The sequence below is a fragment of the Colias philodice genome, chromosome 3, assembly GCF_061535455.1.
Source record: "Colias philodice isolate Cphi_HAF_F1 chromosome 3, ilColPhil1 Martin Lab GWU primary, whole genome shotgun sequence".
Taxonomy (NCBI): domain Eukaryota; kingdom Metazoa; phylum Arthropoda; class Insecta; order Lepidoptera; family Pieridae; genus Colias; species Colias philodice.
Window position 1 is genome coordinate 2,870,441 of NC_143088.1, and position 60,809 is coordinate 2,931,249.

A 60,809-nucleotide genomic window follows, 5' to 3' on the forward strand; every position below is an offset into this window, starting at 1 on the left:
CCAGTAGTTTATGAGCCTATTCATTACAATCAAACAAACAAAGTTTTCGTCTTTATAATATTAGTGTAGATAGTAAATTATTTTTTGAAAAATAAGGTCATAAAGAAGTTTCACTTCTTACGTGTGTACTCTAGTACACGCACACATTTTTTTTATTAGTCTTTAAACCATTTCTTGCATTAATTCCTTGATTTTTCAATTTATCTGCACATGTAGATAACATCACCACTGCAGGAAAACATCGTAAGGAAACCGACATGTCGAAGAATCTAAAGTTGGACAACATGTGACATCTGCCAACCCACACTTGGCCAGGGTGAATTACGGCCTGATACCATAAGGGAGGACCGTATCTCGGCAGTGGGTACGAATATTGGCTGATGATGTCTGCCTGTCTGTATGAGTATGATAGATTTTTTTATTGCAAAATAATATTCCATCAGGAAGACTTACACGAATGAACCAATGAGGAAATCCAGTTAAATAAAAAACACTTAAGTTAATCATGTTAAGGTAATTGATGTAATAAATAAATACAAAATATTAGGTAATTCAAATTAAATTTATTTCTTTGATACAAACATTTTTTGTTGAACAAAATTTGGTCTTAGGTCGGAAGTAATTTGCAAACAAATAAAGTCGTCAAAAACTTGACTCCTTCATTTGTTTGCAACGAACCTATCGGAAAATACCCGATAATTTTGAAGCTCGTGTGGTATTCGGGGGATTATTTTTCCGTCCAAATGTCGGCCAATAATTTCACAATTGAATTGAACCTGTCAGTTTGACGTCAACTACCAGAGAAAATTTTCAAAAAAATATCAGTATAATACCACAGATAATACCATGTAGGTTGTACCACGTGACGTCAAATGGTGCAATTCTATTGGTCGATATTTGGGTCGGAAAAATAATCAGTAAAATTTTTACAATATAATATTTACTTATTTTATTTAATCGAACGTTACGCTATGAGTTTATTTTGTCGAATTTTGAGTTAAACTTAAAAAAGCGATCAATCTACGAACCAATACCGGTACGTTACGCGATTGTACCCTATTTTTTTACGCTTAAGATAATATTTACTAATTGGAAAGATGATTACTTATTTTGATTATTACTTTGATTATTCATCCGAATTATTGATCTTGCCATTGATCCAATTACGAAACTTGTAGACGCTTGCATATACTTCAGGGACCCCCTGACCACAGATAAACCTACCCCAAGATACAACACCAATAAGCGTGTTGTTAACTGCTAGTGGACCACCAGAATCACCCTGAAAAAGAGATATTTTCCCAATTAATAACAGGATAAAGAATGAATATAATAACAGTTGATTATATTATGCTGAAACTTATATCGGTCTGGATAAACAAATCTTGGAAGGGTTAAAGGTTAGGGTTAAGGGTTTCAGTAAAACTTTGGAGGGGGATACGTAAATGAAATTCCCAATGACATCCATCCTGTCAAAAAAACCAAGTCTCGCAATTCGGTTTTTCTATCGGAGAAGTTGTGAAATCCATGAAATACCAAGTCGGTTAATTTATTTTGTCCCTATTTAAGGGAGTTTCTGTCTTAGTTTTTCCGTAAATTATTATCATATGAGTATTAAAAATCATTAACGTTTTAAATAAACAGATGAGCTGCGAGACTTAGCTTTTTTTACAGAATGTTTTTGATGGTATCTCGCTTCTTTTTGTACATGATTCGTTAACTGCAAATTTAAAATAATAAAAAAATTTAGCCCCCAGATTGCCCCTAGTAACGGATTACAAAATTGGATGCACCAACTGCATAAATAATTTTGTAATCCAATAAAAGTGTATGGGATTACAAAGTTATTCACGCTGTTGGTGTATCTAGAAATCTGGTCAGAAATAATGGAATGTTTCATGTTTTCTTTGATTTAAACACTATGTACCTACTATGTAAGAAATTACACACGAGGCTGGGTTAAATATTAGTTTGAATGTGATAAGGATGTACTGCAATTACACAGCTACCTAATTGATGTAGTTAGTTGATAACAAAACGCAGCAAGTGAACGACTATTAGTAAAGTGACGGTAGTTGGGTCAAACGTCGTATAAACAACGTCCGAGCCCCTAGGCGCGATTCGTACGAATGCGCCACGAGTCAAAAGAACGCGGCAATTTATAGTATTCGACAGCTAAGCATGTTCGGACAGGAAACAGTGACAACTATTCATCTACAAAAATAGTTACGTCTTACAACTAATTATATTCTAAATTTGGTTCTATGGCTGCTAGAAGTGCCTTATACTTTTACGGTCGGTATTCACAACAAAGTCAAATAGCCCGAATTATTTCGAGAAAAGGATGGTCCGCTTGCCGCTTCTTTGCTCGACCTGGCAGGGCATTACCGTACCTCCAGATAACATAAAAATTCCTTTTTTTTTTTTTTTTTTTTTTATTACTACAACCGGCAAAGGAGCGGGCGGTACACTTGATGTAAGGTGTTCACCGCCGCCCATAGCAATTGCAACGTTACCTAGGTACCCTTGCGATTGAAAATCCTTACTTGACATGCACCTACGCCTTCTTCCCTAGAAGCGCAAACGTTAGTATCTGTTACAGGAAGATTGCTTGGCTTGCCATTCGTTGACAAATCCTCTCGGCACTGTTCTACCGATACTGTTTCCAGGTATAGCATTTGAAGTTTATCAGGTACTCGATCATAATACTAGAAACATAAATATTCATTAAACGACCCAGTATTGTTGTATTGTTACCTCTTAATGGAACTACATACATTTCATACTTTAAAAATCGAAACAAAGTAAATAAATCTTGAATTACGCATTTCTTTAAAAATCAAAAGTATATAATTCTTCCATTGTCAAATTCTAAAAGTTTAAATAATAAAATCATCTAATAAAATAATAAAATCATAAAATTATCTATAAAAAACTTCAAATACATTATTATCTAGGAGCCACCGTTTCTACGAAAAATCTATTTTTTCATTCGTTGATCTCAAAAAGAAATTCAATTACTAGAACGACAGGAAATTTTAATATTTTATTTTTAAGTGTGTTTTTCACAATTTTGTTAAATTGGGACTGGATGAAAATTTTGTTTGTGGTCGTCTTCGTCGTTGGTAGGGTGAACAATTAATCCTAAGCGAAATATCGCACGCTTATGACAATTGACAATTAGTATCGCTAGCGGATTATAGAATCCGCTAGCGATACTAATTGTCATCAGGAAGGAATACTTGGAATAGTCCTTTGCGTTTTGACGTTTGGCTAAAGGGGCAGTTCCATTAAATTTAAAAATATATAGGTGTTCTGACTTCTTTACAATCAATTTTTGTATGACAAACCCCAAAAATAGGTCTAGCTAGTGAAAATTGATTTGGTTAAATAAAAGAAAAACAGGACTCCAGCAATTGCGATTTCACTTTAAGTTGAATTAAAAATACCACTTACATCAATATATCCCCATCCTGATAAAACGCACTCCGTGCCAGCAGGTGTAGGCTGCTCTGCCAAGGCTATAGAAGCGATATTGGAAGAATATTCAAATTCACCATCTATTCTAAGAAGCGCGATATCGTTTTCCAATGTTGTTCGATTATAATTCTCATGGTTTATAATTTCATCCAAATCGTACCTAAGGCCGCCTAAAGACAATGAATTTGTTCCGGCAACAACTGTTATATTATCAGGATGAGCACTAGAAGAAATTAAAGGTTACCTTATTATTGTATCTTTCATATTGCCTATAATATTGATTTTCAAAAATATATTTATAATGAAATATGTCTCGTGTGACACGTATATAGTATGTGTCTTTAAAAATCGTAAGGACTGCTAAAGACCTTACGCCTCTACAAATTATCATGAGCATTTTAACTTACTACACCTAGACACTACCTTAAATAAAATAATAATATAATTAATGTAATGAAATACTCTATTGTGCAATGGGCAGCGGTCAACACCCATGATTTTCTGACGATGGATCCGCCGCAGGAGTGGTACTCCCTCCATGTGGTCTTTCTCAGTGATACCTGATGAGGGAACGCTCCTTCTGGTGCATCTTTCCCTCCAAATACTTTCGTCTCAGGATCGATAGTTGCACCTGAAGAAGTTGAAACATAAAAGTGCGTTTACCAAGAGATGTGCTATGCTCCTTTGCGGTGGATGCGTTTAATATGTGTAAGAGGGACTTCATTTGAACCGCGAGGGACTAGAACATGCTTCCTGAGTCTGTGTTCACCGACGAGTACAACATGGAGGTCTTCAAGAAAAGAGTGAACAGGTACCTTCTAGGGAAGCGTGCTCCATCTTCCATCGGCCACATCTCAGCTTATCATAAGGCGAAATCGTGGTCAAGCGCTTCCCTATCATACAATAATAAAAAAGAGGGATCCTACTATCGATACATCATATAGGTCGAGCTGCGCATCTTCATAGCACATCTTACTCGCGTCGCTACACAGATTAGGATCAATGGAAACATTTTCACACATTTTCGCAGCATAGCTATTTAGGACAACTCTATTGGAAAAGCACCCTAAAACCACCTATTTTATACAAGGCTTGACGTTGACTTCCCGATAGACGATAAGAAAAATATTATGTTGAAAAAGGGTATGATCGTCTGAGTCCTTAACCACTGAGACACCTGTGGTTAAGACTTCATTCAAAAGGTTAAGCGTTAGAGACTAGACGAGCGTCAAAAATTAAATTAACTCCCATATAAATAGTCTTCCATAGGAGCCGGTGAAGAAAAATATTTTATTTTTATTGAGAAAAGCCGCATAGGAAGAAACAAAAAAGGACCCGATAGTCCCACACGAGTCCTATTAAACCAGGGTGGTACATTTCAAAAACATGCAATATAGTAATATATAAGAAACTTACCATGTACGGACAGTAAAAATAATGAAATAACTTGTATTTCAAACATTTTGTCGCACTAGAGGACTCTTCAATTCTGAACTATATTAAAAAGTTATTCTCTTTATATACAACTGTTTCTAAAACTAAGGCTGTACGCACACAAAATGTTAAAAAAAAATAATAATAAAAAGTTTATTATATTTTTATTTTCGTTCATAGGTATTTTTATTATTAAATATGTAGATTGTTAGTGTTATACATATATGAAAAATTTCAATTTGTGAAAAAACATTAGAAATTCAGTATGAAAAAATATTAAATAACGTATTTTTTACCATATTTTTTAATGAAGAATATCTGGTTTAATCTTTCTACCACGTCCCTACCCTCTTGGCCCGCATAATTAATTCATCCATTGGAACAGGAATATAATTTTTGGAATAAAGCACTATTTCTGTTTTAGTTTCTACAATTAATCTCTTTATTCTTAGCAAATTTATGTGCCGTGATGAAATCGCTCTTTAAACCTTTCCTAATTGTGAATTACTTACGTACATTAATTAACCTAAGAAAATTAAACTTTTGATGATAAATTTGTAATTATCTTATAATTAAGTAATCAATGTGCTGGTTCTTTAAATTAATTTTAAGCTATTTAATTCTATGGAGACGCCACTGGGCGTTTGCCATGCATGCCAACATTAATTCTTTTAACCCCCAGCTTAATGCCTAATAAGGCAGATTGCAGGCTAAGAGGAGATTAAAAAAATGAACTGAAATCGAACTTCAATTACATATTGTATGTATATGTCGCAGGTTTTTCATAAAATTAGGTTTTTGATCAAAAACCTAGGTTTTTCATCAAAAACCGGAAGATGACACATTTTAAACTCAATTTCATCAAAAACCTGTAACAATCCAGATTTTTGATCAAAAACCTGAACTAATTTGGGTTTAAGATAAAGTTCTTGTCAAAATCACGGGTTTGCTTTGTTTTATGACAAATTTAAATGAAAGAAATAAAACAATCCATCATCATTTGCAACTTAGTAGAAAGAAAACAATCATTTATCTATTAAAATTTTACATCCATGATCCAATCAATATTCTCGTCCTTCAATCCAATCAGATTGATCATAAACCCAAACTAGTTCAGGTTTTTGATCAAAAATCTGGATTGTTACAGGTTTTTGATGAAATTGAGTTTAAAATGTGTCATCTTCCGGTTTTTGATGAAAAACCTAGGTTTATGATCAAAAACCTAATTTTATGAAAAACCTGCGACATATATATCGTGGCCATATCATAGATTTGCTCACTGATCAATCATTTCATAAAATGGTCGCATTTCATGATGTGGTCAACTTGGTTTGACCAGATCTTTAAATCGTCAATGTTTCTCAATTTTTGCATCCACATTTGGCCAGATCATATAAATAAAAAGTCCATACGATATTTATGAATATAAATAAAGAAATTATAATATGAATAAATATTTATGAATTTTAATTTGTTTAAGTGTTTTTTCCTCAGAAGGTATAGCATAGGTTTATGCATAAATTATAAAATAAATTTAATCCTTCTTTTGTGGAAAACGACACTTATAAAAAAATATATTACAGTAATTTCTTGTTCCACTTTGAAATTCAGAAACAACATTATTATAACACAATGTTTATTATTTTGGAATTCCTGTTCATAAAAACGAGCAAATTAACGTTTCACGTTTTTAATACTACATTATGAATAGGCGAAACAATGCTTCGAGGGGCTTCTTACTTTGTGTGGATCCGCCTTTTGATGAAGCAAATGTACCCCTTCACAATGGGCAGCATTGGGCGAGCAATCACGATAGTTTAGATGGGCCTATGGGCTGGCGCAGATATTATGGCAGGTTTCATTGCCAAACTTTATCGATTTTTTTCGTAACGAAGACCCGAGTCTTTAAGTGAGGTAAGGGGCAGATGCATTATTCATACATCTGTTTCACTGATCGATTTTCTTTATGGACAAGTAGATGATCAGCCTTCTGTGTACTGCCAGACCAGGACCCGTCGGTTACCTTTCGTATGTGATCGCTTCGATGCTCCTCGGGAATAAATTGACTTTTTTTTAATTGACCGATTTTCAATATTTTTTTTTTATTTGAAAGCTGGCTGTCCTATTTAATTTTGTTCGAGTCCTCAAAATTTAAAGGCAGTTTTGTTTTTTGTTGAAAATAATTATTTTTATTAATATTTTGGAACAATTTAAGGACATTTTAATACAACCCAAACATAAACTCACACTGTATGAATTAAACTGTATAGAGTCCAACGTATGAATTCCGTGTTTGCAATTTTTTAACATGACACATGATTGGCACGAACCATTAAAAATTTTAAAGATTTTTCCGAAAAAGGAAACTCACAAATTGATGGAAAATTTTATTCATTAAATCCTTGGGTTGTGGTTCCTTTTTGTATAGGAGAAAACCTATCAATTGATAAATGTTAAAAGTAACCACATGCACATTTTCTTAATTATCTAGAAGTTTAAGAGTATTCAGAGCAAAGGAGAATGGGCATTTTACTATGGAAGTTGGGCCTGAACACTTGAGTTGGACCAATACACATGAGATATTGATTTTATAATAGATCATAACACATACATAACGGGAAAAATATATATAAAAAATAATCAACTGGGTTTTTGTACAGTCACATCAAGTTTTATTACTTTGTGTATAATATTCTTTGCTATTAATAACTGTTGCAAGACAATGACAATATCTTTATGTTACTCCTATTCACTTTCACTTACAAATACGTACTAATCTGAAGCCTTCTAATAACCAAAATACACTAATATTATGTTTTGTAACAGGTACCTATACCGTGTTTATTATAATTCAACGTAGTTAGACGTTTTTTATGGTTAAACTCAGTCACTCCAGTGACATATAGGTTTATATTTACTTCACTCGAATTAAAAACACCGTTATTGTGCGCAAAATAAATAAAACTTTTTGCCTTGACTGTACAAGAACCCGGTTGATTTATTTTTTTATTTTATTTTTTTCGTTAGGTATGTGTAATGATCTATCACAAAAACAATATTTCGTGTGTATTGGTCTTAGCCCAAGTTTCAGGCCCAATTTGCCCATTCTCCTTTATGTACACATACTTAAATAAGTAATTTATCAATGAATTTAAATACAATAAATTTTAATTTATCTTCATCTAACAGAACTGCAAATGTTTTTGTAAATCCTTTGATATCTCAGAAGTGCGTGTTTGCTGGGTGGTTCCTTTTTGCTTAAATACGGACATATGTTAACGGAAATGTATGAAATCCGTCATTGTATAAAATTCCTAGGAAATGTATATTATTCCTAAAATTGCACGGAAATGTGTGAAATGAATTATTTTATACACATTTCCTAGGAAATGTATACATTTCCTAAATAGTAATCGGAAATGTAAAACATCTAAGATATTGGTAGGTACGCGGGACGAGGGGTGTGTATGTCGCAGTCGGATTGTATAATCCGCCGTATTACAAACGGCCGGCATTTTGTAATATGCCAAAATTCGTCTTTTTCCAAAATTCTACAACGACGACATGTACACGGGGACAGCAGGACGAGAGGACTGATTACTTACCAAATGAAAATTTGATTTGATTGAATTTAAGTTGATTTAAGAAATGTTAATTAGTAAGATAATATGAACATATTATTAATATTATTTTACGGTAAGACTGTTACCTGATTGTCTCAATAAGTGCTATAATAAAAAAATAACAACGTGTTTTATTACAGAAATCATTTACTTTATACATTTCCTAGGATATCTATGCATTAAATAGTTGATTAAACAATATTTTATACATTTCCTAAATGGTATCGGAATTGTACACGTTTCCTAGGATTTGTATACAATATACAATTCCTTGATTTCATACATTTCCGGTAACATGTACACTTCTTAATGTAATCACAAGCAAAATAAAAAATACCACGCATTTGAAACCAAAAATCACGCGCAACTATTTCAAAAACTAAAAAATTCGCGTGTTTGAGTGGATTGTTTTTGAATGAAAATCTAATATTTGGAGTATTTTTTTCAGCCAAGAACTATTATATCAAATTAATTGGTTAATTGAAATATAACGTTTAAACAAACAGGAATCAAATAATTTTACTAATATCTGGCTTCTGCGTAAAACTTCGAAAATGAATTCCAAAAACGGCCTGTGAAAAAACCTTTATTAGCGATGTCCTTATTTCCTAATTAAAAACCCTATCTCTTGAATTACGTATGTATTACTAGTTAAATAGAGGAAATTAAAAAGTCGTAGGACTACTAGAATATGTCGCGGAAGAATACCAACCAATACCCGCGGCCCCATCATTAAAGCGGCTCGACGGAACACAGTGGGGTTTTAGTCGGTAAGAATCCGATATAACGGCTCCCTGGGAAGCCGAATGGGATATTATTATTCTTCATTTATTTACAAATTAATTATAATTTTTGGCCCAGTGCCTCTAGATGAAAAAGGCAGATACGTTAATAGTTATAAGTTAATCATTATTGTTCATCTAGTTGATTGACCGCCTGCTTGCTACAGTGGTTGACGCGTGAGCGTAGCACCGAGGGGTCCTGGGTTCGATTCCCGGTGGAGACGAAGAAAAAAAAATGTCTCGGTCTGGTAAGACACAGAAGGCTGATCACCTACTTGTCCCTAAAAAAAATTGACCAGTGAAACAAACACTTCATCTACTTAGCTTAGCCTTTATTTTGTACCACATTAAACGGACTGATTTCATTAACAAATTAACAAATTAAAACATTTCCTTGTTTTTTACGTTTGTGTGAATAATAATATTAATTATAAACTACAATATTTAACATGACAATAAGCCAGGATTTGAAATGAATTTCACGCACATGCATCAAATATTTATTGCTTTAATTACCATTTTTATTTATATGAGTTGCCAAAAAAAACATTATTTAAGGACATTTTAAGCCGAATCAACTATGCCTAGAATCCAATCTCGGTATGAGAATACTCTTGCATATACATCAGGGTACCCTTGAGCGCATCCAACACCCCAGGACACGACTCCAACAAGCTTCTTATTCAGAACCAATGGACCACCAGAATCACCCTGCAAGTGAAAGTAAAAGTAAAAGTATTACGAAAAAAAAGTAAAAGTGAAAATTATCCATTCTCTTTGACCCCAATGAGAAACTAAGAAAAAAAAAATAACTTTTAGTCAAACAAATAGATTATGCTCGGCTGGAAAACGACAAGTTGGTAAGCGCATAACTCGAGAACGGCTGAACCGATTTCGATAATTCTTTTTTTATTATATTCCTTGAAGTACGAGGATGGTTCATATGTAGAGAAAGCGTAAACATGTACCACGGGCGAAGCCGGGGCGGACCGCTAGTCTTCTTATATATAAAAATGAATCGCAAAATGTGTTGGTAAGCGCATAACTCGAGAATGGCTGAACCGATTTCGATAATTCTTTTTTTATTATATTCCTTGAAGTACGAGGATGGTTCTTATGTAGAGAAAACGTAAACATGTTACCACGGGCGAAGCCGGGGCGGACCGCTAGTATAACAAAAAATCATTTTATGATATTTCCGTCTGCATGCGCTGCATATAGATTTTTTTCAAATTGATGCGGATGAAACCGCGGGGCACAACTAGTATGTAATACTCACTTGACATGCACCAGAGTATCCTCTAGATGTTGTACAAATCTGTTTATCTGTTACCGGAGTAGAAAAGTCCTCTAACCTTAGTTGGCACGTATCTACTTCTATTGTATAAGTTGTAAGCATTCTAAGATCGTCCGGTCTATTATTATTAGTGCCACTCTAAAAAGTACATCACAATTAACGACAAATCATATATTATTTACTTGTGTCTTAATACATTTCTATTATTTCTTGTCTTTGTAATAATGTTTTATCTCTTATGTATGCAAATCTATATTATAAAAATGAATCGCTAAATGTGTTGGTAAGCGCAAAATTCTGGAACGGCTGAACCGATTTCTTTAATTCTTTATTTATAATATTCCTAGGAATACGAGGATGGTTCTTATGGAGAGAAAACGTAAACATGTACCACGGGCGAGGCCGTGGCGGAACGCTAGTGCTAAATTAAACTTACTTGTATATTACCCCAACCTGTTAATATGCACTTAGTATATCCAGGAGTATTTTTGTCAGTCAACTCTATAGGAGCCACTTTCGCATTGAAACTCATCTCATCTACTTCAAGCAAGGCGATATCGTTTGCGAAAGTTGTTCTGTTGAAATCCTCGTGGTTTATTATTTGCTTTACCTTATATCTATAACCACCAGATGATAATTTGTTGGTACCAACAACTGCTGTTATGTCTGTTGCATTAAGGCTGAAAGAACAAATATAGATTGAAGTTAGTTTGTAATTGTTATCAATCTTCTGTTGAAAAATTTTTGGACCAATTTCTACTTTAATATTAAAAACCAATCAATATTAAACTTGAATAAAATTCATCATCTGAAATTCACTTAGCCAACAAGAACAATATATTTAAGTCGTTATTTCATTAAAAATTCAAGAAATTAAAACTGATATAATCCCCCTGAAGCCCTGACTGATATAATGGGACATTACGTCACAAAAGATCTGACATCATCATTTTCGTAACGTAGAAGACAGTGATAACAGGCTACATTTTACCGCGATAAGACATGATGGCGAAGGAGCGGGTGTATTAGTCGTTTTAAATGAACGGCTGATTGATACGAGAAAATATTAAGCATAATATTCCGGTAACGCCGATTTATTTGTAAGTAGAATAAAAACTTAATAATAGTAATTTCATCAGAGTAGATAATAATAGTAATTTCATCAGAGACTTAAAAATCATATCATGGACTTAAAGTCCATTTTTAAGGAGAAAATAATTGAAATATACTCGTTTGTGCAATGAGCAGCTGTCAGTATCCATGTTGGTCTGATGATGGAGCCTCCGCAAGCGTGGAACTCCTTGGTATCGTTCCTCCTCAATGACACTTGGTACGGGTATGCACCTTCTGGAGCCTTATCACCACCTACTATTTTAGCTTGCGGTTCTTTTGATGCCTCTAATGTATATCCTGCACAAGTATTATATACACAGATGAGCCCTTTAGACCTATCACCTATTTTTGTAACGACAAACTTATCAGCATACAAAAAAGTAGTTTTTTTTACATTCTATGTACTTTAGTTAAAGAAAAAGTCGATTTATCTTGTGCAAAAGGAATGTTTAGGGATTTATGTACCTATATGATAAATTTCAATATTGTGATATAGGATTGTTAATCCTTTTAATTATTACTCATAATTTAATAAACAAGTATGCTTAAAAATCAATAAAAAATTCAAATCTAACTCACCCTCTGTGTAAATTACCACGAAAATTAATGACAAAATTAACAACTTGAACATTGTGGTATGCTCGATTGGCTTAAAGTAACTAATACAGTCTTAAATTTCAATTTATACGATTTTCGTTAATTGGACTAGATAAAAAGTTAACACATAAATTAAAAATAATTTCACTAAAAAGTAAGGCTGTTTAAAATTAACATTATAAGTACCTACTTAGTAGTATAGTATAGTGTTCAAAAAAACTTTTACTTGTGGTGACATAATTTATACACAAGCCCCGGCTTCGCCCGTGGTACATATTTACGTTTTCTCTATATACGAACCATTCTCGTATTTCGAGGAATATAATAAAAAAGAATTATCGAAATCGGTCCACCCGTTCACGCGTGATGTCGTGACAATGGAAAACGGCTTTCATTTTTATATCACTACATAGTATAAAATAAAGTCGCTTTCCCTGTCCCTATGTCCCTATTTCCCTATGTCCTTTTGTACGCTTAAATCTTTGAAACTACGCAACGGATTTTGATGCGGTTTTTTTTAATAGATAGATTGATTCAAGAGAAAGGTTTATATGTATAATAACATCCATTAAATAGTGGAGAAGTACTGTTATTTTTGAGGTTTCTAATGTGATGTCGTAAAAAATTACATTTTTTCCGCTTACATTGCAAACGCAGGCTGAACTCTACGAGTTTTATCAAAATAATGTACTAAGTATTATACACATTGAAAAAGTCTACAGAAAAGTCCGCGATGGTATATATGTCTATCTTTTATGGATAACCCACATAACTTTTTTTATAACCGGTACCGGCCGGCCGCTCGGATGTATATTTTATACCCGTGCGAAGCCGGAGCGGGCCGCTAAGTTTTTATATACAACGTTCACAGTTTTTCTGTAGTGTATTTAGTATCAGCATTGCACCCGTGCGAAGCCGGGGCGGGTCGCTAGTAAAACATAATTTCCTATTTTTAATTACCAGAATTCTCAAGGTAATTGAAATTATAAAATGTAATAAAAAATAATAATTACGAACCCGTTTAGTAGGTACTAACTATGTATTACTATAAAGTAATACATAATATAAAATAACAAACGTTATTTTATTTAAGTAATCACTCCTTTAAATTAATTCTTAGCAAGATCACAGATAATATAACACTATTCGCAAGATATTGTTTTTTGGGGTGTACACTGTACAAAAGGCGGCCATATCACTTTTAGGTGATTCCTACTAGACCACCTGTGTTATTGGACAATATGTACGTATATATATTATATAATAATATGATAAATGTCGGCTTTGCTGTATCCATAGGCTGTATCCTTCGTCGGTTTCTATACATAGATTCTCGGGTAAGGATTTTTTTCAAATTTATTTCTTACGCAATTCAGTCAACAGTGTCGTTTCAATCGGATAAATTAGCAGTATTAAAAATGTGTTTTCTTTTCTTCAAACCATCTATTAAGGTCCTTATGAAAATTAATGTTTATTTCATAATAATATGTACGCATCTTAACTTAATGAAGATCATTTTAAAAATGCTTAAAATGGTATAAATAGGATAAATTTCACGAATTAATTATTCAATACATCGTGCTACGCGAGAATGAAAACATCTTAAAATGTTCATTATGTTATGTTTATTATTAACATTTTGCTACTATAAATTGATAAATCAATATTCTCTGCACACTCCACTGGTCTAAAACCCCTCGACTTATCGATTTGAAGTCCGGGGTCCTCAGTAAGCCACCATTGAATCTATCATATTGTTATAAAATAATTCCCAACTGGCAACCCGAACCGAGTGGGTGGTTATAAAAATGACCCTGAACAGCGGATTTGACACTTTTTGCGTTGGGCTCTCGGACGTAACGGTCGTTATTGGTTATGTTTAGTTGTGATTATTTTTCCGACCCAAATATCGACCAATAGAATTGCACCATTCGACGTCACGTGGTACAACCTACATGGTATTATACTGATAATTTTTTGAAAATTTTCTCTGGTCGTTGACGTCAAACTGACAGGTTCAATTCAATTGCGAAATTATTGGCCGACATTTGGGACGGAAAAATAATCTTCCGAATACCACACGAGCTTCAAAATTATCTGGCATTTCCCTCAAGGTTCCCTGCAAACAAATAAAGTCGTCAAGTTTTTCAGGAAAAATCACTCGCGCTTCGCGCTCGTGATTTTTTAACCTTGACTAAAAATTTGACTCCTTCATTTGTTTGCAACAAACCTATCGGAAAATACCCGATAATTTTGAAGCTCTTGTGGTATTATAAGTGATAATAATTATTATTTCTAGTCGATTACTATTTTATTGTTGAAGGTAGAAAAACATTTTGTAAGAAATAAAACCTTTCTACGTTGAATTTAAAATCTCTGAGAATATTATATCATCATTTTTAATCAATCCGTCTATGCCGCATCAAAATCCGTTTCGTAGTTCCTAAACATACATAAAAGACAGACATTGGCAAGCCACTTTCGCACTTTGTATTTATAACTCTATATTATCATGCTAGGGAGATTCTGTCGGTCCTTTAGTAATAAATAATGTTGATGGTGGTGTAAACTCTTGCGTCTATGGAGATCCTGATGTTTTGTGGATTGTGTACGCATTTAAGGATTGGATCTTAGAAAAATTGGGGAAAAGTGACCTGACGAATTTTTGACGAACTACGCTGACATTTCTTTGTCATGTATAGTAAAAAGATTGGCAAGATTATGTTTGTTTTATTTTCGAGAAGTCTATAAAAGATGAATACATTTAAACAAAATCCTAAAATCTTCCCTCCCACCGTGAAAGAAATTCTATGAATCTAATAATATCTAGAACTTGTAAAGTTATAAAGAGACTCAAAACGACTCTTTTATTACAAACTGAAATTGACATAAAATGAAAAAAATATTACACATTATTTAAATTTTATTTCACAAAAAACAGGCATGTAATTAATTAATGAAAACATAGGAAAAATGATAATTGATAACAATAATTGCTAGTATCTTTTTAAAATAATTATCGAGTCGTGATTATGAAAACATGTTTAAATGTATACTATTTAGAGGCATCAATCATCATAGTTAGTTTCAATTGTGTCGGTTATCCATTCCCGGTAAGCGTATACTCTGGTGAACACATCTGGACGACCAAAGCCGCAACTTGGGGTAATGGAGAGAATCCTCGGTGGCCACACACCGTAAGAAATAATGCCAATGAGTTCATCCCCAGCCATTACAGGACCTCCAGAATCCTCCTGTAAACAAGGACATTTTAACAACAAATCATAATAAATACCACCAAGGAATATGATCTTTTTCTCTCTCACAATTACTGAAAGGGATTGTCTCACTTATAGAGGTCTGTAAAAAGGCAAACCTGTATGCATGTATGGGTATTACATATTTATAGAATTACTAGCGGTCCGCCCCGGCTTCGCCCGTGGTACATATGAAAAATAGATGTTGGCCGATTCTCAGACTTACCCGATATGCACAGAAAATTTCATGAGAATCGGTCCACCCGTTTCGGAGGAGTATGCAGACTAACATCGTGACACGAGAATTTTATATATAAGACATTATTTGGATTTTATAATTTTGATTTTTTTTTGTTTATATTTTGTTTTTAAAAACTCACTCTAATATAGTTATTTGATATCGTTGTTTCCCTGATTAAACAGCATTAACAATTTTTATTTCATAAAAGAGAACACATTTCCCACATGGGAATCTATACTAATATTTACGAGTTTGTTTGTTTGAACACGCTAATCTCAGAAACTACTGGTCCGATTTGAAAAATTCTTTCGGTGTTAGATAGCCCATTTATCGAGGAAGGTTATAGGTAATATATCATCACCCTAAAACCAACAGGAGGGGAGTAATGCGGGTTAAACCGCGGGGCACAGCTAGTACTGTTATAAGACATCATGGTAACCCCGGAACTTTCTTCGCAACTGCTGCTTATGATCATTATTAGTTCATAAAACTATCTAAAGAATATAAGAATATACCTAATGCAGTCAGTTGCATAAAAAAATCAGGTGCAGCTAATAAAAGCCGATTCAAAAGAGATTCAGACAAATTCAAGCACGTGAAAGTTCATCGTGTAACTAAAAATTTGCTCAAAATTATAATAATATACCTGACATGCACCTACTCTTGCCCCTCCTTTATCTGCGCATATTTTTAGATCAGTTATAGGATTATATCTGTTGTACTCTAATTTTCTTTGACATTCTTCAGTGGAAATCGTGTTCAATTTCAGTACTCGCAAATTATCAGGTTTCCTCTCAGATGGCTGCAAAATAAAATTACACTTTATGCACTGAAAACACGTGATGAATAAATAAAAAAAGACGTGTGGCACTCGGGGACTGCCGCGGTAAAGCTATTGCATTATATGCCTTCAAGCCACACCTCCACGCCCGTCGGAGTGGTAAAGCATTAAATACATTTTTGTCTTTGATAATAAAGAGGCTGTCAGCGCAGAATTGGCCTAACAAACATTTTGCCTATTTTTATTTTATATGCATGAATAAATTCGTACTTCATAATATATCTACAGTGTAAAAATGGCCTATCCATAGTTTCCCACACACATAGTAGATGGCATCAAATAAAATGTTTTGACGTGACAACGTCTTATAATTCGATAGAGCCGGTTGCACGCACGAAAAACATGACTCATGTGGCGTTACCTCGCTCTGAGGCGTTCCATGTAAAGGATTGAAGTGCAAGCGAGAGCGTGGAACGAGCGACAAAGAAGCACAATCGGACGTTGTCACGTTCAACTATCGTCAGTAAACCGACTTTATAGACAACCAATTTTTTCTCAAGCAAATCACTACATAGTAAACAAAGTCGTTTTCTCTGTCCCTATGTCCCTATGTGTTAAAACTACGCAACGGATTTTGATGCGTTTTTTTTTTAATAGATAGAGTGATTTAAGAGGAAGGTTTTCGTATATAATTTATTATGTTTTAGACAAAGCGGGCGAAGCCGCGGGCGGAAAGCTAGTCATTAAAATAAAGCATTATTAACCGCAAAAGTGCAGACAAAGGTAAAGTTGAATGGCTAAAGATGCAATGGTTAATATCTAAGGTTAAGAGCCCTTAGTAGGTGAAAACGTTTCTTTTACTTTTATGTACTGAATATAAATACTTTTTTTAATGAATGTTGATTTTTATTTTTGACCTACGCTTATAAATTAAACAAAAACTATCGTAAAACACAATGCAAAGGTGGCCTAACCCACAAAAATATTTTAAATATTAAGTTTTTATTACAAAGATTTATGTCATTACAAAGGCATTTTAGTTTAAAAAATAAATACTTAGTCAATAATTTAAATTTACAATAAACTTTTATAACTATTAACTAACTATTAATATCATATTCTGAATTCTCTGAACCACTTTTATCGTGACAAAATGAAATGAAATGAAATGAAATGAAATATGTTAATCAAACGTTTATCTCGAGAAAAAAAGAGCGCCAAAAGTGGTTTATCGCAGATAAAACCAAAACTAAAAGTAATTACACAAAATGCTCTGACAAATATCTTGCAAATATTTTAATATAATTGTTTATGAAAAAAAAATCATAATAAGTATTACCATGTCAAGTAGAAAACGTAAAAGTGTGAAAATTAGAGCTAACTTGGTGATTTTTTTTTATCGAGTAAATTTTAATATTTTATGTTTTTGATTAAACAGAATCGTTGAACATATCATCTAGTTTGATATATATTTTATTTTTTAGATTTGGTCTTGCATATTACACGTATCATCTAATAGAAGATTGGTTATTTTGCTTTATGCGCCCCCTTAAAGGATATTTATGTTTGCATAGTGAAAATATCATCAGCGTTACATTTATTTTTAAAACTCAAACTTACGAGTATGAATATATGTATAATGCTGAAAGGCTCAATAAAAATAAAGTATAAATAAATAAATATATAATATAATCCTCTAAAAACATAATATACTCACACTAGCATATCCCCAACCAGTTAATGTAACCTCCGTTCCAACGGGAGTGTCTCGGGATGCCAAGCTAATGGCAGCCACTTTAGAGTTGTAGGTAAGATCACTTTGCAGTTTGAGTAGAGCAATATCGTTAGCACGAGATGTTTCGGTAAAATCTTCGCGTTTTATAATTTTCTCCACTCGATATCTGGTGCCGCCTGATGAGAGAGTGTTGGTTCCAACAAGTACTTCTATTTGGTCTGCCCCGGCACTATAGAAAATATAAGGCACAAAATTCATCAAAGAACATAATATGGCGCCGTAAAGCCTGGATATGACTGGACACAGAAGGCTGATCGAGGCCGACAGACGCAGATGTCAATAAAAGTTCACACTTATATTTTTTTTAAAGAAGGCACTGAATATACTATCAATGCATGATCAATGCTTATACCTGAGTAACTGAGATGGGTTCTAATGTTTTCTTGGGATATTAATATTCATACTCGACACATCTGCGATCATCAGCATAAAATAGTAGCGGAAGTCTTAGCTGCTGCTTAAGAAAAAATATAAGGTTTACCTTTCGAAACAATGAGCAGCTGACAATATCCATTTAGGTTGGATGACAACGCCACCGCAGAAGTGGGTTCTATTCTGAATTGTCTGCACTGATGCTTGGTATGGAAACGCTCCATCTTGGGCAACGTTACCTCCCACTAATCTAGTTTCGGGTGGACCCTGTAGGGGATCACCTGAATTTAACAACTTATATTATTATTTTTCACTAATAACAAGTAAATGGAATGGACCCTTTTTTTGGTATTTTGCTCATAAGTATAAAGCCAGTCTCCATACCATGTCAACCGTAGCAGCAATAGTTCTAGCAAAAATAACATGCATAAAATTTCCTTTAAATGGTGTCCTATTATTTTTTTTGTCTAGTCAGGTCTTTGCTCTCTCCCGCCTAAAAAATCCAACAATGTCAAAAACATCCACTCAAGGAAGGAAGAAATCCAAAGGAAATTTTATGTAGACAATCCCAGAAGTAACCGTGAGGCTATTTGTGCAGGTTTTAGAGTTATTAGCAAAAATCTAAAATAATGATCCTTTGACCGCTCCCCCCATACACCGTGAGCTCTCCCCACCCTTGAGGACTTTCGATATATGATCATCTGGACAGAGGATCATGTTAAGGAATAACTGTAGCGATTTGCAAAACAACATGAATTATTTCCGTTGATGGTCCATTTTCGGCATAATTTATCGGGCTATGTAATTTACAAATGCTATTAAAAATTCATATCAAAAAGATAAACTTAAAACAACGTACCTTCCGCAATCCGTGCAATTGAATAAATAAACAATATAGACACAATAAACATTTTGATCAAATAGATTTGGAATGTCGAAAGCTAGAAATCGTTGCTCTATTTATATGATTTTACTATAAGTTAAGGTATTTATACACGATTCAGGGAAGATTTTACATTTTTAATATTTAAAACTAGCTATGTCAAATACCATATAAATTATATACTTAAACCTTCCTATTCAATTCAATTAATCTACTAAAAAAACTGCATAAAAATCAGTTGTGTAGTTTTGAAGATGCTTGTGATGCACTGTGTGTGTGTTTGTTTACCTTAGATCATTAATCTAAGCTGTTCACGATCATTTATTAAACAGAACGCACAAATAGAAAAACATATATTTTCAGACATAAAATTTTGTCTTTAGTTTAATAATAATTGCATGTACATAATATTTAGTTAAAGAAGTTAATATACCTCACTTTTATTAATTATTATTGACCGATCGAAAAACTATAAAGTTTTTGGTAACTTAAATTGTTTACAATATGTTGTGCATCCACCTTTATAAAATCTATCGCAAAATTAACATATTATTGTAAGGAAGGAACTTTTTTTTTAATTGTTTTTTAATCGAAATTAATATTATTGTTATACAATTATTTATTTGTAATATTATTGACATTCCGAATCGATTACACAGATGGTTTAAAGAGAACCGACAATTCATAAGTTCCTGTCTTTATTACTATCTTAAGTCTTTATCTAAGATACTTTATAGATCTATACTTAAAATATGTTTTGACGATTCAAAAGTGCTTCTAGAAGTCTAATTGAATAAATAAATGTTTGAGTTTGAGGTTATCCGTGATCACACAAAATAATATACATAATATTATAATATGTTGCCGTCATCTGGTTGAATCTGCAATTTGATTGAATGGTTTCTTAATGGTCGTCGCATCATTAACTAGCTTAGAAATTAACTAGTAGCTAGATATTTTTGATCTGGGCATGATTATGACTCTATGTCACACCTCAGGTTTGACAAGAAACCTGACTTTGAATCTTACAAAATCGTTTCATAATAACATGAAAATAAAGTTAATTTTAATGGTATAGTTAATTAAAATTTACTTTTATTTATACTTAATTTACACAGTTAATTTCTTATCTGAAATATTTGAAATTGATTCTACTTTTCAAAGTCAATAAAAAGTAGTCAAAATTCTAATTACAAGTTAATTAAACTTATAATGCACGCTTCATAAGTCATATTATGTGGAGCGATGAAGCAGTGCTCTACTTGCACCTTAAAGAAATCAAATTAATTTTATTGAACTTGAGGTTCTATTATAATATCCTTGAATATATATTTTTTTATTTGATTAATTAATTAAGATAATGATTGTGTATTTAATTGTATTTATGATGAATAAATGATTTTGATTTTGATTTTTTGAACTACTAGCGGTCCACCCCGGCTTCGCCCGTGGACCTGTGGTACATATTTCGCAATAAAAGGTAGCCTATGTTCTTTCTCAGGGTCTAAAAATTGTCTGTGCCAAATTTCATGAAAATCGTTCCAGATCCAGTAGTTTAGGCGTGAAAACCATACATAGTACATACAAACCTTTCCTCATTATTATATTAGTATAGGAATTGTGTCTACATTAATTTTCTATCGTACTCGTAGAACTATATTTCAGCCAGTAGGAAGAAAGACGTATTTTGTGAGGGTTTTTTCTATACCTATTTGAGTGTATGTATACATTGCCGGAATTGGAAAAAAGGCATAAAAAATATAGATACCTATATAAATATATTTTTTTACGTTTTTCTATCTGCCTCCAGTGCGGTTTTGCACAGGGACCATTTCTGTTAAAATATAAAACTAAGTACCTACGTAAAAACTGATTTGAAATTTAAAGGACGCATCTAAGCCTTCAATTAAAATTGAAAGGACTCGTACGTAAGTACGTCAACTAAGTACGAAATATTTTTCTACATATTTTAACTAAGATAAAATCGTTCTTCATTATCCAGAAGTACTAATACATATTATAAATGCGAAAGTAACTCTGTCTGTCTGTCTGTCTGTTACTCAATCACGCCTAAACTACTGAACCAATTTGCATGAAATTTGGTATGGAGATATTTTGATACCTGAGAAAGGACATAGGCTAATTTTTATTGCGAAATATGTACCACGGGCGAAGCCGGGGCGGACCGCTAGTATTTAATAAAATTATTTATTTAACCAATTATACATACGTAAGATTTATTTTCAATTTTTTACTATCGTCGTTTCTGCCGTGGGACGTCCACTGCTGGACAAAGGCCTCCAGGATTTCCAGTAAGACCGGTCACCGGCGGCCTGCATCCAGCGGCTCCCTGCCACTCGGACCAGGTCGTCTGTCCATCTTATCGTTTCTTTCACTTAATATTAGTTTTTGTTATATACGTATTTCTTCCTATCGGGGACAGATTTACTCATAATTGAAAAAAAATCGTGCCTGTTCGTTAGTAGTCTGTATGGAAACCGGCGTGGTCACGATAACTCGCGAAAAACTCGTGGAAAAACTTAACTAATCGAATTCATTTGCTTTTTAATTGCTTCGGTATTTTCTAAATTTAGTTCCTTTTTAAGATTAAGAAACCACAAAAATGAACCTCCTCCTTTTTTTTAAGTCGGTAAAAAAAGGCTTGTCTAGAATATTTGCATAGTACCTTTTTTTCTTTTCTTTGTGGACAATGGCGTATTAATCCTTTTTTTGTAAAAATTAAATTATAATTAAAGGAGAATTAGATATTCAAGGATTGGATTTTTAAGAAAATTGCCGAAATTTTAAATAAATGGGGCTCTGAAAAAGTAAAGAAATAAAAACGATCACACATTACTTAAATCGCTCATTTGCTTCTATAACGTGACAAAGTCAAAATCTCAATTGTTGGGAAAACGCATTTGAAAGTTTAAAATTCCTGTAACTTTTTAATTATTATGCTTAGACTATTCAGCTCAATACAACATATTAAAACGTTCTCGTTTTTTTGAATCAAATTGTATTCAGAACAATAAGTCGGTTATTAAATTTATTATGATTATTTATATCAGAAAGGGCCCTTCTTGTTGCGTTTTTCTTGTAAAAAGTGTGCAGTATTGCGTTACAAACAGATATGTATCATTTTTCTTGAAAAAAAAATTGAATAAAAATCTAAATCTTTACAAGTTATGTCGTATTGTTACGTTTTATTGATAATCAGTAACCTAAATGTATTGGAAATTTTAATTAAAACGTGTTACTGTAGTAGAAATCTTTTTATTTTTGTACTTTGTTTTACAAAATGAAAGATATTTTTGCGAAATTATTGTGTAACTTTCTCTGAAATACAAGTAATATACACATTTAAAAAAAATATACAATTATAACCAGACATTAATATTTTTTGTTTTACTTTTACTCACAAACGTTGGCAATTATAATATTACGACCCGCCCCGAATTCGCACGGGTTCAATCCTGATACCATCGATTTTTCTGAAGACTTTTTCATGTGTTAAATACTTAGTAGGTAAATTATTTTGATAAATCTCGTAGGGTTCAGAATGCGTTTGCAATGCAGGCGGAAAATAATGTAATTATTTACAACATCACATTAGAAACGTCAAAAATAACAGTTCATTCACCTATTTATGGATGCTATTATACAATATACATATAAACCTTCCTCTTGAATCACTTTATCTGTTAACAAAAACTGCATCAAAATTGCAAAACGGCAAGCATTCGGCCGGGGAAAACGACTTTGTTTTATATTTTGCTTATCTCAGTAATATTAGGAAACTAATCTTTATTGCGGGTCCCGGTCATACATAAATCAAATAAACATATTAGCAAAACAAATCACAGGTTCTTGTCTCGAGACAGCTTCTTGATCTCTCCTAAATTCCAGTAATCTTTCAGTATTTCACGGTGTTGTTCTTCGGAAAAAAAATTGACACTTGAAAATGCAGGTTTCCTTGCAGGATTCTCTTTTAGATGACGGGGCGGCACAGTTTTTTTTGTGATACTTTCGATTCGTAGGACTGTCTTGCATTTTTTAACTGATTTGTAATATTTTTTTTTTCATGTTTCTTTAATCAGTGGTATTTTTTACTCGTTTATGCTATAAAATAAATTGATTGTTTAATTCATTTGTATTTCGAGAATCGGTATGATCTTTTCGTTTTTCTAACTTAAGTGAATGTAAAATAAAATAATGAATATTTTCTCGTACAAGATTTACAAGCTTCCTAGGCCGTGATTCCATCTGAAAAATAAATTAAGTAATCAGACAACATTTTTATCATTTATAATGCAACATTGTAGCGTATTCGTTGTAAAAATGTATTATTTTTTATCAAGAATGTGTTAACTTGAGATAACCAACATAAATACCAAACATTTTGTACTTTTATTATCAACTGTAACGGAACATCTTAAATTAACCAACAAAAAACATTGTTTATTTCAGCAACAACGGGACAATCCTATGTAAACCGTAGCATGCGAATACTATTTTTACTACAATAATGACCCACATACAAATGTCCCGTTATAGCTGCAAATATAAATCAGTAAAAAAACAAAAAGCTGTACTTACCTTTCAGCAAAACCGTGATACTATAAGCTGTTACGTTTTTACCGCAATCGGGCAGCAGTTTCCTTCTCAAGGGAGCAGCGACAACTGACTTAAACCGTTCTTGCATTAAATTCAAGAGCAAAAAGAAATTTCGCTAAACCGATAGTCGCCGACCTTTTCCCTCATAACTCGGTCATTTTTGGAGCTAGAAATATCGCGTTTTAGCAGCAGGTAGAGCGCGATGCGACGGATTCTACTGTATTATTATTCCATAACGATACATATGCTCGTTAACACGTTCTTGTCGCAAATGAGCGAAATTTTATTTCGTCAAAAAACTAATACGTAGAAAATTAATGAACACATAGGTTCTTTTTATTACAATGATAACAATTGCTTTTTCATTTTTAAAATAATTATCGAATATCGAAAAAACATTTTTAAATGTTTAAAATGAAGTAAGATCATCAGATATAATTGTGTCGGTTATCCAATCACTGTAAGCGTATACTCTAGTGAACACATCTGGAAGACCAGTGCCGCAAGGTCCGAGTAAGGTGACATCACGCGGTGGCCACACACCGTAAGAAATAATGCCAATGAGTTCTTCCCCAGCCATTACAGGACCTCCAGCATCCTCCTGTAAACAAGACAATTTTAATATTTACTTTATATTTTCATTTGTTTACTAGCATTCAACAGCTTAATAAAACGAGAAATGTGTAAATAAAAATAGGCGAAAGGCGTGGTTTCAAATTCTGCCTTGTGATCGAACTTTTCCTCCTAGCTCCTGTAACACGTTTTCTTAAAGCAGTATGATATTATCTGATGTGGAAAAATGACAGCTCTTATAGGTCGTCTAGCGCCATAACTTTCCCAAACTGGAAATAGTAATGTTATTAGACATCATGGTAACCCCCAGGAACTTTGTAACCTCAGTGTAACCTTCTGTAGTGTAAATAAAATGTTGTTCAATAATACAATATACCTGACATGCACCTACTCCTGGTGTCCCTCCTTTATCTGCGCATATTTTTAGATCAGTTATAGGATTATATATGTTGTCCTCTAATTTTCTTTGACATTCTTCCTTGGAAATCGTGTTCAAATACAGTAGTCTTAAAGTATCAGGTTTCTCCTCAGATGGCTGAAAAACGACATGACACTTTACATGTACTGAAAACACGTGATAAATAAAATAAAAACCTGGAAATCATCCTAAAAAATTAAAAAATCATATACTAATCGGTCTACCAATACTAGAAGTCATAGTCATTAAAGACATTTTTGTCTTTATTATGTTCTAATTTTAATTTTCCAAATTTTAAAGGACGCCTGGTGAAAATACCATCCGTTGTTTACAATTATTATTAATAAAACGCTGTATGAATGTATAACACTGAAACGTTCAATATGATTATCCTCTGAGAACATAACTTTGATTTTGAAATTTAGACTATTTTAAAACCTATAAACATCACGATAACTCACATTTACGTATCCCCAACCAGTTAATGTGACCTCCGTTCCAACGGGAGTGTCTCGGGATGCCAAGCTAATGGCAGCCACTTTAGAGTTGTAGGTAAGATCACTTTGCAGTTTGAGTAGAGCAATATCGTTAACACGAGATGTTTCGGAAAAATCTTCATGTGTAACAATTTTCTCCACTCGATATCTGGTGCCACCTGACGAAAGAGAGATGGTCCCAACAAGTACTTCTATTTGGTCTGCCCCGGCACTATAGAAAATAAAGGCACAAAATTCATCAAGGAACATAATATGGTGCCGTAAAGCTTCGGTATGACTGGACATAGAAGGCTGATCGAGGCCAGAAGCAGATGTCAATATCCAATACTCCACGACTACATGTACTATCAATGCATGATCACTGCTCATACCTGAGTAACTGAAATGGGTTCTAACGTTTCTTGGGATATTAATATCCATACTTGACACATCTATGATCATCAGCATAAAATAGTAGCGGAAGTCTAAGCTGCTGCTTAAGAAAAAATATGAGGTATACCTTTCGAAACAATGAGCAGCTGACAATATCCATTTAGGTTGGATGACAACGCCACCGCAGATATGGGTGCTGTTCTGAATAGTCTGCACTGAAGCTTGGTATGGAAACGCTCCATCTTGGGCAACTCTACTTCCCACTAATCTTGTTTCGGGTCGACCCTCGACGGAATCACCTGAATTTTACAATTTATATTACTGCCCGCCCCACAACGCGAAGCGTATGGGGGTGTTCTACTCTCGACAGACCGCATTGTGTCAAGTTCACAACATAAATTTTTTTATAGATTGCCATTAAAAATGCACGCTACTAACTAGGAACTTCAAATTTGACTACAGACTGGTTTTTAACTTATTAATTATTTCATACTAGTTTCCGCCCGCGGCTTCGCCCGCGTGGTGTTTTGATAAAAGGTAGCCTAAAACCTGTAACTCTGTCTGTCTGTCTGTCTGTTACGCTTTCCCGCCTAAACCTCTCAACCGATTTTGATGAAATTTGGCACAGACAATCTTTAGACCCTGAGAAAGAAAATAGGCTACCTTTTATCAAAACCATATTATCCATTTTCTCACCACCACGCGGGCGAAGCCGCGGGTGGAAGCTAGTAGATTATAAAATAAACGTAAAAAAAGTAATTTAACAAAATTCATATAAAAAAATTGACTAAAACAACGTACCTTCTGCGATCCAAACAATGGAAAAAATAAACAATATAGACACAATAAACATTTTGATCGAATAGATTTGGAATGTCAAAAGTAATAAATTGTTGCTTTATATATTTTTACCACAAGTTAAGGTATTGGCATACGTTTCAGAGAACATTTTACATCTGAATTTTTCTAAATAAAACTTTGTCTGTACGCGGTCAGAGCTTACCTAAACAGCGGTTAATCATTTTTTACAAAAAAAAAAATAAATAGAAAAATAATAAATAATCTTTCGTGCCATGCGTTGCGTAGGCGCTCGTTGGTAGCGTTCATACAGCGCGCTTAGCACAGCTTTTTAGTATTAGCACAGACTAATAATAATATACTACGTATACAAGTATTAGTAGTAGCAATCCATTTTGGTGAATGTGTGTCCATTCTACAGGAAAACGCGCGTTCGAATGTACTACGTACACGGCTCATATATATCTCGAAGTGCGCGGCTGACGCCCACCCAACAAGCGTTTGAACAAAAATCTCAAAGTGCGCGTTTGACGCGCGCTTGCATAATATTATGGTGTATTGTGTACACTTCAATAAAATCTGGCCTAAAAACGGCAAAGCGCGCGTTTCCAAACGCTATGTGGAACTGAAGCATTAAAAAATAATTTGGAAAATCCAAAAGTGCACGCCTCATATTTTTTTTTAATAATTATTTATTAATTATTATTTTTGTTTATTTAATAACAATTAAACCACATCGAATCAGACCCTGAAAAATGAAAGGGTTCTATTCCTGAGCATACTCAAGCGTAAGAGAAAAAAAAAGACTCGATTAGTAAAGTATTTCGGTCGCTATCGTGTTCATGAAAAGCTAGGTGGCGCTATCGTCACGTAAACATCTGATCGGCGTTATTAAATGTTAATTAATTAATTTTATAGTAAAACAGTGCTAAAACTAGGACTCAATTAATCTATACTTATCCAATTAGTGTGTATATCGTTTGTGCTAACTATACTCTTAAACTCAGTGAGATAAACTATCATACAGTTGAGACAAAGTGAACAGTGTTAAAGTTGGACAATTTACGAACATACCTCAATAAAGCGAAAAACAAAAAATCCAAACAATCCAGGAGCATTTACAGTGATATTTATATGGACACATAACCACTTAACACAAAAATACAGTGATTTTGAAAATAATTATTGAGCGAAACGGTTAATTTTCACTACATTGACAGATATTTGAATACTTTTGATATCAGCTGTCATAAACAACGTAAATATAACAATCAAAATCGCTGACTAGAGACATCTATCGTCCTTTACAACGAAACAATTTGAGCCACCTTTTGGCAATAGAAGGAACTAACTGAATCTATCGATACTACAGAATAATCTCTTGAACTAGTTTACGATACGTACACGAGAGGGCGCAGATATAAAAATTTCATTAGTGTTCAACATAAAAATATTAAAATTGTAAAATAATTGTCTAAAAATGTCTGATATACAAAAATTATTAATTCAATTGAGAGCGGATATAAGAAAAGATTCAAACGAATCTCTAAAGTTATTAGAAACAAGAGTAACAGAAAACATTAACACTAATATGGATAAAAAGTTTGACCTTATAAAAAAGGAAATAGAGGACATTAAATTGCACAACACAGAATCAGATAGAAGATTACTGGCATTAGAGAAGCATATAAGACACAGAAACTTAATATTTTTTGGCGTGGAGGAACGGGAAAAATCTTATGAAGATTTGGAAAATTCTATTTTAAAAATAATCAACAAAGATTTGTCATTGAATTACGAAAACAGAGATCTAGAAATGGTTAGACGTATGGGAAGTAAAAAAGAAAATAAAATAAGACCAATAATAGTTTCATTTACAACCTTTGGCAAGAAGCTCGCTGTCTTAAAACATAAACATAATTTAAAAAACCACGGAATGTACATTAAACAAGACTATCCTCCACAAGTGTTAGACACGCGTAAAAAACTACAAGAACAGCTAGCAAAAGAAAAAGAGAAGGGAAACACTGCTTATATTCGACATGACAAACTAATAGTATATCCTCATAAGACCCCACAGCACCAGTTCAATAAAAACATGGAACAAAACAAACATAAAAAACGGGAACTAGAAATCACCCCACCAAATCCAAAACATAACATAGTTCCAACACAAAATACCGAACCATCGACATCTAAAGGTCATCTGGCTAAAAAGAACAAAGTAACAGGACATCAAAGTCAACTAAGCAATTTCTTCCATAAACAAAACAATCAAGATAATAATTCAGATACTGTACATTCTAACTCAGACAACGAATAGCCAATATCCCTCCTCCAAAAGAAACAAACTAATACCACCTATTCACCCACAAAATATATTAATTATAAACAAAATGATAAAATAAAACACATCCCTCCCCCACAACGGCTTGTCACCGCGGGGGCAGTAGACTCTCACCCTCCAATAAAACAAAAATACTATATTGCCACATTTAATCTAAGATCATTAGCTAATGAAACAAGAATACTAGAACTTGAATTTGCTTTGTCGTCTGTTAATTGGGACATACTCGGAATTTGCGAAGTTAGAAGGGAAGGGTTAAAAATTGAACAGAGAAGAAACTACGTTTTATATTATTACGGCATGATAAAGGGACAGAAAGGAATAGGATTTTTAGTCAAAAAAAGTTCAAATACAAAGGTTCAAGAGTTCCAACCAATATCAGACAGAGTTGCAATTCTACATGTAGATATATACGACACTTCCTTCTCTCTTATACAAGTCTACGCGCCGACTGAAAGCTGCAGCGAGACGGAACTAAAAAACTTCTACAATGACCTGGAAATAGCTATGGAGAAATGTTCCAATAAGATAATTTTAATGGGAGATATGAACGCTAAGATTGGTCAGACGTATTCATACGAACATCTTGTGATGGGCAGCTTTGGATATGGCAAGCGTAACAAAAGAGGACAAATGTTCATAAACTTCTGCTTGAGGTATAAACTGAAAATAGTAAACACACTTTTTAAAAAACCTGAGAGACTTAGATGGACTTGGCTCGCCCCAAATGGAAGAACGAAAAATGAAATTGACTATATAGCTACTAACTATCCTGGAATTATCGAAAACTACAACGTGCTTAGTAAATTTATACACCCAAGTGACCACCGAATCATAAGAATAACACTTGATCTTGGCAGAAGAAAAAAATTAACCCGAGCTCGTTTCAATAACACGAGTTCTTCAAAGCTCAACTTCAATAATTTTAAAAACAATATTTTATCAGTCAATTTCACTAATAATAATAATAGTAGTGTTCAGGACTTTTACAACACCTTAATAAATGAAATAAAAAAATCACTTGAACCAAACACAAGAATGCGCGAAAGAAGAATAAAAACTGTAATGACAGACGAAATAATTAACATGAAGAAAGAATTACACAGCCTTAGAAATACAGAAAACAAGACAAAAATAGAAAAAAAGAGAATTAGCCAACTCTACAAGACAATAAAAAGAAAAATAAAAAGCAATGATAAGGAATTCAGACTAAAGACTTTGGAGACCTTTTTGGAAAAGACGGGTGGTGTCAAAAAAGCATATAAATCACTCGAAATCAAAAAAGATTTACTGTCACAACTTACTCATCACTCAGGTTCCTCAGTCTTTAACCGAGCAGGTCTATTAGATTTAGCCACACAGTACTACAGAGACTTGTACAAAACTAAGACTATACCAACCAAGTTTGATTCGCACACTACTTACTTAAATAACGACCCAATACCTATATTTTTGAACGAAGAAGTGGAACAAGCAATTAAAAATCTAAAATCTGACAAGAGTCCAGGTGCAGATGGAGTTACTAACGAGATGATAAAAGCAGGTTCTTATATGATGGTTAAGACACTAACAAATTTGTTCAATCTGATCCTCTCACAGAATGTAATACCAAATCAGTGGAAGGAATCTGAAATAGTTTTAATATATAAAAAAGGAAGTCCAAAATTAATATCTAACTACAGACCAATAAGCCTAATATCATGTATGTATAAAGTTTTCGCATCTACCCTATTAAGACGCATAAGCCATACAATAGATGAGAGCCAACCAGTAGAGCAAGCTGGATTTATGTCAAAATTCTCTACAGTAGATCATATATTCACATTAAAAATAGTTATTGAGAAATGCGTGGAATATAACAGACCCCTATACATATTATTCATAGATTACTCAAAAGCGTTTGACTCAATACTTCATGACTCGATATGGGAAGCTCTTCAAGCACAGGGTTTAGAGGCTGGCTACATCAATCTTCTTAAAGAAATATATACAAAAAACTATGCAAGAATAAAGCTGGACACGAATGGTTCACCATTTCCAATAGAACGTGGTGTTAAACAAGGAGACCCACTCTCACCGAAATTATTCATTGCAGTACTCGAAAACATCTTTAGGAAACTAGATTGGGCAGACAAAGGCTTAAGGATAAATGGAAAATACTTGTCCCACTTACGGTTCGCAGACGATATAGTGTTACTATCAGAATGTCCGATTCAACTTCAGTCAATGTTAACCACCCTCAGTGAACATAGCAGAAATGCAGGATTAGAAATCAACTATGACAAAACACAAATTATGACAAACAGACAAAAAACACCTTTATATGTAGACACAAAAGAACTGAAATACACAGATGAGTACATATATCTGGGTCACCTTATCTCTTTTAAGTCCTGCACAGAGAGAGAGATATCAAGGAGAATAACAATGACATGGAACAAGTACTGGTCTATGAAAGAAATATTTAAAGGACCGATACCAATACGCTTGAAGACGAAGGCCATGAACAGCTGCTTGTTACCGTGTCTTACTTACGCATGCCAAACTTGGTCCCTGACTAAAAAATCTCTCAACCAATTAAGAGTTTGCCAACGAGGAATTGAAAGAAGCTACATGAATATCCGATTAAAGGACCATATAAAAAATACATCCATAAGGAAAGCAACAAAAGCGAACGACGTCGGTAATCATGTTCTTCGATTAAAATGGAGATGGGCAGGACACAACCAAAGGCAAAAAGATGAAAGATGGTCAACGATCATAACAAACTGGTTTTTAGCGGACAGGAGCCGAAAAAGAGGCAGACCCAATAAAAGATGGCAAGATGACATTGTTGATGTAGCGGGGAATCAATGGGTAAAACTGGCTAATGATAGGCAGAAATGGAAATTTTTGGAGGAGGCTTTCACCGCACAAAGCGGTCCTTACAATAAAGAAAATAGGATAGGTACTAACATAGAATAGCAACAATGTTACTAACAATAAACATATACTAGTTTTAAGATTTTACAAGTTATTATATAAAGTATTATTAAGTTATATATATATATTAGTAGTATTAAGTTAAATTGTAAAACATTTTTTGTAAAAGTAAGGAAATAAAAGCTTATATTATTATTATTATTATCGTGTTAACAAGAAAAAGGATCCGCACATACAGACACACGGACGTCCAAGACAGAACCTTTTTAAACTGTTTTTTAACTAGTTTAAATAACAAAAATGACATCAAAAATATCATGAATGTTTAAAATAGTGTTTTTTCTTAATATGTGTGTGTATGTATTATCTTACAAATGCAATGTATGATACTTATAGACATTTTAAGTTTGAAAAATCAGATGTTTTGCGTGAAGTGACAGTAGTACCCACCTCAACGCTTCGCTTATGAGGCGTGCAAAATTCTATTAGTTAAGTTTTTCGCGAGTGATAGTTTTTGGTAGCTTCAATTATTTACAATATATTGTGCATCCACCTTTGAAAATCCATCACAAAATTTAACATATTATAATTGTAAAGAAGTTAAAATTTTAAATTGTTTTTAAATTGAAATTAATATTGTTTCATAATTATTATTTGCAATATCACTTACTTACATTCCGAATCGAATAAAGGTACCTACAGATAGTTTAAGATAAGACAATTCATAAGTTCATGTCTTTACAACAAATAAATCAGACCTTGATTAAATTAAGCTTAAAAATACTGAATGAACAAAATCAACAAACACAATTACTTCTAATATTTTGAAAAATAACCCTAAGATACAGCAGTAAAACCTGATTTAATTTTTATTAAGTAGTTAATTTGTTATCTAAGCATTCTAACAGACGAACGGAAAGTTTCGCAACACGAAAAAACGGAAAACTACAACTGCAAGCGTCGCCACCTTTCGACGGCAGTCGTCAACGTTTTGACAACGTATGTCACTGCCCTGGAGCTTGAAGTGCAAGCTAATGAGACTCAACTACACCGCCTCGGTTGAATTAAGAAACATACCCAAAAAAAAGATGTACATCAAATTTGTGAGTCTATTTAAAAAAATGAATGTTTTAATAAAGTTTAAGTTTTAAAAAAAATTAACCTGCCATGTACATATAAGATGTTTTTTTGACGTGACAACGTCTTATAATTCGATAGAGCCGGCTGCACGCACGAAAAAACATGACTCATGCGGCGTTACCTCGCTCTGAGGCGTTCCCTATGTGCCTTGAAGTGCAAGCAAGAGCGCGGAACGAGCGACAAAGGAGCACAATCGGACGTTGTCACGTTCAACTATCGTCAGTAAACCGACTTTACAGACAACCAATTTTATTTTGTAATTTTTTAGTTTTTCTTTAGTACCTACATGTTTTATATGTCACGCAAATAACTGACGAAGAATCAACACGGGTTTAGAAATTTCTTATGATACAAAAATAAACTAGACAGTCACATTGGTACTTTGGATGACAATAATAAATGCGTAGAACTGTTTTTAAGCTTTCGATACGGTTTCGTACAGTCTAAACTGAAGCTGCGTTAACGTTATAGTTACCCTAGCTGATTTTTACCCTAGCTCAGAGCAACGTATTTCTTACGGTGTACCCCAAGGTCGCATTCTTGGCCTTAGCATTTTCCTATGGATCAAAAATAGGACAATTTATTATCCTATACGGTATGCCTTTACTTATCCCTTTGCATATTTGCGGTTTTTATTCCGCCAGTGAGTGACTGAATAATAACTAACTTACCCTAAATGTTACAAAAAGATAACCAATAGAGTTTAACTACTACTTAGTCAAATTAAAACTTATTGTTCTTAAAAAATTCACTTCATTAAAGTACATAATCAGGCTGCCAATTGCCATACATGCTACGGCACACACCTGACAGGTGCACCTGTACCAGTAAACTTGCGTAGGTATAAGCCGCGCAGATCTGAAGATGGCGGCCGCTCGCATGCGGTCTCGCTCATTTCTATTGCTGTCTGTACTCACACCAAGAAGCTTATATCTAATACACCAGTGTAATCTCCAGAGATTGCACTATGAACATTAACTTGTAACAAGAAAATATGACGTTGAATGACGCCTGTATTTTTTTTTATCCCTTTCACACCTAACTTGGCAACAGACTCACACAGTGTACTGCAAAAAAATATTTAGGGGGATTCGATTTTCAAGCTACTTGACGCACTCCGAGTTATAGTTGTTTTCATTGATATTGTTGTTTTTGTTGTGTTTGATTGTTATTTCATATTTGTTTGCGTTACATTTGATAGTTTGATAGTTCTCTTTAAGTTTTTGTAACGAATTTTAAAAACAAATAAATGAAGCAAAATATCGATGTTAGAGAACTTTTTTTTAATGCTATAGTATAGCAAACGAGCAGACGCGTCGCCTGGTGTTGCTTTCGTGTTTCATAAATATTCTAAAGGGAATAGGGAAGCGTGAAGATATAATTTGGTCTCATTGTTGTTTATAAAATCCATGTATTTAAAAGATCATTTTAATTTTGCAAAAAAGCACGAATTACATCAAAATAATCGTCTCAATTGATGATTGATTCTATTTTCGTAAAACAAAATTTAATTCGATTTTCTCTTTAACTTAATTAGATTTCTTTTAAAATTATAAAATACACTAAAAGAAAAGTTTTCAATGTAATTATTCAAATTAGATTTGTCAATTTTTCATATTATCTGATATCCAATCCAAGTAAGCGTACACATTTGTGAAAATGTATGGATGTATATTGCCTCTGAATCGATCCAGCAAGGCGCAAGAAATTATACCGACAACTTCATCATTAGCCGCCAAAGGACCTCCAGCTTCAACCTGTAAAATATTTTTCTTCAAACTTCCAGTTGAGATATAGACTAAGTCAAGTAGGTACCCAATCCAATCAATGTCAATAAAGTAACTTATTACCCAAGAATTATTTTACTCCTATTACGCTTGATAATTCAGTCGACTTTAGAAATGTCAGCTAATTCGTACTTTACTTGTTTGTAAAGTTTCTAAAGTAAAAAAAAAACATATTTATCACCTGACATACACCCCTTTGCTCATTTCTTTCTCCGCATAGTTGTCTTTCAGTTATAGAAATGTACGTGTACCCCCCTTTTTCTTTTCTACATTGATCCAAAGAAATTGTATCTAAATATGCCACTTGTAAATCTTCGCGGTTCCTCGTATTGCTCTGAAAAAGGAAAATTTTACTTTAGAAGTGTTTCTTTGTTGAGTCTAACAAATGATCAAAACATATGATATCAATACCTCAGATGTAATCATAACCGTGTTCGTTAAATGATTTAATGATTCCTTAAAAACACCTATATCTAAACATTTCATTGCAATGAGTGTACCGATACCAGAAGTCATGATAACATTACCCTGTACAATAAAAGAAACAACAGAAAGACAGCCGAAAACATTTTGGATGTTTTACGTCTTGGTTATGAAAGAGAATATACAAGTGTTTGAATACAGTGTATAAAACTAAAACTTTAAGCAAAAATAATTCTCCGTAATAAATTTATCTGTTTTGATCATGGTGTTAAAGCTATGTAATCACGGTGTTCAAAATCGAGACTATTTTATATATTGGAGACATCTTAAAAAAGGTAACTTACGGAGTAGCTTCCCCAGCCAGTTAATGTACAATTCGTTCCAGGTGGAGTATCCATCGATGCTAGATCAATGGGAGCCACATTGGAGTTTAGTATCAACTCACTCGCCAGCTTGACAAGAGCTATATTATTGTCTAAAGAGGTTTCATTAAAATTCTCGTGGATTATAATTTTTTCCACTGGATATAAAGTGGCTCTTGAAAGATTGATGCTTCCAACACCCACTGCTATTTCTTTACTACTACTCCGGGAGCTATAGAAAATAGAAAGACAAAAATATGTAATGTATGTAATTATTTACTCAAAATGATGTGACATTTCGCATAATTTTTCACAGATTCATTAATCTACCATTCGAGGGCGGGGCTATTTACTTTTTTAAGAAAAAAGGTATGAAATATACTTTTCTATACTATCTATCCCAGAAGCCACAAATGGGTTTGGGATATTGTTTACTGAAATTCTAACCAAGATTTTGACATTTTATGAGTGTTTTTGATGAATAAATAAATATCAACATTGATACTTGACGCTATAACTTTAAAGAGCACAAAATTGTAGCGAAAGTCGAAGATAATTTACAAGATTATTATCTAAAATATACCTATCGAAACAAAAAGCAGCTGTTAATATCCATTCAGTTGAGATGATGGTGCCGCTACAGAAGTAAAATGCAGGTGCTGTTATTCTCTGCAGTGACGCTTGGTAGGGATACGCTCCATCTTCCGCAGTTTTTCGTATTAGAGCTTAATAAAAGCCAAAAGATATATCTGTTACTATATTCCACGAATAAAGCGCGTCACACACGGTGAAGATACTATAATATTTTATCTTAAGATACTGTTATATTTTATATCACAGTATCTTAACGCATCCGGTATCAGCGTTCGGACCATCATTTTTCTTTTTGTCATTGCGTACTAAGACGCCTGTAGAACCGCCATCCTGTTACAAATGACGCGAAATTTTGTGGGTACAAACAGTATCTTAAGATAAAATATTATAGTATCTTCACCGTGTGTGACGCGCTTTAGGATGAAGGAGGAGGAAACAGTCTATGGAATTATACTTTGAGCAATACTCGACGATACAATCAAAAATTCTATCGTTGATACATTTTGTTAGAGCGGGCAACCAAGCTGCTCAACACGTAAATTATTATAACACACCCTGTCCGAAAATCGGTTACTTTATATAATAACTAGTGGTCCGCCCCGGCTTCGCCCGTGGTACATATTTCGCAATAAAAGGTAGCCTATGTCCTTTCTCGGGTATCAAAATATATCCATACCAAATTTCATGCAAATTGGTTCAGTAGTTTAGGCGTGATTGAGTAACAGACAGACAGACAGAGTTACTTTCGCATTTATAATATTAGTATGGATTAAACTTAATATTCTTAGAAACCGATATATAGAACCAAAATCTATTCGTTTATAGTCAAATCATTCAGAAACGATGTGTACTATATACATAATATCCATTCATATATAATACTTCTACCATACCATACAGCGTTACTTGTAAAGCACCAGCAACCTCTCAGGACAAGATAGCTAACATCATAAGTAACAACATATTTTGTTCTACGACTTTTGGCATAACGCAATACATTATTTTTAAATGATTTTTTTTAAGTTTTTATTGTACTCTCCTAACATTTGTAAGTCTATGTTCTATTCATTATCGAAAGAACGACGCGACGCCTCCTTTCCCCTCTCGTTCGCTTCTTGTTTACGTAATTTTTGGGATGCGCGTAGAGTTTATAATATTCAAACGGAAAATTAAATGAATATTTTATATTTGTTTTTGTATGAAAATAAAATCTAACAAATTATCAAAATTCAAAAGTCCTACTTATGAAGTTATGATGTTAGCTATCTTGTCCTGCGAGGTTGCTGGTGTTTTACAAGTAACCCTGTATAATACTTCTCTAACAAAAATAGGTCGACCCCTTTAAGTGAAACTTCTTTATCGGGGTTGGAAAAAAATTTAGTGTAACATTTTTTCGTTACGCGCCATCTTGTCCTTATCCCTACCACGCGTGATTCGACGTATTTCTGTCAAGTTGCATATTATAGTAAATTATTTTTTGAAAAATAAGGTCATAAAGAAGTTTCACTTCTTACGTGTGTAAGTTCTACACTAGTACACGCACACATTTTTTTTATTATTATTTATTACATAGACTTACCGTCTGCAGCCCAAGCAATGGAAAGAAAGAGCAATATGGATAGTTTAAACATATTTTTGAATGTCGTTAATTATCAAACGGTGGTTCAATATATATATAATTATTGTAAGTTAAGGTAGATACATACGAATCAAATTCAACGTTATAATATGTATGATTTTTACTGGATTTAAAAAAAAAAACATTAATTATCTTCTCCTTATGAAACTTCTTTAACAGGGTTGGAAAAAAATTTTTTCGTTTCGCGTGACATTTTTCCGTTACGCGCCATATTTTTTTATTTATAATTAACTAGTAATTTTTATTAATCTGTAACTATAATATTCTGTTTACGTATTTAATAATACTTGTATGAACTCATAAGGGAATATGCACTGTTTTCTGAGACACAGGTAATAACCTAGTTCAGAAGGCAGAACAAAATTATGAACTGAATATGTAAAATTTGCTAATAAATATATTTTTTTTTTATTATTTCTTATCCCTACCACGCGTGATTCAACGTATTTTTAGATAGTTCTATGTGTAAATAAATAAATAAATAAAAATTTCTGTAAAGTTGCACATATTAATTTTTTTTTAAATAAGGTCATAAGGATGTTTCATTTCTTACGTGTGTACACTAGTACACGCACACTTTTTTTTAAAGTATAATTACCGATTCCAATGAGAATGGATCCTTTGAATATCAAGTTTTGAACAGATTATCAGAACTAGACGAAACTTAAAATTTACACTCTTTCAAATGTTATGTCCTCACCTTTAAAATATATATTGCGCAATTAACATATAAATAGAATAGAAACTATTTAGTTATCTCATTAATTAATTTCTATTTTAAAATGAGTACTTGAATATGAGTATAATATACCTACCTTAGGTATTTACCTACAATATGTTTTCGGAGATTTTTTTCATGTATATGTAGTTTTTACAATTTAAAACTTCACAATTATTATGAACTAGCTTTCCGCCCGCGGCTTCGTCCGCATTTTCTAAGAAAAACCCGCATAATTCCCGTTCCCGTGGGATTTCCGGGATAAAACCTATCCTATGTGTTAATCAAATTTTCATTGTAATCGGATCAGTAGTATTTCCCGCGATTAGCGCGTTCAAACAAACAAACTCTTCAGCTTTATTATATTAGTATAGCTTAATCAGCCATTATAAAATTCAGGTGCAGAAATAATAAAACACAGCTTTCGGAAAATGACAACTATAATATTTTGTTTACTTTTACATACTATCATTGCTAAAAAAGCAAAAAAAGAAAACTAATCAATGTATTGTTATTTACTAAGAATTAATTTTATTTGATATCCAATCCAGGTAGGCGAACACTTTCGTGAAAATGTATGGATATTCTCTGGATCTATATATGTCGCGTCCAGAGCAAGATATTATACCAACAACTTCATTATTAACCGCCAAAGGACCTCCAGCCTCAATCTGTAAACATAATTTTTTTAACAATAAGGCTTACAGTAAAGAAGTCCACGAAGTTAATTATGTTATTCATAGCTTGAATGGTGTCAAGGGACACCCGGATGGAACGAAGTCCTATGAAAGAGAGAGAGAGAGACAGACAGAGAAACACACGCACGCCGCACGGCTTACAACAATAGTACAAAAAAAGTGTCTTTAAAAGTTTTGGTTTTTATTTTTTTCGTCAATCTCCTTTTCGCAACGCGCTATAAAGAACTTCGTTCCAAAAAATTGAAGTGGACTTGAGAGCTTTTAGTTTATTCTTGCTTTTCTAGGCTTTACTGTAAACAAATTAATCACCTGACATGCTCCGAACGGTTCATCCCTTTCTCCGGATAGTTGTCTTTCAGCTACATCAGTGTTCACGTACCCCATTCGGAAACATCTTCGACAATCACTTTGGTTGATTGTATTTAAAAATGTCACTTTTAAATTATAAGGGTTCCTTGGATTGCTCTGAAAAATGAAAATTTCACTTTATAAGTATGTGCTATAAAATAATAAAATCGCAGGAAATTCATATAATTTGATTCTGCTAGCTGCAATTATCCATACTAATATTATAAATGCGAAAGTAACTCTGTCTGTCTGTCTGTTACTCAATCACGCCTTAACTACTGAACCAATTTGCATGAAATTTGGTATAGAGATATTTTGATACCCGAGAAAGGACATAGGCTACTTTTTATCCCGGGAAATAGGATAGGTTTTATCCCGGAAATCCCACGGGAACGGGAACTATGCGGGTTTTTCTTTGACTGCGCGGGTGAAGCTGCGGGTGGAAAGCTAGTAACCTATAATTTGATTCCTTAATTAAAATATAGCCCTATTCGAATGTCTCACTGAAACCAATGAACTGATTGATTTTTAAAGCAAAAAGGTTCATTATACATTATACATATACCTCTGGTTTAATCTCTCGCACAAAATAAGGCCATGAAAATTTTAATCCGTTTCAATCCTAGCCTTTAACTACACTCATGCAAATTGTAAACGTGGTTTTGAAATTGAGACCATTTTAAACCTCTAGAGATATAATATTATCTTGAAATAGGTAACTTACGATGTACGGTCCCCACCCAGTTAATGTACAATTCGTTCCAGGTGGAGTATCCATCGATGCTAGATCAATGGGAGCCACATTGGAGTTTAATATCAACTCACTCGCCAGCTTGACAAGAGCTATATTATTGTCTAAATATATTTCATCATAATTTTCGTGGATTATAATTTGTTCCACTAAATAAAAAGTAGCTGCTCGAAGAGAGATGCTTCCAACACCCACTTTTATGTCATTTATGCCTGTTCGGAAGCTGTAAAAAATAGAAAGGCAAAAATATGGATTGTAAATTGTAAATATAATGGATGTAAATATAATGGATAATTGTAAAAATATGGATGAATATACCCCAGACGCGACAAATGGGCTTGGGATGCTATTTATTAATATACTGTCACGCTAATAAAGTTATTTAAATTTTTTAATGTTTTTGTAAAAACAAAAAAAATTATATATGTACTAGACTCTAAAGAACATAAAATTGTAGCGAAAGTCTAAGCTACTTCATAAAATTGTATAAAATATACCGGTCGAAACAATTAGCAGCTGTTAATATCCATTTAGATGAGATGATGGTGCCGCTACAGAAGTAATACGCAGGTGCTTCTTTTCTCTGCAGTGACGCTTGGTAGGGGTACTCTCCATCCTTTGTGTCTAGCCGCATAGCAGCTATATAAAACCCATAAGATATCTGTTACAACTTTGATATTCTACGAATCAGGATAAAGGAAGATGAAATCTATATTTTTTTTGAAGTCGGTTAAAAATGAATCCCTATTTCCCTTGGTCACGGCATCACGCGTGAAGTTCTAAACCGATTTCGATAATTCTTATTTTGATGTGTTCGTTTTTGTCAGGAGAAGGATGTTATGTAAAAAAATTCAAGAAATTTGTACAAAAAATTAAGAAAATTCGAAAATATAACAGCCATAAACATCACGGGTTTGACAATTTTTGCGAAGACAGGACAACGACGTCTGCTGGGTCAACTAGTAACATATGAAATTCCGCATTGATCCTTTGATTCGATCGATTTTTTATTAAGGGTGAGCAACCGAGCTGGTGGTTCGTCCTGAATTTTCATTATTTTGCCGAACTATTGCCCGCTTTTAAGAGGGGATAAGGAAGTATGGAATAAAATTTGAAAGTTTATTTTTCTTTAAAGGATATCTAAAAATATAGGTATTAATATGATACACCGGATAAACATATTCCCAAAATAATAAAGGTACAATTTCGAGGGTGAGATCAACAGGCAGCATTTGGAAAACTCCATCGTGTCTTCGCGAATATTATAATATATCGCGAATATAATAACATAATTAGTGCGTATCAGTCATAGCTTACGGAGTCGGGACGTGTAGAGAGCTTTGCTGGTTATTGATTGGAAGGAACAAATCCGGAACGAAGTAATAATAATAAGTAATAGTACCTAAGTATCCATTTTGATTTCTTAGATTAGGTAATTCATATTATAAATTCATATATATTAATTCATATCTTTTATTACATATTAGGTACATATTATCCATTCATATCTTTTATTACATGTAAGTTTATTTATTAAAATATTAGCGTATTCATTAAAGCATTATGGTATCTTATTTGTGTACTCCACGAATTATATTTATTTATCACTTTGTCCTTATTTATTATTATTATCCAGTACTTAAAGCAGCTGACATTCTGGATGTCATAAGGGGTCACTGAAAATCAGTGCTGAGGTATTATGCCTCAGGTATCCTGAGTGGCTTCCTTTTTTAGCGCATGCAACCACACATATATTTATGTCTTCTATTATCTACATATTATTTAAAATTTACAATGCTATTTTATATGTGTGTTGTGTGTGTTGGAATAAATGTTTCTTTCTTTCTTTCTTTCTTTCTAATTTGTCAGAGAAAGACAATAATCGACGAAGCTTAACAAAATAGTACGCTGAAGAAACAGTGTGCCGGACATATGTGCCCCAGATCGGACAACTAACCTATATCCAACTGTGGACCACTATCGGTTAAAATTAATATTGATGACGATGAAGATTAGGTTAAAGTTTTACTAAAGCAATGGATATCATATAAAAAGATAAACTTGAGTACTTACCATCTGCAGCCCAAGCAATTGAAAGAAATATCAATATGGAAAGTTTAAACATATTGTTGACTGTTGAAAATTATCAAACGCTTGTCTATTTTATATGAAATTATTTTAAGCTAAGGTAGTTACATACGATCCACTATGTAGATTTTTTACGAGTTTTTTACTGTCAAAGAATAAACGGAATAAAAATACAAAAAATTGAAATCTATCTTCTATCTTCTCATATATATTATATAAATCGTACTAAAATTATTATATTTAGTACCTTGCTTACAATTAGTAAAAATAGGTAATTATATACTCACTATGTATAATAATTATAATATATCACACTAGCTGCGCTTCGCAGTTTCACCCGCGTGGCTCCGCTCCTGTTGGTCTTAGCGTGATAATAATATAATATAGCATATATATAGCCTTCCTCGATAAATAACACCGAAAGAATTTTTCAAATTGGACCAATAGTTCCTGTGATTAGCGCGTTCAAACAAACAAACTCTTCAGTTTTATAATATTACTAGCTTACGCCCGCGGCTTCGCCCGCTTTGTCTAAAACGTAATTAATTATATACTAAAACCTCCCTCTTGAATCACTTTATCTATTAAAAAAAAGACGGGTTGCACTCCGGGAGTGCCGGCAGAAGTGAAAACTTGATTATTAACGTTGAGCATGTTTGATATCCATCCGTCTTACGCTTTTTCGATCAGATCACGTGTCCTGACGCGAGTTTAAGATTTTATACCCAACGCCGCTAAAGAAGTTTTCACTTCAAAAACCGCATCAAAATCCTTTTCTTAGTTTTAAAGATTTAAGCATAGAAAGGGACATAGGGAAAGAGAAAGCGACTTTGTTTTATAATATGTAGTGAAGTATAGATTTAATGTTTTTCAAAGTAGTGTGAGGAAAAATCGTTCAAATAAAAATATTAATAAAATGTATGTCCTCACCCTTAAAACAACTATTGCGTAATTGGTAAATAATTATAAAATAGTTACTATTTTTTTTTTGTTATTAATTGCTTATTTAAATATAATTATTATGGAATGAACGCTTAAAAACCACTTGTTGTTGCCAACACATTGCACGCAATTTAAAACTAAACAATCATAAATTAAGAGCGTACAGGCCGGCTTATCACTGCTAGATAATCTCTACCAGGCATCCAAGTATATGGGGGTCTTCAAGCGAAGAGTGAATGGGTACCTTCTAGGGAAGCGCTCTCCATCTTAGGCCACATCTCAGCTTACCATCAGGCGAGATCATGGTCAAGCGCTTCCCTATCATATAATAAAAAGAAAAAGTAGTAGTAACATTACAAAGTAGTAGTAGAAAGAAAGAATACATAACAAAAGTAGTAGTAGAAAGAAAGAAAACATTTATTCCAACACACACAACACATATATAAAATAGCATTGTAAATTTTAAATAATATGTAATAGAAGACATAAATATATGTGTGGTTGCATGCGCTAAAAAAGGAAGCCACTCAGGATACCTGAGGCATAATACCTCAGCACTGATTTTCAGTGACCCCTTATGACATCCAGAATGTCAGCTGCTTTAAGTACTGGATAATAATAATAAATAAGGACAAAGTGATAAATAAATATAATTCGTGGAGTACACAAATAAGATACCATAATGCTAATACCATATTATGAATACGCTAATATTTTAATAAATAAACTTACATGTAATAAAAGATATGAATGGATATGTAATATGTAATAAAAGATATGAATTATTATATATTATATTGCTGAATTAAGTACTTCTAAGAGAGAGAGTATCAAAGCAAACTTTCGTTCAACAATAAATATAGTAAAAATTTAACAGGCTCTATTAATCTATTTATAGCTAAACTATAAAAAATTATAAGCTTTTGCAGCGGTACATAATTTTATCAAAAATCAAAACACTTTTATATGACTTGATATTATAACAGACAGAACTTAGAACAGTGAATTGTATTGTTACGCAGAAATTTAACTTTTTTTTTTCAATAATAATGTCAATAAGTCATTTATAATATTATGTTTTTGCCTTGTCGCGTTTCCGTGGTAAAAGTACATTATTTTCATTATCAGATATAGGTTAGCTTATCGCTAGTAAGCTTATTGAGACGCCAAAACAAAAGATAGATAGCACTTTCTATCTTTAGTAGGGTCAAACCGAAGATAGATACGATATTGGGAACGGCCACTAGTCAAGTTACGTGCATCACGATTATGACGCGCGTCGTAGATTTGCAAGCACTTGTTTTTCGCCTTACATTACATTGTTACATTTGTTTAATAATCCATACTAATATTATAAATGCGAAAGTAACTCTGTCTGTCTGTCTGTTACTCAATCACGCCTTAACTACTGAACCAATTTGCATGAAATTTGGTATAGAGATATTTTGATACCCGAGAAAGGACATAGGATAGGTTTTATCCCGGAAATCCTACGGGAACGGGTTCTTCTTTGAAAACGCGGGCAAAGCCGCGGGCGGAAAGCTAGTTTAATATATTCTTGAATAAACTCAATTGATTTTATTTTAGTTAATTGTACCATTCACGAATAATGTTTGTTTATCTGGACGGAAATTTTGTTTTTGTCTTTTTATGTTTTCACAAGTGTGAAATAAAATACCTTTTCGAGGTTTGTTCTAAAAAATGTATTTGAGTAATTATTATCTATACTAATATTATAAAGAGGAAAGGTTTGTAATTATGTATGTATGTATATACGTATTTATGGTTTTCACGCATTAACTACTGGACCGATTTCAAAAATTCTTTCACCATTAGAAAGCTGCATCTTCACTGAGCAACATAGGCTATATTGCATTTAAAAAAAATTAGAGATCCTTACCAAAAATGCAATAATGTAACTCAAGGTGTAAAAAATTGCTTAATAAAAATTCTGTCATCGCGTGCGCTGCGGAATCTATTCCTTGAAGAACGAGGATGGTTCGTATGTCAAAAACGTAAACACGTAGGTACCACGGGCGAAGCCGGGGCGGACCGCTAGTGTATAATATAAAAGCAAAAGCAAGAACGACCTACTTATTTGCCATAGAGAGATAATAATGAAATAAATTAATTTTAAGCTTTATCTTTTTTGTGTTATTTTCTTTGTCTTATTGTTAAGTTGCACAGTTAAGCTATTGCATAGCTTCTATCGCGGGCCGCGGCCCTTGACTGCGGCGACCGAATGTAAAAATTCCGTAACGAAAAAACCTAACACCCCCACTCCAACCGGCACAGCGATGCTATGCAATAGCTTTACCGCGGCAGTCCTCGAGTGCCACACGTATCTTTTTTTCTTTTTTTTTAGTTGTGTTTAAGCATATTTAGAATATAAAATAAAAATCTTAATCTATACCTGTTATTTAATATAGTTGTCTTTGAGAATACAAAAACATCGATCACGAGGCGGGATTCGAACCAAGCTCGTTCTTACAGGGGCGCCGACTACGTGGGTGCTCGGGTGCTCCAGCACCCACGAGAGGTAAATAGTGGGTGCCGAGCACCCACGAGGTCCACGACTATGAATATTTAAAATAATAATTCTCATACTTTAACAAACCCGCGCGATCTAAATAATAAACATAATAATTATTAAACGTCATACGCGCGCCTAGAAACAATCTTGTATTTTCTTGTGTCCATTTAGTAATTACCTACTAGCTAGACTTCCGTACGCAGCTTCGCTTTCATAGATTTAGTCTTCAAGTACTTCTGACTTGTCGAATCTCGATGGATTGATCGCCATACAAAATGGCGACACCTAGATATATAAAAAAATTATAAGTAGCCTAGGTATGTCATTTAAAAAGCTGGATTCCAGCTCCAGGAGCACCCACGAGAATTTTAAAAACCCGACGCCCCTGCGTTCTTATAAAGCATTTGAACATAATATAAAACTCTTAAATGTTCTATATTTAGTCTACAGGGTGTAATCGTTAAGTGTGCACAGGCAATTATTCCGAAACTATTGCAGATATCAAAAAACTTTTAACTGATATCGAAAGCCCTGTACCTAATGAGTAAAATGACAATACTAACGTTTTAAAAATAATACGGAGAATATCCAAAAAATTTACATTTAATTTCCCATACATTTTGTATTCAAAGCAAATGTTCAGAGTGACATCCTCGTTTTTGAATACCACTGTATTCTACATTGAGCTCTATTTACAGTTTTTAAATTTCATTAAAATTTGCGAAGTAATTTAAGCACATAACCAAAAAAAGAACCAAAACCTTTCATATTGCATGTTGGGGATAGTCATATCTCATACTAAATGTATGGGCGTGTATGATGTATTTTTTTTTTTTGGATATTTCCCGTTTTATTTTTAAAAAGTTATTATTGTCATTTTACTGATTTTTTTTGATATCTGCAATAGTTACGGAATAATCGCCTGTGCACACTTAACGATTACACCCTGTATAGTAGTAGTGAAGTCCCATGTCCCCAAGTGGGGTAAGGGGCAGATGCATTATTCATACATCTGTTTCACTGATCGATTTTCATTAGGGACAAGTAGGTGATCAGCCTTCTGTGTCCTGTCAGACCGAGACATTTTTTTTTCTTAGTCTCCACGGGGAATCGAACCCAGGATCCCTCAGTTCTAAGCTAACGCGTCAATCATTTTACCGAGGAGGCGGTCACGATAAAAATGAAAAATAAAAGAAATTGTTATCCAACATTTTATTACAATACAATTTTATATTTAAAATATCATTTATTTAACTTAATTTAAATAATTTTACTTACAAGGTAATTAAACTGTTTTACATTAAAATAAAAATTCCAAATAATTTATCATTCTATATTAGAGTTCTGTTTCTTTTATTATATTTTATTTGTATTTCATTTCTGTTCTGTCTTTTTCGTTCGGATATAAAATGCATAAAATATGGAATTAAATGTAATGACGTAGTGAGAACTAGATCAACTGACCTAGTAACTGACTTAAATTATTTTCTTTACATTAACAATTTGTTGGTGTTAATAAAAAAAACAATTGATTGTGCTCTAAATCATTTAATAAACACATTCAAATTATTAGTTACAAATAAACACAATAAAAAAGACGGGTGACACTCAGGGACTGCCGCTATTGCATAGCATGCCTTCAAGCCACACCTCCGAGCCCGTCGGAGTGGGGAGCGTGAGGGTTTTTCGTTACGCATTTTCTGGATTCGGTCCCCGCGCTCAAGGCCCGCGATAGAAGCTATGCAATAGCTTAAAAACACGCCTAACAACACAACACATTCAATGAATCTAATAAGAAATAAGTAAAAGGAATAAAATGAGAAATCAAACAAATGAAGTAAAGAAGAATAAGGTATTTCCATAAATATGGTGCATTTCCACCAATAATGTGCGAGGAATGTGTTTGTAAATAACCAATCACATCGCTTCATTTGGTTTGAAGTTTGGAGCGTATTGGTTATTTATAAACACATTCCTCGCTACACACCCTCGCACATTATTGGTCGACATTACAGTCTACTGCTACGTCACTCATCACTTGAATCCATGTGACACTGATTTTCAGGGTTACCATGATATCATAGTAGAATTATTTCCAACTAGCGGACCGCCCCGGCTTCGCCCGTACATGTTTATGTTTTCCTCCCTATTAGAACCATCCTTCAAGGAATATTGTAATCAAAGACTTAGTGAAATTGGTTCAGCTGTTCCGGAGTTAGTGCATTTTGCGATTAAGTGATGGCGTTAGACGACCTATATAGTCGGCTCTTTTTCTACACTGGAAATAAAACTGCTTAAAGACGTCATGGTATGGGAGCAATTCAGTTCATCTTAGAACTGATCCAGCCTAAATACATGTACACATTCGTGGAGACATCTGGATAGCCGATACCACATGGCGTAACACCAAAAGATATGACACCCACCAGTCTTCCATTACATGCCAAAGGACCACCAGAATCACCCTGTAAATGATTATAAATCTCATAAATATCCAACAATTGCTGGCAGACTAAAATCTTTTAAAAAATGTATGTTATAAATTTATAAAGAATAGAAAAAATTCGATCACGAGGCGGGACTCGAACCCGCATCCTAGACACTCGTGTGACTGAGTTGGTTAGGCATCCGCCCCGGAATGGCGCGAAAGGATGCGGGTTCGAGTCCCGCCTCCTGATCGAATTTTTTTCTATTCTTTATAAATTTATACTTATAAAGCATTTGAATACCATAAAACCAAAATATCAATTTCAAAATTTATGTTCAATAACGCTCGTTTTTATATTTTTGTCTATTACTTAATACGAAGATAATATTATGATGAAAAAATTCAATCAAGATATTCTTAGGCTTGTTAAACGACCGAACTTACTCTCTGTTACTCGTGTCTCTGTTATTTAAATGGTATCACAATAAAATTAATATTCAAGGCAAAAAATATTTTAATAAAAGTAATTGTTTAAAAAAGTAATTAGTATTTTTTTATCTTTGACGTATAAAAACTGTTTAAATTAACTTTTTGGTTACATGACGAGCACTACATATATCATAAAAACAACGAGTGAGTTTACATAGCGGTTGCGTATGACCGATCCGACATAAAGTTACCTACTTTCTTTTAATATAGTCATCTCGTTTGAGATGGAAATCCTTCAACAACTAAATCTTGCGATTATTTGTTGGTAGAAGTAAAGGCAGGCTTTCATTGTTTATGGATTACTTACTTGACATTCGCCTCTACCAGGCCCAGCAGCTGCTGTACAAACTTGTTGTTCCGTCAGCGGTTGTATAGCCCGATATCTCTCTAAATCACTTCTGCATTGTTCTATCGATATTGTGTTCACATTCAGCATTTGTAATTGATCAGGACTAATCATGTCATCCTGAGAAAAACAAATTAAACAATGAATTAAAGGGTAATTTTTGCATGGAACTTTCCCATAATATCTAGGGATTCTGTTCAAGCCAAAGAGTTGCTTTACGTTGGTTTGCGAAAACATGCCCTTATTATTTTGTATCTCACTCCGTAATTATATGTTTCATGTTTCTCATTTCCATAATACTCAGGTACCACCAGATGGAAGGAACCCGGTATTTTAGAAGGCTTACGTGGGCACACAGATTCAACAGGCAGAAGCCCTTTGAGAGTTTTAATGTTACGGTGGTTAATATGAAAACTTACATCCGTGTATCCCCATCCTGATATGACACACGCCGTTCCAGCAGAGATATCAGAATCAGGTAATGGTATGGGAGCAATATTGTCGTTGAAACTGATCTCAGACAACAATTTAACTAAAGAAATATCGTTCTTTAAGGATCTGCTATTATAGTCTTCGTGGTTTATAAATTCTTGAGGTTGATATCTGGTGCCACCTGACCGGAGAGAGTTCGTGCCAACAACAATTGTAACGGAATCGGCTGGAAAACTAAAAAATTAAATGTGTAAAAATTAAAAATGAAAGTTATCTACGCTATATTTAATGTTTTCTATTGAATGAGTATACTTATATAATATATATTGAAATTTAAATCATGTTATTAATTTTAGTGTTTTCTCTGTTATTGTTAGTCTTTCTTGTTGTGATTTTGTCTTATCTAACTTTTACGGTTCTTTTGTTATGTCTATGTGTGTGTGTTGTGCTGTCCTTGATAAATAAATGTTTCTTTCTTTCTAAATTTTGATGGGAAATAACATTAATTTTAGATTAGATAGCTTCTACTTTGTCAGAATAACTCCTTGCTTCCTAATAACATACCTGCTTGTGCAATGAGCAGCTGTAAGTATCCACAAAGGTGCAATGACGGCTCCACCACAGAAATGATTGTCCAACCCGATTCTTCTAAATGATACTTGATATCTAAAAGCACCCTCCGGAGCGTCCTGCCCTCCAACTATTCTTGTACTAAGCCCTGTTTGGATGAAAATCTTAATATATATAAATCTCGTGTCACAATGTTTGCCCTCAATGGACTCCTAAACCACTTAACCGATTATAATAAAACTCGCACACCATATTGTGTAGTTCGATCCAACTTGAGAGATAGGATAGTTTAAACATGTAGGTACCACGGGCGAAGCCGGGGCGGACCGCTAGTACTTATTATATAGTTTGCTTAAAAGCAGATGATCTTAAGTAATCGATACAAAGAAAATAAAACAAATAGGTTTTGCTGGATATGTTACACACAATTCTAAACCGTATAACATTGTGGAAACATGAAACGAAAAAATATTTAACTTCCCTTACTTTTATAAAGGAATTCTCTCATACACTATCTTATCAATAAGTTTGAACAAACTCAGTATTAATTAATGATATTTTAAACCTTTTAATATAAATTTTACTTACCCGCCTCCACCCAAGGTACAATAAAGAAACAAAAAATAATAATTTTAAACATCTTGATTGCTTCAGGAAAATATGTTTATTTGTTTTCAGCGAAATTGCTTTTGATATATACCATTTTGAATAAGTAAAGCTATGTTCACCTTTGTAAAACCGTTAAATACCCGTATAGAATATTAATTCAAATTCTACAATTTACATTACAGTATGGATTTTAATCAAATTTATCTTTCTATTAAATATTTTAAAGGTCAAGTTTTGTGTTCCAATCATATAATAGATCATCTATTTTAATAATTATTTATAATACATACAGATGCAATATTAGATGCTCACCATTAACGTAGGATAGAAGTAAAAATGGACCCATGAATGTGCCCTGAGGCACACCACTATAGAAAATACATATTATTATGAAAAAAAAATCTTACTCCATAACTGTGCACGAGCCTCTAATGCATTTCAAGAAAATTAAAAAACGCATTATTTACTGTTAACAGCCACAACATACAATCATTTATTTTTTGCGTGTAAATTGAAATTAAAAGTTTATTGTCTTCTTAATTTTCTTCTAAACTAGCTGCTCCGCGCGGTTTCACCCCCGTGGCTCCACCCCTGTTGGTCGTAGCGTGATGATATTATAGCCTATAACCTTCCTCGATAAATGGGCTATCTAACACCGAAATAATTTTTCAATATTAGTATAGATTCTATATTGAGTTCTGTAACTGGGAGGAAAAATTCATAGGTAGTTATAAAGTAAAATAATTTGGAAAATCCAAAAGTGCACGCCTCATAATTTTTTTTTAATAATTATTTATTCATTATTATTTTTGTTTATTTAATAACAATTAAACCACATCGAATCAGACCCTGAAAAATGAAAGGGTTCTATTCCTGAGCATAATCAAGCGTAAGAGAAAAAAAAAGACTCGATTAGTAAAGTATTTCGGTCGCTATCGTGTTAACAAGAAAATCCTCCGCACATACAGACACACGGACGTCCAAGACAGAACTTTTTTAAACTGTTTTTTAACTAGTTTAAATAACAAAAATGACATCAAAAATATCATGAATGTTAAAAATAGTGTTTTTTCTTAATATGTGTGTGTATGTATTATCTTACAAGTGCAATGTATGATACATAAAGACATTTTAAGTTTGAAAAATCAGATGTTTTGCGCGATGTGACAGTAGTACCCACCTCAACGCTTCGCTTATGAGGCGTGCAATATTAGTATTGTAATGAATTTTCATTGACACGAGAAAAAGATTAAGTATTAGATACTTATGATTCTCAAAAAACTCAAGAACGCTTTAATCGTAACTAAAGGGGACAGGACCCCACGGAAATTAAATGTTTCACCGCGATAAAAAGTAGCCTACCTCAATCTCTAGACAACCATCTTCAGACACATTAATCATTAAAAATCCAGTACGGTGTAAGAAATTATTATATTGAACACGCTAGGGATGTAACGATACCGATACCGATACCGATATATCAGCCGATATAATCGGCAAGCCGATATATCGGTATCGCCGATAGTAAAACAACCGATACCGATATCAAACAATTCAAAAAACCGCGCCCAATGAACGATGCGGGAGGCCGCCCGCGCGTGTGCACTTTGTTTTCTGAAAAAACTCTACCAATAGTAAACTTTTATTAGGTACTGATTGTATGTGTATTACTTAAAGTTTAACTGACTGTAAAATAATAATACTAAAATAAATGGTTTTGTTGTTTTTTGATTTGGCAATTTTATTTAAAAGAATACGATTAACAGTTGAGTCTCTGTTAAATGTTGGTAACTTTTTATGCATAATTCACCATTTATTTTTCTACCAAGCCATCGATATCGGTATCGGTATCGGTATCGCCGATACATTACTACAAATATCGGTATCTGTATCGTATCGGCAAAATCATGTATCGTTACATCCCTAGAACACGCTTTCTTTTATTATCTTAAACTTCTTACACTCCTGTCAGTAAAAGCGAGCAAATATGACTTCATGGTGATTGAAGCAAAACAAAAATGGAATTAAATTTACAATTTTAAGGCACTTTAAGGGCCGGCGCAGATATCATCATTTTCATACTATTATCGACATTGTTATATTCTATCTGAGCCGGCCCCTCATTGTAATTTATCTATGTATCTATACTAATATTATAAAGCTGAAGAGTTTGTTTGTTTGTTTGAACTTGCCAATCTCAGGAACTACGTGTATGATTGGAAAAATTATTACGCTATATTATAGCATCACGCTAAGAACAACAAGAGCGGAGCACTGCCTGTAAAACCGCGGGACAGAGCTAGTAAAGTATGGAATTAATAGTACCTACTTGTATACATCTTGCATATTAATATTTTTCAAAATGCTTGCGAAAGCGAAGTCAACATAATATAATATACCTACGTATAAGTATTGTAATGTAAATGTGTTAAAATATTATGTACTTAGGTACATTAATATTTATACACTTTCTTGGAAATTAAGACGATTAGTTTTGCAGCGATTATTTTTTTTTTTAAGGATAATGTTAAAAACACAAAAGATATGACAAACCTCTAAATAAGAAAATAAATTAGTATATCGAAGGTTAGATTTTAAATTGTAAATGTTAAACCTCAATTATAAATTGTAAATATCCTTTTAGAAGAAGTCTCTTTTTAATTAAATGTCTCAGGGGTTTGAGTTAATTAAAAAGTAAAAAAAGCCTATTACAACTCAGGCTCATACATCATGCAAAATTTCCTCAAAATCAAATAGTTCTGGATCAATCGCCCATTTTTGCAAGTGATTACTATCAAGCTAATTTTTCGTGAGTAGCTTTATTTTGATGAGACGCCCAATAATTTCCTGTTCGAAACTCTCAATTGTGGTAGCTAACAGAGGTAACAAGGATATTTTTTTTTTATTTGATGTTTTTCAAATATTTGTCGCGATATGCATCAAGCCAGGCCTCAGGGACAATTGCAGCTCGGGCCGAAAATACCTAGGAAAATTACGCAAATTAGACGTTCCGTAGTCCCCTGTTTCTTCCTCCAAAACTGGACCGATTTTATTACTTTTTTCATAATTTAGTAGAGAAAAGTATAGGCTATGTTCTTAGGTTTTGCTTATTTTTTATAATGTTCAAAAATTAGTTTTATGGAAGACGGAACATAACGGAAAATCTGTCCTATTTCTTACGTTTTGAAAGATTCATATCTATTATAACAAAAATGAAAACGTAGGAACATGGCTAAAGTTACTATAGATTAATAGTAAAAAATATATTGCTCTAGTGGCACAATCAAGGGAGGAAACAGGGAACTACGTTTGTATGAAAAAACGGCTCTTTTGTCTGCTCTAACATGTTCAACACTGATTGCAGCAAACTTCAAAACAAGTTAACAACTAAGAAATAATGATGAGGTAAATTATGAAACGTTTATACCTATATCAAAAAAATGTCAAATAAAGTTAAGAGATCGCGAAGCGCGAGACGAATCGCCTATTGTACATAATATTATGGATACATAATATAATATAGGCTTTGTGCCTTATTTTTGATGGTCCCGTTTAACCCTTTAGGTCCGCAACCCTTAAATATAAAAATGAAGCTTTTTCACTATAACATGTACTTAAGTACAAAGCTTAATTCAATTAATTTAGTTTATATAAAAAATATGGAAAATAAAAGATATCCTCTGTACAAAATTTAGCTTTGGAATGGTAAAACATTTTTTTAATTCGCTGCTGCTAAAATATACATAAGAATACAGAGACGTTAATTATAAAAATAATTTATCCAAACGTCGTGTGGATCCTTCCTTACTTTCAATAATCATATAAATTAGCAGAAAATTCGATTGCTACTATTAATCGAGAAGACATCACGATGTTGAAATTGTTTGTTGTATTCTTGCTATCAACAACTTGGATAGCAAATGGTAAGTCTTTTTTTTTATATATTTTATAAAATATATTGTTTTTTATGTTTAACTAGCTGCGCTCCGCGGTTTTACCCGCGTGGCTCCTCTCCTGTTGGTCTGAGCGTGATGATATATAGCCTATAGCCTTCCTCAATAAATAAGCTGTCTAATATCGAAAGAATTTTTCAAATCGGACCATTAGTTCCTGAGATAAGCGCGTTCAAACAAACAAACTCTTCAGCTTTATAAAATTAGTATAGATTGAACAGTGGAGATACTCACCATACTCGTATAAGTGTATGTCCTAAATTACTTTATATATTAAAATTTAAATTGCTTTCAATCGTAAATTTCAAAATAGGAACATATAGCTGCTACGAATTCAATTGCATCTATTCACTGAAATTAAAAAAATCTGTAAACTTTTTACTATGCTGTTTTTATAACCCGATCTTATTTTTATGGCAACCGTTTTGCTACTTGTTCCGAAACATATTTAAGTCGACCATATTAAAGAAAACAGTACAAATAAACAATACAATACTAACTATTCCCCCAAAATCCAATACTATTTTAAATAACTTAAAATTAAGATAATTAATTAAATTACAGTTGTTACTATTTCTAAACTAAAGCCGATTTTGAAAATTGCTTCACCAGAAGAATTCTGTATTCTGCAATTTCTTTTCCTCTCAAAATAAATATTTTACTAAAATTTTCACGTCTGTTTCTATTGGTTGAAGCGTGATGTCAAATATAAATTAAAACGTTCCTCCACAAATGGACTATCCAACCCAAAATATATTTTCAATTAGATCTACTTTTTTCTTGAGATGAGGGCGTTCAAACAACTATAACACTAATTCTTAAGTCAGTATCAGTGTACATCATTCCAGATATACAAAAAGTTATATTAAGGTTCGGATTATAAATTAATAAAATTGATTGCAGGGGCTACTCTACAAGGCGACGATAAAGTGGCACCTTTTAGCGAAGACAATAATGAAGACTCCGATACAGTAGCAGTAGCAGAAGGAATGGCTTCATTTGAAGACAACGGTGAAATTAGTAAAATACGTTCAATTGAAGCTAATGCTGAAGAAGACGATGACATAGCACCTCCTTATGAAGGCAACGGAGAAGGAGACGGTGAAGAAGTACCATTAATTAGCAACAATGAAGTCGACACTAAAATAGTTGGAGGTGAAAAAGCACCAGACGGAGCGTACCCACACCAAGTATCGCTGAAGAGAAGCACTTGGACGGAATTCCACTTCTGCGGCGGTTCCATCATCTATTCAAAATGGGTGTTGACAGCTGCCCATTGCATGAAAGAGTAAATATCATGAATAACAAAATATTATGTAGTGGAAATGAAATCATTTTTTTTACTATTGTACTAGATTTCCGATTTTCCGCCCGCGGCTACGCCCGCGTTTGCAAAGGAAAACCCGCATAGTTCCCGTTCTCGTGGGATTTCCGGGATAAAAACTATCCTATGTGTTAATCCAAGTTACCCTCTATATGTGTGCTAAATTTCATTGTAATCGGTTCAGTAGTTTTTACGTGAAAGAGTAACAAACATCCATACATCCTTACAAACTTTCGCCTTCATAATATGTATTAGATGCTTTCATCTTAATAAATAATACGGTAGATAATATCCTATCCTAGAACCTCTTCATACTTGAAAGATTGGAAATTCTAAAATAAGAAAAAAAAATAGTCAACTCATTTCTTATACATATTATTTCTGTAGTTTACAGGCTAAACAAATAACAGTAGTGGCTGGAACCAACAAACTTTCATCAGGCGGCTCCAGATATGAAGTGGACAAAATAGTAAATCATGAGAAATTTAATAGATCATCGTTGCGTAACGATATCGCACTTATTAGGACAAAAATTGAATTCGAGTTCGGCTCGAAAATCGCTCCCATACCCTTGCCATCAAAGGAAACCCCTGATCGAGCAAGAACCACAGCAATTGGATGGGGATACATTAACGTGAGTCGCTCATAATAATATATTCGATACTAAATTGCAATAAATTATATATATTTTTCAAACTCGTTATTGAGACTGACGTAAAGGATCTCAATCGAAAGAGTACCTCATAACCAGTTATTTAAATACTTCGTCAAATTGAGCTTTATGCAATGAAAATTTTCATTTTTATAGAAATTTTTATACCTGACAATGTCTACTATAAAATAAATATTTAATCTTTCAGAACCGTAAAGAAATACCGGACGATTTACAAATGCTAACTATGTATACATTATCTTTGGGTGGATGTAAGATAGACTACCGGAAATTCCAGAATCAATATCCGTTATCAGAGAGCCAAATATGCGCAATATCGAGACCACGAGCAGCTACATGTTCGGTGAATAGTTTCTTTTGCCTTTTTCAGATTTAGTATAAAATTGTGACGTGGTCTGTACAGATATACTACCAATTCACAACAGCATATTTCATACAGCATATTTTAGACTATAGTACATATCCATATGGCTTGCTACATTATATCGATATATAAATTAAATTATAATTAAATAAATAAAATAAATAAATATTCAGGACAATTTTCACACACGGCACGATCTGATCCCATACTAAGCTTTCGCTTGTGTTATGGAAACCAGATGGCTGATAAACATACATAAATGTATATTATTTTTAAAATAAATACATAGATAATTAACGCCCAGACACAGAGCAAACATCTATGTTCATCACACAAATATTTGCCCCGGGTGGGAATCGAACCCACGACCTCTGGCTTGGAAGGCAGGGCCACTACCAACCAAGCCAACCGGTCAGTCAATTAATATATTAATTTAAACCACCACCGCTCAATATAAATAACTAGCTTACCGCCCGCGGCTTCGCCCGCTTTGTCTAAAACCTAATAAATTATATACTAAAACCTTCCTCTTGAATCACTCTATCTATTAAAGAAACCGCATCAAAATCCGTTGCGTAGTTTTAAAGATTGAAGCATACAAAGGGACATAGGGACAGAGAAAGCGACTTTGTTTTATACTATGTAGTGATAAATGAAAATGAAACAAAGTTATATACAGACTATCTGAAACATAGCAAACGATGAAACCGGCCCCGAACCAATTAATTAAAAAAAATTGTGAGGGCGCACAATTTAAATTATTTCTTCAAACTTATCATTCAAATAATTTTCACGACTTCGAGCTTTATTTTATTGAAGTGAAACTTTATTAGGCGCGTTGAGGGTAAAATTTTAAGGTCATGGCAATACCGTCACGTCATGGAGTAAAGCGATAATTTTGGTATCTTTTAATCTTGCCAAAGAAGTTTCACTTCTGACACGTGTGCTCGCACACCGCTCTTTTTTACTGTATAACTTTATGTTTCCAGGGTGACTCTGGCGGTCCTCTTATTGCTGATGCAAATGGTGAGATCATAGGCATTGTGTCTTTTAACGTTAAACCTTGTGGTCTAAACTATCCAGATGTATTCACCAAGGTGTATTCTTTCGTCGATTGGATAAAAGATAAAACTGGTAATAATAAGGAATGAATTTACCAGAATAAAGATATAGTAGCCATTATGTATTAATCAATGAATAAAATATAGGCATTTAATTCGATTTTTTTATTTCTTGATATCGAGGTTTATCCTGAAATTATGTTTTCTTTTTTGAAGTGAAGCTTCCTTAGGCTCGTTGAGAGTAAAATTTCAAAGTCGCTTCTTGACAATACCGTCACGTAATGGAGTAATGCGACGATTTTGGTGTCATTGAATCTTGCCAAAGAAGTTTCACTTCTGAAACGTACTTTTTTAGTTACGAGCTATTGTAAAGCTGTCGTAAGCATGCTTTTCTATTGTGTAACTCTTATTTACAGCCGACCCTCGGTGAGAGAGCTCTTTCACTATCTTTATAGCTATAAGCAAAAAGCTTTGATTTAAGTGCACTAAAAGACAATAATAAACTTTTATATTATATAACTTTTTCTGGTAACCTATGAGTTCTTAACTCATCTGACACAATTTATTTATATGAAAGAAAAAGAAGAAAGCTCATCGCGAGCTTTAATAATCTATACTTAATATTATAAAGCTGAAGAGTTTGTTTGTTTGTTTTTGTTTGAACGCGCTAATCTCGGGAACTACTGGTCCGATTTGAAAAATTCTTTCGGTGAAAGATAGCCCATTTATCGAGGAAGGCTATAGGCTTATATACCATCAGGCTAAGACCAACAGGACCTGAGCCACGCGGGTGAAACAGCGCGGCACATCTAGTAATAGCATAAGCAGATACTCATATTTATATTTAAAATTCTAATAGATAGAATTATTACTATCCTTTGTATTTATTTACTTATTTATCGACATTAATTAATATCACAATAAAACAAATAACTATAATAAATAAACAATAAAAAACACACCTAACCCAACACATTCAATAAATCTAATAAGAAATACTATTATAAAGGTGAAAGTTTGTAAGGATGTATGGATGTATGGATGTATGGATGTATGGATGTATGGATGTATGGATGTTTGTTACTCTTTCACGTAAAAACTACTGAACAGATTACAATGAAATTTAGCACACATATAGAGGGTAACTTGGATTAACACATAGGATAGGTTTTATCCCGGAAATCCCACGGGAACGGGAACTATGCGGGTTTTCCTTTGAAAACGCAGGCGAAGCCGCGGGCGGAAATCTAGTAAGAAATAAGTAAAAGGAATAAAATGAGAAATCAAACAAATGAAGTAAAGAAGAATAAGGTATTTCCATAAATATGGTGCATTTTCACCAATAATGTGCGAGGAATGTGTTTGAAAATAACCAATCATATCGCTTCATTTGGTTTGAAGTTTGGAGCGATACCATTGGTTATTTATAAACACATTCCTCGCTACACACCCTCGCACTTTATTGGTCGACATTACAGTCTACTGCTACGTCACTCATCACTTGAATCCATGTGACACTGATTTTCAGGGTTAGGTCAGGGTTAGTCAAATAGGTTTTGCTGGATATGTTACCCAAAATTCTAAACCGTATAACATTGTGAAAACTTGAAACGAAAAAAAAATTAACTTTCCTTACTTTCATAAAGGAATTCTCTCATACACTATCTTATCAATAAGTTTCAACAAATTCAGTATTAATTAATGATATTTGAAACCTTTTAATATTAATTTTACTTACCCGCCTCCACCCAAGGTACAATAAAGAAAGAAAAAATAATAATTTTAAACATCTTGATTGCTTCAGGAAAATACGTTTATTTGTTTTCAGCGAAATTGTTTTTAATATATACCATTTTGAATATGTAAAGCTATGTTCATTGTTAACCTTTGTAAAACCGTTAAATACCAGTATAAAATATTTCAAATTCTTCAATTTTATATCACTATGGATTTTAATCAAATTTCTCTTCCTGTTAAATTTAAAGGTAAAGTTTTGTATTCCAATCGCATAATGGATTATCCTATTTTTATCATTAGCTATAACACAATATAATATCAGACGCTAACCATTAATGTATGATAAAAGTAAAAATGGACCCATGAATGTGCCCTGAGGCACACCACTATAGAAAATACATATTATTATGAAAAAAAAATCTTACTGCGTAATTGTGCACGAGCCTCTATAGCATTTCAAGAAAATTAAAAAACGCATTATTTACTGTTAACAGCAACAACATACAATTGTTTATTTTGTGCGTGTAAATTTAAATTAAAAGTTTATTGTCTTCTTAATTATTGATATATATTGAGTTCTGTAACTGAAAGGAAAAATTGC

The 60,809-nt window shown here is 33.3% G+C and overlaps 7 protein-coding genes across 7 annotated transcripts; 1 reads left to right on the plus strand and 6 right to left on the minus strand.

The window, feature by feature from the left end:
- Nucleotides 1-1,126: 1,126 nt before the first annotated feature.
- LOC149489445 (uncharacterized) lies at nucleotides 1,127-12,367 on the minus strand. Its single transcript, XM_089715013.1, has 9 exons — nucleotides 12,309-12,367; nucleotides 11,846-12,026; nucleotides 11,053-11,296; nucleotides 10,599-10,754; nucleotides 9,904-10,030; nucleotides 3,943-4,111; nucleotides 3,457-3,703; nucleotides 2,547-2,708; nucleotides 1,127-1,282 (listed from the first exon to the last, which is right to left on the minus strand). Exons 1-9 carry the CDS (start codon nucleotides 12,358-12,360, stop codon nucleotides 1,127-1,129), a joined length of 1,494 nt encoding a protein of 497 aa, XP_089571139.1. The 5' UTR covers nucleotides 12,361-12,367.
- A 2,919-nt stretch (nucleotides 12,368-15,286) lies between these two features.
- Nucleotides 15,287-19,684, minus strand: LOC149489446 (chymotrypsin-2-like). Its single transcript, XM_089713744.1, has 5 exons — nucleotides 19,632-19,684; nucleotides 18,882-19,053; nucleotides 18,323-18,569; nucleotides 16,471-16,626; nucleotides 15,287-15,580 (listed from the first exon to the last, which is right to left on the minus strand). Exons 1-5 carry the CDS (start codon nucleotides 19,681-19,683, stop codon nucleotides 15,395-15,397), a joined length of 813 nt encoding a protein of 270 aa, XP_089569870.1. The 5' UTR covers nucleotide 19,684; the 3' UTR covers nucleotides 15,287-15,394.
- Nucleotides 19,685-24,668: 4,984 nt separating this feature from the next.
- On the minus strand, nucleotides 24,669-26,985 carry LOC149489447 (chymotrypsin-2-like). The gene is made up of 5 exons (XM_089715014.1): nucleotides 26,934-26,985; nucleotides 26,260-26,431; nucleotides 25,725-25,971; nucleotides 25,222-25,380; nucleotides 24,669-24,873 (listed from the first exon to the last, which is right to left on the minus strand). Exons 1-5 carry the CDS (start codon nucleotides 26,983-26,985, stop codon nucleotides 24,682-24,684), a joined length of 822 nt encoding a protein of 273 aa, XP_089571140.1. The 3' UTR covers nucleotides 24,669-24,681.
- A 7,786-nt stretch (nucleotides 26,986-34,771) lies between these two features.
- On the minus strand, nucleotides 34,772-38,146 carry LOC149489448 (chymotrypsin-2-like). The gene is made up of 5 exons (XM_089713779.1): nucleotides 38,085-38,146; nucleotides 36,495-36,636; nucleotides 35,894-36,143; nucleotides 35,308-35,460; nucleotides 34,772-35,096 (listed from the first exon to the last, which is right to left on the minus strand). Exons 1-5 carry the CDS (start codon nucleotides 38,134-38,136, stop codon nucleotides 34,944-34,946), a joined length of 750 nt encoding a protein of 249 aa, XP_089569905.1. The 5' UTR covers nucleotides 38,137-38,146; the 3' UTR covers nucleotides 34,772-34,943.
- Nucleotides 38,147-39,306: 1,160 nt separating this feature from the next.
- On the minus strand, nucleotides 39,307-42,939 carry LOC149489449 (anionic trypsin-2-like). The gene is made up of 5 exons (XM_089713768.1): nucleotides 42,733-42,939; nucleotides 41,157-41,298; nucleotides 40,633-40,882; nucleotides 39,870-40,025; nucleotides 39,307-39,533 (listed from the first exon to the last, which is right to left on the minus strand). The coding sequence occupies exons 1-5, from the start codon at nucleotides 42,782-42,784 to the stop codon at nucleotides 39,381-39,383; spliced, it is 753 nt and encodes a 250-aa protein (XP_089569894.1). The 5' UTR covers nucleotides 42,785-42,939; the 3' UTR covers nucleotides 39,307-39,380.
- Nucleotides 42,940-48,543: 5,604 nt separating this feature from the next.
- LOC149489450 (chymotrypsin-2-like) lies at nucleotides 48,544-51,127 on the minus strand. Its single transcript, XM_089715048.1, has 5 exons — nucleotides 51,076-51,127; nucleotides 50,482-50,635; nucleotides 49,905-50,151; nucleotides 49,447-49,605; nucleotides 48,544-48,687 (listed from the first exon to the last, which is right to left on the minus strand). The coding sequence occupies exons 1-5, from the start codon at nucleotides 51,125-51,127 to the stop codon at nucleotides 48,544-48,546; spliced, it is 756 nt and encodes a 251-aa protein (XP_089571174.1).
- A 3,840-nt stretch (nucleotides 51,128-54,967) lies between these two features.
- LOC149489451 (chymotrypsin-2-like) lies at nucleotides 54,968-58,561 on the plus strand. Its single transcript, XM_089715049.1, has 5 exons — nucleotides 54,968-55,019; nucleotides 55,953-56,337; nucleotides 56,761-57,007; nucleotides 57,234-57,389; nucleotides 58,400-58,561. Exons 1-5 carry the CDS (start codon nucleotides 54,968-54,970, stop codon nucleotides 58,559-58,561), a joined length of 1,002 nt encoding a protein of 333 aa, XP_089571175.1.
- The last annotated feature ends 2,248 nt before the right edge of the window (nucleotides 58,562-60,809 follow it).

Coding starts and splice junctions, on each gene's coding strand:
- LOC149489445 (XM_089715013.1), bottom strand. CDS start 12,360: ATGTTCAAGTTGTTAATTTTGTCATTAATTTTCGTGGTAATTTACACA. Junction 11,297..11,845: donor GCTGCTCATTGCACAAACGA/GTATATTTCAAT, acceptor TTGTTCTTTCAG/CCTTAATGCAACAGACATAA. Junction 2,709..3,456: donor CAGGATGGGGATATATTGAT/GTAAGTGGTATT, acceptor TTATGTTTCTAG/TATTATGATCGAGTACCTGA.
- LOC149489446 (XM_089713744.1), bottom strand. CDS start 19,683: ATGTTTATTGTGTCTATATTGTTTATTTATTCAATTGCACGGATTGCG. Junction 18,570..18,881: donor GCTGCTCATTGTTTCGAAAG/GTAAACCTTATA, acceptor TATTTTCTATAG/TGCCGGGGCAGACCAAATAG. Junction 15,581..16,470: donor CAAGAGTAGGTGCATGTCAG/GTATATTATTAT, acceptor CCTTGTTTACAG/GAGGATTCTGGAGGTCCTGT.
- LOC149489447 (XM_089715014.1), bottom strand. CDS start 26,985: ATGTTTATTGTGTCTATATTGTTTATTTTTTCCATTGTTTGGATCGCA. Junction 25,381..25,724: donor CTGGTTGGGGATACGTAAAT/GTGAGTTATCGT, acceptor GTCGTTTTTCAG/CCATCTGAGGAGAAACCTGA. Junction 24,874..25,221: donor CAGGAGTAGGTGCATGTCAG/GTATATTGTATT, acceptor TCTTGTTTACAG/GAGGATGCTGGAGGTCCTGT.
- LOC149489448 (XM_089713779.1), bottom strand. CDS start 38,136: ATGTTTAAACTATCCATATTGCTCTTTCTTTCCATTGCTTGGGCTGCA. Junction 36,144..36,494: donor GCTGCTTTTTGTTTCGATAG/GTATATTTTAGA, acceptor TATTTTCTATAG/CTCCCGGAGTAGTAGTAAAG. Junction 35,461..35,893: donor CTGGCTGGGGAAGCTACTCC/GTAAGTTACCTT, acceptor TTCCTTTTTCAG/AGCAATACGAGGAACCGCGA.
- LOC149489449 (XM_089713768.1), bottom strand. CDS start 42,784: ATGTTTAAACTTTCCATATTGATATTTCTTTCAATTGCTTGGGCTGCA. Junction 41,299..42,732: donor AATTGCTTGGGCTGCAGATG/GTAAGTACTCAA, acceptor GGTTTTATATAG/CTGCTATGCGGCTAGACACA. Junction 40,883..41,156: donor GCTGCTAATTGTTTCGACCG/GTATATTTTATA, acceptor TATTTTTTACAG/CTTCCGAACAGGCATAAATG.
- LOC149489450 (XM_089715048.1), bottom strand. CDS start 51,127: ATGTTTAAAATTATTATTTTTTGTTTCTTTATTGTACCTTGGGTGGAG. Junction 49,606..49,904: donor CAGGATGGGGATACACGGAT/GTAAGTTTTCAT, acceptor TGTTTTTCTCAG/GATGACATGATTAGTCCTGA. Junction 48,688..49,446: donor CTGGTAGAGGCGAATGTCAA/GTAAGTAATCCA, acceptor AATCATTTACAG/GGTGATTCTGGTGGTCCTTT.
- LOC149489451 (XM_089715049.1), top strand. CDS start 54,968: ATGTTGAAATTGTTTGTTGTATTCTTGCTATCAACAACTTGGATAGCA. Junction 55,020..55,952: donor AACAACTTGGATAGCAAATG/GTAAGTCTTTTT, acceptor AATTGATTGCAG/GGGCTACTCTACAAGGCGAC. Junction 56,338..56,760: donor GCTGCCCATTGCATGAAAGA/GTAAATATCATG, acceptor TTATTTCTGTAG/TTTACAGGCTAAACAAATAA.